Here is a 72,089-nt window from a genome sequence, read left to right as displayed (position 1 = left end):
ATACGTAAATATATACTTTCAGTATTTTGGTTGACGTTACCGGTCAGTACTTGATCCAGTATTTTACTGTTCCTGCTATATCTGCCATTAATTGTCTGTTCTTCTCGTGTCAATTAATGCGACTATGCATTTGCGTTTTTAAACTGTGCAGCAGATGAAGCGAACAAGTGGGAACCCTTGTGCGAGGAGTGTGGGGAAGGCAGACGCTTCAAAGCAAAACGCGCCAGCAGCAAGACCCCTCAAGCCTGCACGCGGTGTGGGAAGACACTTGAAGGCGCCGCCGCACTTTGCACGACAGTGACTACCGATGGGAGGAAGCATGTGTGCAAGGAGTGCGGGAAGGGGTTTGCGCATCGTTCCAACTTAGAGAAGCACACGAGGACGCACACCGGCGAGAAGCCGTACGTGTGCAGCGAGTGTGGGAAGGCCTTCGCGCAACGTTCTCAATTAAACCTCCACTCGGCGACGCACACCGGCGAGAAGCCGCACGTGTGCAAGGAGTGCGGGAAGGGGTTCGCGCACCGTTCCAACTTGGAGAAACACACGAGGACACACACCGGCGAGAAGCCGTACGTGTGCGATGAGTGCGGGAAGGCCTTCGCGCAACGTTCTCAGTTAAACCTGCACTCTGCGACGCACACCGGCGAGAAGCCGCACGTGTGCAAGGAGTGCGGCCAGGGGTTTGCGCATCGGTCCAACTTGGAGAAGCACACGAGGACGCACACCGGCGAGAAGCCGTACGTGTGCGACGAGTGCGGGAAGGGATTTACACGGCGAGAGCACTTAAAGGTGCATTGTATCACGCACACTGCCGAGTGGCCGCACGTGTGCAGCGAGTGTGGCAAGGGCTTCGCACAACGCTCCCAGTTAGTCTTGCACTCCGCAACGCACGCCGGCGAGAAGCCACACGCATGCCAGGAGTGCGGGAGGGGGTTTTCACGAATCTCCTCGTTAAGGAAACATTCCCTGATGCACATTTCCGAGTGAGAGCCCCGAATCACGGTTTTGTCTCGATTCAAAGTTATGGTGAACATTAATTTAGGGAAATCCGGTTGCTATTGTCTCACCGTGTACTCTCAACTAAATGTATTCGATATGCAGCAATGCACCTTCTCTAAATGTTTGAATGAAATTGGGATCACAATTTCATTCACGTATGAATGTGTTTTGCTCTTGTGGTAGAGTCGATCATGGTTGGAATCTCGCGGCATATATAATGTTGAATAAGCTGTAATGCTGCAGGTTCAGCAGTAGTCTCCAACTTATTAGGAGTGAGCACCAATTACCAGGTCATAAGTATTACATAACATGGTTGACCAATCAGAGTCATCTCTTGACCGCACCCAGGCATCGATCAGCCTGCCATTGAATCCTTACCAGATGCAATATTCCTCTGGTACGGCCATGGAGAGCTCAAACCAATTGGTCAAAAAAATGCAATAATGTAGGAGCCCTGGCCAATGGCTGATGGTATCATGGGTCTTGACTAGGTCAATAAAGCAGAGATATTGCACACTGTCATGGATATGATCAACCTGAAAATTGGTGATCTGGGCTATGTTTATATGGACTAGCGGAGCAACAACTGGTTACAGTTTCCTCAGGGAACATAGGAGAGGCTAGTTGATGGTGTTTAAAGCATTAGTGAGGGGGGAAAAAACTCGAATCCATGGCCTGAGAGAGAAATTGGTCATTGACAATGCAGGTCAGTCTCTGTAATGCAATTGGTATCGATTGGATTAGGGGGTTGAGCTTATCGTGTGTGTAAAAAATAAATAAAGTAAATGAAAACTAAATTAAATCACGACGTTTCGGGCGCAACACAAGCGTCCTTCAGGTGTGGACAACGTCGCGAAAGCACAAACGCTTAAGTGTGTCTCAGAGATGGCTGTGACGAGGGATTATATAATCGCGGGGCATGGAGAAAGGGGCGGACCATCGTGAGTTTGGGGGCGGGGTGTCGGCTGGGAGGTAAAGTTGGGAAGCTGAGGGTGCGCTGGGAGGGAACGACTTGGGCCGAAACTGGGGCTTTGTGTAGATGGTGGAAGTAGATAAGCAAGCTAGGATTAAGCCTCATTTTGTTATGCTGCCGGGTGGGTACATTCGCAATGCGCAGGCTAACAACGTATGGAGTTTAAACTGAACTCCAGCGCACCCTCGGCTTCCCAACTTTACCTCCCAGCCCACACCCCGCCCCCACACTCACCATGGCTCTCTCCATGCCCCTATCCATGCCCCGCGACTATATAATCCCTCGTCACAGCCATCTCTGAGACACACTTAAGCGTTTGTGCTTTCGCTACATTGTCCCCACCTGAAGGACGCTTGTGTTGCGCCCGAAACGTCGTGATTTAATTTAGTTTTCATTTTTTTTACCTACGTGACTTTACTGAAAAAAACAGTATGAATCCTTGCAGTCACGAAAGCTTCAAATCTAGAATTATCGTGTGTGATTCCACATTAAATACTTCTGGAGTTATTTTAAATGGTATTGAGGGAGAGACGTTTGGATAGGTGGGAGAAGATTACTAAATGAACGGGAAGTTCGAGGTAGGATGATCGTTGCTGGGATGCTGGGGTCCAATGTGCATTTTTTTTCAGCCTGCATCGCTATCAATACACTTGTGGAAAAGTTGTAGTTGAATTAGGCATTTTTGAACACTGCTGAGCAGAAATCTGTAAGATATTTTTTCCATTTGGATTAAATTATGAATACTTTTAGTTATTTAATATTTTACCCATGTATTTATAAGACGTGGCAAATTAATGGGAAACAAATCCAAGTCTGGTCTTCCAGTTTAGCCCAGGTGTTGAGCGTATCCTCTCTCAAACCTTTGCCAAGTTCGACTGCGGGGATATTCCGGAGTTGAAGTGAATTCTTGGACATGCTCAAGGAAAACAACCAATCAGAAAACACGACAGCATGTAATCTGGTGGAGACCCAGTGAGATACCTCACTTCAATTAGTTAAGATGCCTGAGAGCTGTGCATAGGAAAAGCTTGAGAGAAGATATCCTCGACACGTGGCTTAACCCCAAGACCACAATTGGATTATGAAAAATCGATGTATTAAATAAAACATTTACAAAAAGATAAATTTGATCATAAAAAATATGTATGCATATAATTGTTTTAGTGTCCAGCCAATGAGCCATCCAGAGCAACACTTCATACCACCCAGAATATTATTTAACCAGTGTAACAGCTCAAACACCTACATGCCTTACCTCACGATAAGACAGGCTGGCCCATAGATCGCGCACGCAAACAAGAGGCCACTTCCACATCACCATTGCAAATCGGCCCAGGCATGAGGGATGGAAACCAAAAAAGATGACATCACCCGAAGTATCAGACATCCTACATTCCAAAGAAAAACAAATCAGATCCCATACATCGTGACTGGTCAGCTACACTTGTGGATTCTTGCTTTTCTATACCACAGACATTCGCTTGTCACAGAATTCCAGTCTCTTCTCTCGACTCGCACCAGCCACTTAACTCACACTCGCCATTTTTAATCAGATTTCTTACATGTGTTTCCACTCCACCGTCACTGCTCAAGACGAACTCGAGGTATTTAAACTGGTTTCTGTTAGGCTCTTGCCACCAATTTTCAATGGCAAAAGCATATCTTTTGGTTGGCCCATGTTCATTGCATGCATTTACTTTACAAAGCAGGTGCATTGTTTCCATGAGTGCTATGGCAATGTGGTTGAGAAGCATGGACACAGACGAAGAACAAAATATATCTTCACGTAATTCCAAACAATGGATGTTTGGAATTACATTAAGAGACAAGAGAGGGGAACACAGAAGATTGTGAAACAGATGCAAGGCATAGGCACCGTTATTTAGGTCTTTGTATGAAGGTGTAGTGAGCATTCTCTTAACCAACAACCAGAGCAGGTAAGGGTCCCAGCCCTTTTTCCATCACACCCAGCTCCCTCCTTCATCCACAGCTCTCTCTCCACAGCTCTCTCCTCACCAACAGCCGGAGACAGGTAAGGGTCCCAATCCTTCCTACATCACAGCTCTCTCCCCTTCACAGCTCCCTCCATCCACAGCTCTTTCCTCCCCAACACCCGGAGACAGGTAAGGGTCCCAACCTTTTCTCCACACGCAGCGCCCTCCTTCATCCATAGCTTTTTTCCTTATTACTCCTGCCAACGTGTTCCCTCTTATCTCCACGGCCCCCTCTCCCGTCGTTTGCTCCCTCTCCTGTAATCGCTGTCAGCTACCAATCCCCTTCATTCTCTTCCCTCCCATCGCCCCTCCACTCCTTCCCTTCCTTACCCTCTCTTTGATCCTTAAGTGGGTGCCGCGGTGGCTAGGAGATGTTAACTACCTCGTCTGGTATACGGGAGGTCGTGGGTTCGATCCAGACCCTGACACTGCCTACTGCTGTATATTTGCAGTCTGCGTCTCATCATCACGGTGGCTAGGAAATGTTAACTACCTCGCCTGGTGTACAGGTCGTCGTGGGTTCGATCCCAACCCTGACGCCTGTTGTATATTTTGAGTTGGCATGTTATTTCCGTGATCGCGTGGATTTTTTTTAGTCCTCCGGTTTTTCCCCTCCAAATTTTGACGGCATCGCACGTTTCGAGTATTTGTCGGCTACTATAAATGCCCACAATGATATGTAGTGGTTGAACCTTACACGAACAACTTTTGTCTTTCTTCAACCACTTCTTTATTTTCATCTTTTAACACGTTCTCCACACTCCACCGTATCCTGGACACCACGGCTTGCTCGCCGTGCTTCGCCCGTCTCGCTCACCACCTTGGTTCCCAGTATCACGTCGCTTTGCTCCGCACACACACGTCAACTCTATTTCTACCCTCTCTCCACTGCTGGCTATGCTCAGCTATACAGCGTCGTCGCACACAGCGAAACCCAATATCACTTCTCTGTCTCTGCACACCTCGTCTTCAGCTCCGCTAACTCTACACACAGTCCACTGCTAACTGCTTCGTCTTCTTCAGCTCCGCTAACTCTACGCTCACTCCACTGCTAACTGCTTCATCTTCTTCAGCTCCGCTAACTCTACGCTCACTCCACTGCTAACTGTTCCGTCTTCTTCAGCTCCGCTAACTCTACGCTCACTCCACTGCTAACTGTTCCGTCTTCTTCAGCTCCGCTAACTCTACACACAGTCCACTGCTAACTGCTTCGTCTTCTTCAGCTCCGCTAACTCTACGCTCACTCCACTGCTAACTGTTCCGTCTTCTTCAGCTCCGCTAACTCTACACACAGTCCTGGCTTCCAACTCCGGACCCCAACTCTCCTCAGCTCCCACTCCCAATTCTCTTCAGTTCCGACTCCCAAACTCTCTGTCTCCTCCCAATGTATCCCCCTTCACATTATTGCTAATTAATTGGCCCGCGTGCGTGCCTCCGCACACAACGCGTCATCCACCACCTGCCTCGTCTCAGACATCCCGGCGCCTCTCCGGCCCCGGCAACAGTCCCAGCCAATCACCGCCGTTGCTTCTCGTCTACCTTAATTGGCCCAACCGATGACGTCACCTTTCAGCTTCTGCACGTGGTGCCTGGCCTAAGGCGACCCACGCTGTTTACGCCTTCCATAGGCTAACCCCCAAATAACCCCACACTGTCCGTGTGATCAATACAATCGCGCAGTTTCCCCAGCACACCTTCCTAACTCCACTACAGATATATCGGCCACTTCGTTGAGCTGTAATTTGTGATAGGTCGTTCCTGAAAAAGAGCTTCATTGCTATGGAGGAAAATACTTTAGTTTCACAGTTTAAAAATAGTTTAGCAAATACCTTCGATCGCCGTTAAGGCCGTCCATAAATGACGTCACGCGATTTTGGACGATTTTTTACCCCCCCCCCCCTAGTCACACGGCGTCACAAAACGTCAGACCCCCCCCCCTTCAAATATGACGTCACAAATCTCTGCCCCCCCCCCCCAAAAAAATAAAACATGCTTCAAATAACTTTAAACTATTGTCATTGTAGTGCGTATTTAATGCGGCGCTGCACTCTGATGTTGTAGGAGAAAACATTGATTAAAAAGTCAATTTAATTAAGTAGAACTTGTTGTCAATATTTAATTTAAGTGGCACATTTTGATGTGACGTCACATTTCTCAAACCTCCCCCTCCTCGTCACACATCGTCACAAATGTCTGACCCCCCCCAACCCCCTAGGTGCGTGACGTCATTTATGGACGGCCCCTTACTCATTCTTCAATACTCCTAGCACGCCCCGACCACCTAGATAATTATATTACTCCGTGTCACCGTTTTGCAAGCTATGTCATCGAACGCCTCGGAAGTAAAGGCGCTCTCCCTCTGTATAAATACGCAATTAGATTCGCTAAAACCTGGACGAGGAACACAAAACTTGCTGGGTGTTGTGGCTGCATCTTGTCTCTCTCCGACCCCTCCCCCGTTTCGATGGGATTTAAGAGATTGGCAGCCACCGCCGCCGCTACTTCAGCGTCTTGTTCCGCATCTCTCCGTCTTGTCCCGCATCTCGTCGCTTTGCTGCGTGGTCGCTGCTGCTGCTGCGTTGGAGAGACCCGCAGGTTGGTGGTGAAATTCACTCAAGACGCGAGGTGAATTCACACTCACACCGCCATTCACTCTGTCTGTGTCTCTCGCACCGTGTTCACTGTTGTCACGAGGGGTGAATTCACACTCACACCGCCATTCACTCTCTGTGTCTCTCTCGCACCGTGTTCACTGTTGTCACGAGGGGTGAATTCACACTCACACCGCCATTCACTCTGTCTGTGTCTCGCACCGTGTTCACTGTTGTCACGAGGGGTGAATTCACACTCACACCGCCATTCACTCTCTGTGTCTCTCTCGCACCGTGTTCACTGCTGTCACGAGTGGTGAATTCACACTCACACCGCCATTCACTCTCTCTGTGTCTCGTACCGTGTTCACTGATGTCACGAGTGGTGAATTCACACTCACACCGTCACTCACTCTCTCTGTGTATCTCGCACCGTGTCCACTGTTGTCACGAGTGGTGAATTCACACTCACACCGCCATTCACTCTGTGTCTCTCTCGTACCGTGTTCACTGCTATCACGAGGTGAATTCACACTCACACTGCCATTCACTCTCTGTGTCTCTCACACAGTGTTCACTGCTATCACGAGAGGCGAATTCACACTCACACCGCCATTCACTCTCTCTGTGTCCCTCTCGCACCCTGTTCAGTTGTCAAGAGGCGAATTCACATTCACACTGCGATTCACTCTCTTGCACCGTGCTCACTGCTGTTACACAAGAGGTGAATCCACATTCACATTGCCTCTTAATTCTCTGCTAAATGACACCTAGCTTATTCATATTCACCTAGCTTGTTCTGAGATCGGAATCAGAATCTGTATTTATAGTGGAGGAATCCGATGAGCTATAAAGCTCTTTTTCCCACAGACGTCCAGTAAGGTTTCACAGACGGCTAGTCGATAAAAAGTTGGCCAGGTTCGGTACTATCCACGCCGGCTTTAATAGGCTAATAATATGAGCTCGCAAACAACGATTTGCCCCAGGCTATTTAGGATACGCACGGGGATCTTTTACCTCGGCGTTATGCGTTAAGCATCCACTTGGGTGTCTGCATATTCCTTGTTTTTTTGTGTTTTTCTCCACAGCAGGATGGCTTCTCGGATTGAGATGACGTCCATCAAACAAGAGAATGAGGACAACGCGAGCCACGCGGCCTGTCCGGACGTGGCGGCGGTGAAACGCGAGGATGCCGGTGAGACCGATCGGGGAGTCGGTTGGCAGCGTCCCCTCCGTAACTCTCTGACGCCTGCTTTCCACGAACTATTTAAAAACGTATTCGTATTTTTTTTATTGTACCAAGTGCCAAGGCGCCCCACTGGGGGGCTGCTTTGTCGCTTTTTTTTTTCAGAAGCGACATTGGCCATCACGAATGATAGCTCAACGAAGTGGGGTTTTTCATCATCGTCGTCATCATGTGGACATTGGAACCTTATTGCGGTACCCCGGGGTACCAAATAATAAAAAAATGGCCGAGGCAATTAAATATTTTATTTCTGGGACACTTTTTTTTTCAGGGGTGTACTTAACTCTGCAACTGGGATAGCAATCCGAAATCAGTGCTACTCCGCGATGTTGAAATGCTAATCAACTTTGAATAGTGCATCGTGCACAGCTCGTCGAGATGAGTCGATTGACGCATCGCCGACCATCAAAAGACTAAAAATTACTGCATCATGGACATTATGCGAGAGCCCGGGGTACGATGGTACCCCGGGATACCGCCATAAGGTTCAGTTATAGTAGCAGTAAAAAAATCGGAAATGCGTGAATGTTGATTCTACATGTGGAGGGGAAAAATCCACGCGACCATGGGGAGTGAGAGAGAGAGAGACGCGAAAACTTCAAATATACAGCAGCAGATGTCAGGGTCGGGATCGAACCCACGACCTCCTGCATACCAAGCGAGGTAGTTAACATCTCGCCACCGTGATGATGATGAGAGAGAGAGACACGAAAACTCCAAATCTACAGCAGCAGGCATCGTCAGGGTCGGCATCGAACCCACGACCTTTTGCACACCAGGCGAGGAAGTTAACGTCTCCTAGCCACCGTGGCACTCAATGACTGGGAACCAATGGTTGGCAGTCTAGGGGCAGCCCAGTTCAACAAAGACTTAAGGTTCTGGTTCTCAGGACCTTATTCCGTGTTTAGCCCCCTCAGTTAATTGCCGAACACTTCATAGTCAGAGTGGATGGCTTGTTTAGGTTGGTTTTTTGTATTGCTATCCTGGATCTTTATTATAATTTTTTAACATACCAGGTAAGGCCCACAAAATATACATCCAGGTTAGTAATAAAAGACAACCAAAAACAAGCGATCGATATTATTCAACTCTCCCACCAAGAGAGCATTGGTCTTTACCAATGTGGCAGTTCAAATCCACTGCTGTAAATAAATAACTGCTGATTAGTTCAGCATCTGAATATTTATTTATACTGGAGGAATCCAATGAGCTTTCAAGCTCTTTTGTTTACAGATATCCAGTAGGGGGCACGGGGTAAGAACGTTACAACAAACAGTGCAAAAACACGACATGAGTGCAAAGTACAAGAAAAGTAAACAAATCACCTAAACTTCATACAAATACAATATTAAACCATCCCCATCCTACCAGGCAAAGCCCCACTGAATTTAACACCCTAGACTACATTGTGTAAAAGCTTGGAGGCTGAACTCCTTGTGTGCCCTGTTCTTATAGCTGCGAGACAACCACATAGTAAACGATTGTGCTTCTTTTCTCTCTCTAAACTGCAGCTCAGGATTTGAGGATTGTTAAACCCGAGCGAGAGCGAGGCGGCGAGAAGCCAGAGCAGATGGGCGCCTCCCGTGGACTTGTGGACGACGCTCGTGACCGGAACGTTGTCAACGTCGAGTTATCAGAGGAGGAGGAAGACATTGGTGAAAGTGAGTTCCCTTTGATCTCAACTTCTCCTTCTGTAAGACGGTCAACCAAATTTATTTAAAATTTAAATCTAATATCACCTCCACTCAAGGGGGAATCAAAACATTGTACACTAATTTTTTTTTAGCAAAGACAATAAAATAATGGTCAAGTGAAAGCCATGAGAAAAGTGAGTCTTGCACTCCCTCATAAAAAACACTGAGGCTCGTAGCGTGCCGGATCACCACCAGCAAGGCATTCCAGATTCTTGGGCCAACACTTGAGAAGGCCTGACCCCCCCAGCATTGAGCGCAAGAGCCTAGACTGGGAGAGTAGTAGCAGGTCCTGCTCTGAAGAGCATAGTTTAAAAACCCCAGACGTATGACAGATCAGCCGGGGCTGTAGTTACATTGGTCCAAGACCATGCAGAGCTTTTTAGACCAGAATGGCTAACTTATACTGAATGTGAATGCATTCAGGCCGCTGCATTTTGCCCTAATTGAAGCCGCGTCAACAAGACACGCGGGAGGCCCATATGAAGGGCATTACCGTAATCAAGGCGAGTCGATACGAATGCACGAGGCAACGACTCAAGGTCACGATCTGACGGGAAAGGGCGCAAACCGTGGAGTTTGCGGAGATGAAAGAAAGCAGACTTGACCACAGCCGCCACCTGCGCTCGCATATTTAGGCTGCGGTCAAATAGAACCCCTAGGGTTTGCATACCTTGGGCAAGGCATTAAGCTGAACTGAACCCTGTTAAAAAGCGGAAGTTCGATCTCGCACTGATAATGCTGAGGCGTTATGATGTCACACCCTATGTGATGTCATAATACCTCCTGTACACGTGATGCTATGGCATGAAGACATCAGGTGACACCTGATCTCACCTGGAATGCCAGTAATATCCAAGTTTTATTTTGCGGCCGATCGGATAAATAAAGTTGAAGAGCCCTGCCCTACTGTATGGGACAAAGTATGTGGATGATGTTGATTTAACAATGCTGAAACCATGCCACAAATGACTTATTTTTCATATACATTGAGCCTATGTGTTTTTTCTCTTTCTTTCCATTTTGGAAAACCACGGGCAATGAAGGACGTGCAAAGGGACTGCTTTGCGAAGAGTGCAACGAGGACTTTGGTGGACGATTCGGAGCACGGCTGGATAGAGAGAAAAGCACCGGCCAGCAGACCACGTCAGGCTGCATGCGGTGTGGGAGGAAGCCTAAAGGCTCTGCACCGTCCGTGAATCGGAAGGAATGTACTGTAAAGAAGCTGTGCCTGAGGGTAAGGCTTAAGAAGATTTCTGTACCAGCGGATACAATGGGAGGGCATAGAGTGCCGAAGGTGGCGGGCGAGAAGCCACACAAGTGCATGGAGTGCGCGAAGACGTTCTCCAAGCGGTCCAATTTAGAGATACACTGTAGGACGCACACGGGCGAAAGGCCGCACGTGTGCGAGGAGTGCGGCAAGGGGTTCACGCAGCGCTCCAACCTGGACACTCACTCCCGGACGCACACGGGCGAGAAGCCGCACGCGTGCGGCGAGTGCGGGAAACGATTCACACGTCACTCCAATTTGGAGATACACTGCAGGACGCACACCGGCGAGAGGCCGCACGTGTGCCCGGAGTGCGGGAAGGGGTTTACGGCTCACGGTGATTTAAATAAGCATTCTCGAACGCACACGGGCGAGAAGCCGTTTGTGTGCGAGGAGTGCGGGAAGAAGTTCTCGAAGCGTTACAACTTAGAGGCCCACTATAGACTGCACAGTGGGGAGAAGCCGCACATCTGCAAGGAGTGCGGGGAGAGGTTTTCAAAGCGCTCCACATTGGAGAAACACTCGAGGACGCACACAGGCGAGAGGCCGTACATGTGCGAGGAGTGCGGCAAGAGGTTCACGCAGCGCTACAATTTAGAGATGCACTCCAGGACGCACACGGGCGAGAAGCCACACCTGTGCAACGAGTGCGGTAAGGGGTTCTCGCAGCGCTCTACTTTAAAGAAACATTCTATAACGCACACGGGCGAGAGGCCGCATATGTGCCAAAGGTGCGGCAAGGGTTTTACGACGCGCACTTACTTAAATAAGCATTCTGGAACGCATGCAAGTGAGACACTAACATCTTGAAAGGAGTGTTGGTAGGAAATAAAATCGCACGTTGCAATTTAAATGTTTCCTGTGGACACCATAGTGGTATGAAGCTATATGGTCACTTGTATAAAAACAAAAACCCACGCATTTAAATAGTTAAAAATAGTTTATAAATGCATGGATCAGAATCTTAAGAATCAATTCAATACCTGAAATAGTTTTACGGCTAATGTACTATATCTCCGACGAGCACGGTTAGCTACGTACGGTGGGAAAGAAGTTCAACATGAATGCGTACGTATCTGGTCAATGGATGTTTGTTCTTAATTGATAGCTGCATATGACCAAATCGCCTGGCACCTCGCATCTGCCCAATCACCAGATGTTAGAAACTAAGCGAGTTTGAGCCTTGTTAGTGCTTTGATGGGTGACCACAGTGCGCATGCAGGTCTCTGTTGGGCTGTTGGGACACGTGGTGGGCAGCAGAGATCCATTCATTCATTCACCCCGCGTAGTCAGCGAAGGATCCGTTGTGCAACGTGCGACATCTTGCGACAGCATTCGCACGAACTGCTCTTGGCCGCCATACGCCAGCGTCTGGAGTGATTTGTTTGATCCTCGAATCGCGGGGGGCGACGCCGTTCCTTTGAGGGTCGCGGTCCGCTCCGAGCGTCGACCGCCAACTGAAGTGAGAGGGCAATTTGCTGCAGGAGTTTGCGCGTCGGGGGGGGGGAAACGTGACCAAGCAAAGTGACACAACAGCCGTCCCCCTCTCCAACTGAGCTCTCCATCGCTCAGGAGACCGGTCCAGTCACAGATGCTAATGGTGACGTTTCTGCCAGAATCGAAGCCCCCACCTATCGGATGCCAAGAAGGGTGTCTTTGGCATTGCAGTGTGGAAGGGAGGACGACTAGCAGCCCGATACCAAATGGGCTTGAAACGATGTCCAGGTCCCTCCGCACCGGAGTACAACACTGACTAATCACAGCCACTGGTAGACTCTCAAATTGGTGCAGCAGATAGCAGTCACTGAAATCCATCACTCTGTAAATGATGAGAAAAAAACACCACAAAAGGCAAATGTGTGGAAGCTGGAAAAATACATATAAGTGACAATCAGGAAGGGACAATTTCCGTCATGCCCAGCAATGTTGTTATTTGATCTCCACATTGAAAGAACAAAGCTCTCGGCTTTATCCGGGACCACCAGCTCTAATGAGTTGAATGTGCGGACGCATTATCTTTTAGACCACAAACTGCAGCGTTGACACACACCAACTGATGGAATGGTCACATTTTTAACTACTGTCCATCTGTTATTTGAATGGTCCGATTTGTATGTATGTATTTGAATTGGTGCATTATTTTAAAATCTAAAAATCACACGATATCTACATCTGCCAACGTAACTTAGCATTTGTGTACTCAAGACCTGTTTTGTGAATTGCAGAATTTCAAATAAATACAATACCTCGTAAAAAATATATATTTCCGTCACTGGGTGGGGGATGGTAACCTTCACGCGGTGCACCTGTTAAGATGCTCATCGCATAACTCATAGTATCATTTTGGCCTTGGAAATCGTTTATAAACTTTCAAATACCGACATACAAACGTCCGCACTTTATATCGAACCGATATGGATTTTTTTTAACTGTCCGATTTGTGAACATCGCTCGTATCTGCTAACCGAACCTCGGAACTATTTTGTTCGGTGGAGCGATACTCCACGAGATGTAATGACTCCCAGCGTCCTGATGGGAATGTGTTTGTGTGCTCACCCTCACGCGTGTGGAGTCTTATCGTAGTGTGTGTTGGCCCAAGCAGCTTCTGTTTGGCTGGATAGATGGGGGTAAACAGGCACAGCACGAGCTAGAGAATGGAGATGAACTGATGTGCTACAGAAGGATGTGGAGCTGATTAGACTTGCTGATGACTTACCAGCACTGTTTAAGATCGGCCTCTGTGGAGGAGGTTCGTGAAGGACGCTGCTGGGGAGTTAGAGGCAGTCGCCCTCCAGCAACAACAGCGGGCAAGAGGAACGGTGCTCCCAAGCTCTGCTCGTTGTTGAGCACGGTGGGTGAATCTGTCGGCCATCTCAGTCAGCTCATGGCACTTAGGTCTGTTCCCGTGACCTGCCAGCGGGCCTTCGATAATTCACGTGGCCTCAAAGTGCACCTAGCATGGCACAGGCTCCGTGGTGACATTACCACGGCGGTTGCCATGTGGTGTAGTGTATAATATACTGTTGTGTGTACAGTGGCGTGTAGAGCGTAGTGTGTGGGGTTACTGTATTACATATATTGCGGTGCAGGCTGTGTCCGTGTAATACAGGCTGTGGGTGTGTGTAGACCTTGATATTTGGTGGTATAGGCTGTGTCTGGGCCGTAGTGGCGAGTGGGGGTATGTAGTTCGTGTGTGCGAAGGGCTGGTAACACCTCCACCTGGCACTTCTACCAAGCACCATGGAGCCGTCCATAAATGGCGTCACACACCGTGGGGGGGATCAGACATTTGTGACGATGTGTGACGGGGGGGGGGTTTGAGAAGTGTGACGTCACATCAAAATGCACAACTTTAAATAAATATAAACAATAGAATTGTTATAACACTAATTTGGATTAATTTTCAATTTTTACTGTTTGATTATTTAAATTGACTAAGGTCACCTTTTATTTATTCCATGAAGGAGCATTTTGCTTCTCCATGGGAGAATGGAGAAGCATAATTTTGCATTTTTTTGAATGATTGTTATTAAACATTTTGATTTTGATGATTCTACCAGAGCTTTTCATTCTGTGGAATGAATGTGATTGTTATAATTGTACTCTCCATTTTGCTTCATTCTACTACAAAGTTTTATCGTTATAATTACTTTTAATATTTTATAATTATAAGAGAATTTCAATGTAAGTCTGAACATCTGCAGTTTTAGTTAGACGTTGAATATTTTCAAGTGAATTTTATGCTAAATTTCAGCTTTCCAACGCCTTTTAAATACGTGTTTTCTCCTACAACATCAGAGTACAGTGCCACATTAAATACACACTATAATTACTCGTTTAAAGTGATTTGAAGCATGTTTTATTTTCAAAGTGGAAATATGGTATGGGGGGGGGAAGAGCTTTGTGACGTCATATTTGAGGGGGGTCTGACTTTGTGACGCCGTGTGACGAGGGGGGAGGGATAAAAAAATCGGACAAAATCGCGTGACGTCAATTATGGACGGCCCCCATGGTGGAAACACCAAAGTAAGCTCGTCCTGGAGGCCCCAGGGGAAAGGCGTTTATGGTGCCTTCTGCACAAATCCCATTTGGCGGAGCAAGACTGAACCTGGCCACGTGCAATGTTTGAACTCTCGCTGCGGAGGAGAGGCTGCCATTCCTCTGTCGGGAGATGGACCAGTACCGCCTGGACGTCTGGAATACAGGTCCAGTGGACTGGTTCTGGCTCCAGTAAAACGAGGTCCGGGCTCAAGAAGAGAGGCCAGCCAGCTCTCCATGATGTGTCCCCCTCCGTATCTTCCACTGCTACGCATGCCTGGAACTCCCCTCTCCTCCCATGAGGTCAGTCATGAAATAAAAAAACCCTGAAATGTTGTGATCAGCTGTTTTTTTGTTCCGCATAGTCACAGGAACCGTCGTCTTTATTTTCAATGATCAATTCAAAACATCCAACATGTCACATTCACGGATGTAGAGATGCGCTCATCCAGCAAGACTGATTTATAACAAAAAATGCATTATATTTAAACAAAAGATGAGTCAGTCGAATAAGACGAGAGAAAAAAATACCAACATGAATAACCGTATATCAAAATCTTAATGTATAAAATAACTCAGTCATAAAAAATATTGCAGTTCGAGATAGCCATGTGGCTTAAAGCATCAGAGCACTGCTTTCATTTTGGATTTGAATCCTTACAGCTACCTGTGATTGAGCCATGCTCTCAAGTGTAGTGAGTTGACGATGGTTTCCGTCTGGTGAATGATGATTGTGTGAAAATGCATCATGCCAAATTCGTTTTTGCCCTTAGCCTGAAAAATGTTCTGTTTTCAACTCGTGATGGTTTTTCACTGTCACGTGACACAACATATTGGTCTATTGGCAAGGTAGCTGGGAAAATGCTGCCCCTAGTGTGATAAAAGTGAAGGGATCTCAGTGGTTCCATGATGCTCTCTTCTGCAGATTGTTCTCTAACGTCAAGCATTGTCTCACCGCTCTGCCAGTTCCGAATAGAGCCGTCAAGTCTGTGACATGCCCTTCGACAGATTCAGCAGCTTTCAACAGTTTGCTCCTGGATATTAGAAAATAGGTGACATATATCTTGTAATGATGTTTACAGAACCCGAATCAATAATACTAATCTTGAGATCAGCGAGGGCTGAGACTGGGAGCCAATGTAACTTATGTGGGAGCATTGCGATAAACTTCACATCTGAAAAACAATCCGACTGCATTCTAAAGAAGCTAAGACTTGCACGCACGTCAACAAATGAATCTATGGACAGTCAAGTTGGAAATAAATTAAGTGATGAACCAATGAGTGATGTTCATCAAAATTTAAGGTGGGTTGCAAACAAGTGACAGGCATATAGGAGCTTTCTGGGCAAGCCACGTCGCCAATATCTCACGTTAAAGCAGAACCGTATTTAATTAGTTGAGGGACCAAGCTTTTCTAGATATAAAGACTAAACAACAACATAGTATGATATATCCATTCTAGTGGTGCTATAGGGTGACCAGAGGTTTTAATACAAAAACGTATTTTTAAACCAAAATAACCTTTCTGCTACAAACATTTAAATGACCGAAGTTTACACACGTTACAACGTCATCACCATGGCATATTCATGAATGGAAACTTGGAAACAGTTACTGTCCAGAATGATAACGCGAAACCAAACAAAAAAATCACACATCGTTTTCTCCATTTTCCCACGAGGTTTACATTGTGTGTGGGTTGTTGTTTAGCAGCTCACCTGTAAGGATACCATTGTGTTTTTTAACAGCATAAACACCACACTCATTACAATTCAACGCAAGCCATGTCTCGATTGACGAGCGGGAGATACGTTCCATGAAAATTGGTAACAGAAATCTTGGTTTAAACGACCGTCATGTTCCCATCGACTCCTCCCGCGTTAAAAGCTGAGATGTATGTTCTGGCCTCCAAAAATGTTTTTTTTACGCGAGAAATACACTTAATCGTCATAACAAGGTAGTAAAACATCAGCATAACACAATGCATTAAGAACCACAGCGCTCGCAAGGGACCTGGATTTTTTTATTTTAAGGGTAGATGTTCCTATCTTGTTTTAATTTACATAGCGCCTTAACCAAGGCCCTGAACAAAGAATTAGCAATTTGTACAGCAGAATAATAGTGCTATGAGATGAGATGGGTTGATGAGAAGGATGTTAGTGGGTGGCAGGAGAGGCAGGATCGTCAGCCTCTTCTTCCGAAGATTCTTCTGACGAATCTTGTCGTTTGGACAATGGCATGCCACTAGGGGATGGTATTAGAGAGGTTACAGTTAGAGTTGATCTTACGGAGGTCGAAGTGGTGAAAAACCTATTGATCTTCGACTCTGACGCTTGCCTCTGTTTCTCAAGATACAGCTCGGTGTAGCATGACATCGCCTTGCGTATCACACGATTCACTTCACTGCTGCGTTCTTGGTTCGGATCGTTCCGGGCATAGATGGCAAGTCCTTCTTCAATTCTTCTGTTAGCTTCGGCCAAGTTTCGCAGGGTAAACGTTGGGGTGGGTGTCTTGGTAGCTTCAGCGCCATCATCCTCCTCGACTGAAACTAATCCTTTCCTCAGTTGAATAAATTCCTCATTTGTTAGTTCTTCACCATGAGACTCCAACACTTCCACCACATCAGCCTGCTCCACTTCGTGAAATCCAGCATTCCTGGCAAGTTCGACGATCCTATGGATATCATTAACTGGATCCTGAAGACCGGTTAGGTCATGCTTGCATTCCTTCCACAGTTTTCCCCAGCATGCATTCAATGTTGTCTGCGCCACTTCATTCCACGCCTCATTGATGTTGTCAATGGCGTCCATGATGTTGTAAGAGCGCCAGAACTCTCGTATTGTTTGCACGTCCTTATCCGTGTTTGCGACGATCTGCTCCATCGTTCGACGCATGTAGTACACATTAAAGGTGCGAATGACACCTTGGTCCATGGGTTGTATCAACGGTGTGGTGTTTTTTGGAAGGAATTCCACCCTGACATGTTCCGAAAGTTCAGAGAGTGTGGGTGGATGACCGGGGGCATTATTCAGCAGTAACAGTGCCTTGTGATCCAGGTTCTTTTTTTTGCAGTATTTTTCGATGGCCGGGCAGAAGTGATTCTTCAGCCAGTCGAGAAACACGCTCGCGGTGATCCAACCCTTCTTGTTGGAGCGCCAAATGACGGGAAGGTCGGCCTTGATGCAGCCCTTCAAAGCCCTTGGCGTTTTGGAGTGGTACACCAGCAGTGGCTTGAGCTTGCAGTCGCCAGCCGCATTGGCACCCACGAGCAGGGCGAGCCGATCCTTAGAAGCCTTGAAGCCAGGCGCCGTCTTTTCCTCCCTGGATAGGAACGTGCTTGCCGGCATCCTCTTCCAAAAAAGCCCGGTCTCGTTGACGTTGAACACCTGCTCGGGGGAGTAGCCACCCCCCTCAATAATCTCCTTCAGGGTACTCTTGAATGCCTCGGCTGCTTCGACATCAGCACCTGCAGTCTCGCCGGTCATCTTGAGGTGGCGCAAGTTGTAACGCCCCTTAAATTTCGCATACCACCCGGTGCTGGCGCCGAATGTTTCGTTTGCTGCGCTCTCGCCGGCTCTCTTCTTGAAATCGTTGAACAATCGGAGCGCCTTCGCCTGGATGAGCGCCGTGCTGAGCGGCATGCGGTGCTCATTTTGGTGCTTTATCCACATGCCCAGCGACTCCTCCATATTTTCCATCAGTGGGCTGCGCTTCCTCGTGAGTTTCGCTGCAACGAGTGGCGTCATCCTTTGAGCCCTGGCCTTAATGTTCTCGGAGGCCTTGTGTATACCACAAACAGTTGATGTGGCCAGGCCCAGAGATTTGCTGATGTCGCGGACTGTTTCTCCACCTTCATATCGCCTTATTATGTATTTCTTCATCTCGAGTGTAATGGCCTTTCTCTTCGCTTTTGGAGCACCACTGCTACTCTGTCGACTTGCTGGCCTCTTGGAATTCATGGTGGATGGGGGAGGGGGGTGGAGCGATAAGCAGCGAAGGAAATGCAAACAAAAGTTTTGTTTTCCACTGGACAAAGCACATGGGGCACACTGCACAACACAGCTGGTAAATGAAACGGCACAGCTGGTAAACAAAATAGCTGCGGACCGCCGCTGGACGGCATTATCGATCGGTCTCCGCTCGCCAAGTGAACATTTTGCTCATTATGGGAATAAAAAAAATGGGTCTAAAATGAACTTTGCTTCTGATAGCGAATTCTCGTAAAAGTGAACACCCGTTAAACGAGACGAGCCTTTAGTTTACAATGTAGTGCATGGTGTTAACACCGCAATATTTTTTTGTTAAGTCTCCACAAACGTACAAATTGAATAAATATGCCAGGAATTGCGTGCGCCTCCTGTGATGCGACAATAATCTTTTTCGTCCGTCGAAGGAGCGCCGCAGTCTACAGTGGTTTACCACGAACTATTGGACATTAGCAAACCACTGTAGTCTGCACTCTTCAATGGAGGAGGAATAGCAAAAACTACACACACACTCTCCTGAAGTCCTCTCATCATGGGCTAACAGACCTCAACATTGGCATTATAGCTCCTAAACATATTGCCATATGCACAAAGAGAATTGAACAGCTATCACTGACACTGACGTGCTCATTTTGTTATGCACACATTATCAAGAAATATATCACTTGATATCATTTACATGGATTTTCTTACGTACCATGTTATTACCATTGTGAAGAACTAGTGTAATTGCCCGTCATATGACAGGTTAATAAAATTACATTTAATAAAGAGACTAAGGAAAAGTTTTCCTTGAGATGAATTTTGTTGAATCAGCACTTTGACGTTGGTTGGATTTTTGCATCTTGACAAAGCCACAACATGAAGTTGTCCATGGGAAAGAAACAGATTCGTTGAGATAAAGTTTGTCCTTGTGACTTTTGAGAGTGATAGCAAATGCAGGGATGATGGGAAGCCGTTTTCGCTTCAAAATAACTGGTAAATTCAGATCAGACGGTGCCAGATCAATTGCTGGGAATGAAGACAACATTCCCACGATTGGATTCTGAAATGATTTCAGCCACAACAAAATTACGGTGCATTTCACGAATCACCAGACGTGTGCCATTCAGTATGTTCACGTCGTAAACAATCCAGTGTTTCTTGACTTTGTCGATTACGCCATCTCTGCTGTCTTTCTCTGTTTAATCGACTATGTTGATTGTCAATTCATCTAAACTTGTGGCTTCATCAAGGATAGCTTGACGCTGCCTTTTGCGAGCTTCACGACGTGCTTCTGCAGCAGTCGCTCGTCTTGCTTGTGACATTTCAGCAGTTTCCAGAGCTCGTCGCTGGGCCTTTCTTTCAGTGTTTTCACGTCGTAAACGATCCAATGTCTCTTGACTTTGTCGATTACGCCATCTCTGCTTACTTTCTCTGTTTAATCGACGTCTTCTTTCGTCTGCAGACTCTTCTGAATTCATCGAAATGAAATCTGTGATGGAATGGACGTAGTTTGACACGTAGGATTTTGTGACCAATATTATTCAGAATGAAAAGTTTTAGGTTAGATCGCGGAAGTATAAATGTGGCGTGAGTATAAATGTGTGGTAACCCGCCACCTCCACCCGACACAGCCTACCAGTAAGGATTGTCACGTAAAAAACAAACCTGCCAATTAGTTGCTACTTCAGCCCACCAGTGTGTTGGAGAGTAAATCCACAATATTTACAATTAGAGTATGACTTTTCGCTGGTAATTACATCCAGCCTCATTCGTCGATTTTCCAGAATAGTGAAGCTATCCACCCTGCTTCTGATCTTAAATAGAGCAGGATGACGTCATTTCCGTAAGTCAAACAGGTGTGGAGATCAAAGGGGGTTTTTTATTGTAATTATATAACAAAAGTTTGTTAATCACAGTTAATTAGTATGCGATGCCTTTACAAGGCATACAATTGTAAGGTGTATTACTTAATAATACGCTTCCAGTCCGCAATAAGCCTGTAGCTGTCAGAGCAGTTTAAGTTATTTCAATTTCACTAGATTCTCGAATTAGACTCGGGCCAGGAATAATTCGTTTAACACAACATTTCAACGTTATCTTTGTGCTGTACGCCTTTTGGCGTCCTCTGGTCTAATACCGTTTGAGACGAGGCTCAAAAGAAAGCTCTCTGGTGTGGACTAATCAGTTTCAAAGACAATGCATATATTATCAGAGTATGTTTTTTATTGCATTTTGACCACAAGTATTGTGGTTAATGCAGACATGATTCCTCGTAAAAGGTTTCAGTTTGGTGTTTTAACAACTTAACAACTGTTTTGTTGCCAGATAAAAGGGGAAAAAACGATTCTCGTTATCAAAATAAATTAAATTTCATCGTTCGCAAGCATGTTCTGCAACTGCCGACAGTTGTGTTTGTGAGTATTTAATATGTAATGTTCTTACTCTTTGGGTCTTTTGCTAAAGTGACTTAGATAGAAAAATAAAATAATAAAAATCACGACGTTTCGATCGCAACACAAGCAATCGTCTTCGGGTGAAATAATACAGCAGGAGAACTGCTGAGGCAGGAGACATATAGTGGGAGAGCTGCTGCAACAAGAGGTTATATAGGTTTGAGATGGGTGCAACCCAAGGGTAAGTGGACGGTGCTAGAGATGGATTTTCATGTAAATGTAAGATCGGAGAGCCTAATATACCTCACGACTAAGGTGCCATGAGGGTATATCCATCTGTGTTAAGCTTCATGAACATACGATCATGTATGGATTATGTAACGTTTTTGTAATGTTTTGCATCGACCTAACTTCAGTGTCTTAACATTATTTGTTTTCACTTTGAGTTACTTTTTGTATGATTATTGGTTTATGCAACAACTTCTGTTGCATGAAAAGGGGAAAAGAATAAACAAGGAACCACGTGGCAGAATAAGAGCCCGAGTGAAGAGCCTGATCTCCAAAAGTCGGAAGTTCCAGAAATTGGGGGCCACCAAAGTAAACACCCGATTACCCCAAGGTCACAACTGGTTTATGCAACAACTTCTGTTGCATGAAAAGGGGAAAAGAATAAACAAGGAACCACGTGGCAGAATAAGAGCCAGAGTGAAGAGCCTGATCTCCAAAAGTCGGAAGTTCCAGAAATTGGGGGCCACCAAAGTAAACACCCGATTACCCCAAGGTCACAACTGAGATCGTGATTACCGGTCATGATATACAGATGCTCCCTTCTTCACACCTATAAACTCCCATGATATGTGTCAATAGCTTAATTTCTGCCATCGCCAAGAACGTCGTGCGACAGACTTCCATGCAGTGAATGCCAGATTTTTTAAAGTTCTTGATTTCCTGACTTTTGTTGGGTTCGGAAAAAAATCATCCTCCTGGACTTTTCAAACTCCCAAAAGGATAACCTTGGAACCAATCCACTGGTCTAAAAATGACTCACTGCCCACTCTCACTACCTGAAACACCAAATATCAGTGCCGACGCCACTGTGGCCTGCCTCCAAGCCAACTCAAAGGTCCTGACTGCTGCCGAAAACCACAATGTAGAGTGTGAAAGCTGCTCAAGCCCTCTCTGAAAAGAAACTGACGCGCTCAACACCTTTACAGCAGCCTCCTGAGAGGGAATCGGCAACTCTGACCAGGTGCTTGCACTTGCCACCAACATTAAGAGAGGCTTCCAGAAGCAGCTGATGACTGGAGCTACCTACATAAGACTTGACATCGGCACGTGGCCACTGTATAGCGCCAAGGTCCGCTACTGAAACTTTCAAAAACCGTCTTATCCCACAAGACTCTCAAGACTGATCAACACCTTCATGAGCAAAAAAGTATATAAACATGCAAAACAAAGCATCAAATTTATCAAGTCGGTTGGCACGAGGCCTGGCTAAACAACGTGCTATGAGTGGCACTTGGGTCGGATGTCCACCCATTATGAATAGACCCACAGAAAGTCTCAAGATAAGTAAGCTCTGCCTTGTCTTGGTTGGTACCCAGATGACTAATGAAGATGCCCTTGGGGCATCGGAAGTTGCTTTCCCTATTATCTACAAAACGTAATGTGAGATGGTCCTCTGAAAGAATCAATCTCTTTCCATAACTGCATTGAGGAAGGAAAGTGGTGCAGATTACAATGGACTTATGCATATAAGAAGTCTATTTGAATTAGACTGCTCCTCCAAATGATTACGGCAGGAGTGATGATTAACCTCTCTGTGACCTTTCAGTAAAAGGAACCCTTGCTCGCGAAGCATTCCACCATTGGTTCAGGTGAGGAGGCTGCACTGTGTTGCAAATTCCTCAGACGAAGTAACCCGCGATAGTATCCACTCAAGGTGAGAAGGAAGAATTCCAGACCATGTGAGTACAGGCAGAAGATACAACTGCAGTGCCCAAATTTGAGCTAACAGGGGTGGAGATTCAAGGCACCAAAAATAAAACCCATTTGCTTCATACCATGTGACTGGAGGCAGCGTGAGTTTTGAAGATGGAGTGTAATGGCCTTCCTCTTTGCTTTTGGAGCACCACTCCTACTCGGTCGACTTGCTGGCCTCTTGGAATTCATGGTGGATGGGGGAGGGGGGTGGAGCGATAAGCAGCGAAGGAAATGCAAACAAAAGTTTTTTTTTTCCACTGGACAAAGCACATGGGGCACAGTACAGCTGGTAAACGAAATGGCACATCTGGTAAACAAAATGGCTGCCTGGCTGCCGCTGGACGGCATTATCAGTCGGTCTCCGCTCGCAAATCGAACATTTTGCTCGTTTTAGGAAGAAGAAAAATGGGTCTAAAATTAACTTTGCGAGTGATAGTGAATTCTCGTAGAAATGAACACCCATTAAACGAGACGAGCCCTTCGTTAACAATGTAGTGCAGCAAGTAGATTTTTTTCGTGCAAAACATGCATGGTGTTAACACCGCAATATTTTTTTGTTAACGGTCTCCACAAATGTAAAAATTGAATACACCAAGAATTGCACGTGCCTCCTCTGACGCGACCTTAATGCTGTTCGTCTATCGAAGCAGAGCCGCAGACTCCAGTGGTTTACCACGAACCATGGAACACGAGCAAACCACTGTAGTCTGCACTCTTCAACGGAGGAGGAATAGCAAAAACTACACACACACTCTCTCCTGAAGTCCTCTCATCATGGGCTAACAGACCTCAACATTGGCATTATAGCTCCTAAACATATTGCCATATGCACAAAGAGAAATGAACAGCCATCTTTGCCACTGACGTGCTCATTTTGTTATGCACGTATTATCAAGCAATATATCAATTGAAATCATTTAAATGTATTTTCTTACGTACCATGGTATTACCATTGTGCTTTATGTGAATAACTAGTGTAATTGCCCGTCATATGTAGGTTCATGCAATGACATATAATGAAAAAACTAAAATTTAATCTCAAGGAAAAGTTTTCCTTGAGATTAATTTTGTTGAATCAGCACTTTGACGTTGGTTGGATTTTTGCATCTTGACAAAGCAACAACACAAAGTTGTCCATGGGAAAAAAAACAGGTTCGTTGAGATAAAGTTTGTCCTCGTGACTTATTGAGAGTGATAGCAAATGCAAAGATAATGGGAAGCCGTCTTCACTTCAAAATAACTGGTAAATTCACATCAGACGTGCCAAATCAATTGCTGGGAATGAAGACAACATTCCCACGAATGGATTCTGAAATGATTTCAGCCACAACAAAATTACGGTGCATTTCACGAATCACCAGACGTGTGCCATTCAGTATGTTCATGTCGTAAACGATCCAGTGTTTCTTGACTTTGTCGATTACGCCATCTCTGCTGTCTTGTTTAATCGACTACGTTGATTGTTTTGTCAATTTATTGAAACTGTTGGTTTCATCAAGGATAGCTTGATGCTGCCTTTCGCGAGCTTCACGATGTGCTTCTGTATCAGTCGCTCGTCTTGCTTGTGACATTTCAGCAGTTTCCAGAGCTCGTTGCTGGGACTTTCTTTCAGTGTTTTCACGTCGTAAACGATCCAGTGTCTCTTGACTTTGTCGATTACGCCATCTCTGCTGTCTTTCTCTGTTTAATCGACGTCTTCTTTCGTCTGCAGACTCTTCTGAATTCATCCAAATGAAATCTGTGATGGAATGAACGTAGTTTGACACGTAGGATTTTGTGACCAATATTATTCAGAATGAAAGTTTTTAGGTTAGATCGCGTAAGTATGTGGCGTGATTATAAATGTGTCGTAACCTGCCGCCACCACCCGCCACAGCCAACCAGTAAGGTTTGTCACGTAAAAAAACCTGCCAATTAGTTGCTACTTCAGTCCACCAGTGTGTTGGAGAGTAAATCCACAACATTTACAATTAGAGTACGAGTTTTCACTGGTAATTACATCCAGCATCATTCGTCGATTTTCCAGAATAGTGAAGCTATCCACCTGCTTCTGGTCCTAAATAGAGCAGGATGACGTCATTACTGTAAGTCAAACAGGTGCAGAGAGCAGAGGGGGGTTTTATTGTAATTATATAACAAGTTTGTTAATCACCGTTAATTAGAATACGATGCCTTTACAAGGCATACAATTGTAAGGTGTATTACTTAGTAATACGCTTCCAGTCCGCAATAAGCCTGTAGCTGTCAGAGCAGTTTAAGTGATTCGTATTTCAATTTCAATAGATTCTCGAATTAGTCTCGGGCCAGGAATAATTCGTTTTACACAACACTTCAACGTTATCTTTGTGCTGTATGCCTTTTGGCATCCTCTGGTCTAACACCGTTTGAAACGAGGCTCAAAAGAAAGCCGTCTCTGGTGTGGACCAATCAGTTTCAAAGAGAATGCATATATTATCAGAGTATGTTTTTGTTTGCATTTTGACCACAAGTATTGTGGTTAATGCAGACATGATTCCTTGTAAAAGGTTTCAGTTCCGAGTTTTAACAACTTAACACCTGTTGTGTTGCCAGATAAAAGAGAAAAAACTATTGTCGTTATCAAAATAAATTAAATTTCATCGTTCGCAAGCATGTTCTGCAACTGCTGACAGTTGTTTGTGAGTATTTAATATGTAATGTTCTTACTCTTTGGGTTTTTCGCTAAAGTCCCTTAGATAGAAAAATAATAAAAATAACAATAAAAAATCACGTTTCGATCGCAACACAAGCAATCGTCTTCAGGTGAAATAATACAGCAGGAGAACTGCTGAGGCAGGATAAATATAGCGGGAGAGCTGCTGCAGCAAGAGGTTATTTTGGCTTGAGATGGGTGTAACCCAAGGGTAAGTGGGCGGGGCTGGAGATGTAACTTGCATGTAAATGTAAGATTGGAGAGCCTGAAATACCTCACGACTATGGTGCTGTAGAGGTGGCCATTGTATTGCTAGAGATTAACATGTCAATCTGTAATTTTCATGTAAATGTAAGATCAGAGAGCCTGATATACCTCACGACTACGGTGCCATGAGGTATATCCATCTGTGTTAAGCTTCATGAACATACGATCATGTATGGATTACGCAACGTTTTTGAAATGTTTTGCATTGACCTAACTTCAGTGTCTTAACATTATTTGTATTCACTTTGAGTTACTTTTTATATGATTATTGGTTTATGCAACAACTTCTGTTGCATGAAAAGGGGAAAAGAATAAACAAGGAACCACGTGGCAGAATAAGAGCCAGAGTGAACAAAACTAATTCCAAAAAAGCTTTTCTTTAAAAAAAAAATTTTAGTTGGAATTTCAATATATTAACACTCTCTGAGAGCCTGATCTCCAAAAGTCGGAAGTTCCAGAAAGTGGGAGCCACCAAAGTAAACACCCGATTACCCCAAGGTCACAACTGAGATCGTGATTACCGGTCATGATAGACAGATGCTTCCTTCTTCACACCTATAAACTCCCATGATATGTGTCAATAGCTTAATTTCTGCCATCGCCAAGAACGTCGTGCGACAGACTTCCATGCAGTGAATGCAAGATTTTTTAAAGTTCTTGATTTCCTGACTTATGTCGGGTTCAGAAAAACATCATCCTCCTGGACTTTTCAAACTCCCAAAAGGATAACCTTGGAACCAATCCACTGGTCTAAAAATTGACTCACTGCCCACTCTCACTACCTGAAACACCAAATATCAGTGCCGACGCCACTGTGGCCTGCCTCCAAGCCAACTCAAAGGTCCCGACTGCTGCCGAAAACCACAACAGAGTGAGAAAGCTGCTCAAGCCCTCTCTGAAAAGAAACTGACGCGTTCAACACCTTTACAGCAGCCTCCTGAGAGGGAATCGGCTACTCTGATCAGGTGCCTGCACTTGCCACCAACATTAAGAGAGGCTTCCAGAAGCAGCTGATGACTGGAGCTGCCTACATAAGACTTGACATCGGCACGTGGCCACTGTTTGGCGGCAAGGTCCGCTACTGAAACTTTAAAAAAAAACGTCTGATCCCACAAGACTCTCAAGACTGATCAACACCTTCATGAGCAAAAAAGTGAATAAAAATGCAAAACAAAGCATCAAATTTATCAAGCCAGTTGGCACGAGGCCTGGCTAAACAATGTGCTACGAGTGGCACTTGGGTCGGATGTCCACCCATTATGAATAGACTCACAGAAAGTCTCAAGATAAGTAAGCTCTGCCTTGTCTTGGTTGGTACCCAGATGACTAATGAAGATGCCCTTGGGGCATCAGAAGTTGCTTTCCCTATTATGTACAAAACGTCATTTGAGATGGTCCACTGACAGAATCAATCCCTTTCCATAACTCTGCATTGAGGAAGAAAAATGGTGCAGATTACGATGGACTTATGCATATAAGTAGTCTATTTGAATTAGACTGCTCCTCCAAATGATGATGGCAGCACTGTTTTGCAAATTCTTCGAAGTAACCCGCAATAGTATCCACTCAAGGTGAGGAGGAAGAATTCCAGACCATGTGAATACAGGCAGGAGACAATTGCCATGCCCAAATTTGAGCTCACGGGTGGAAATTCAAGGCACCAAAGATAAAACCATTTGCTCCATACCATGCGACTGGAGGCTGCGTGAGTTTCGAAGATGGAGTGTAATGGCCTTCCTCTTCGCTTTTGGAGCACCACTGCTACTCGGTCGACTTGCCGGCCTCTTGGAATTCATGGTGGATGGGGGAGGGGGTGGAGCGATAAGCAGTGAAGGAAATGGAAACAAAAGTTTTGTTTTCCACTGGACAAAGCACATGGGGCACACTGCACAACACAGCTGGTAAACGAAACGGTCGCTGCGGGCCACCGCTGGAAGACATTATCGGTCGGTCTCCGCTCGTCAATGGAACATTTTGCTCTTTTTGGGAAGAAAAAATGGGTCAAAAAGTAACTTTGCTCGTGATAGGGAATTCTCGCAGAAATTACACCCGCTAAACGAGACAATCCATTAGTTTACAATGTAGTGCACCAAGTTGATTTTTTGTGTGCAAAACACGCATGGTGTTAACACCGCAATATTTTTTTTGTTAACGGTCTCCACAAATGTAAAAATTGAATAAATACACCAGGAATTGCATGTGCCTCCTGTGACGTGACCATAATCTTATTCGTCCGTCGAAGGAGCGCCAAAGAATTCAGTCATTTACCACGAACTAAGGCACATGAGCAAACCACTGTAGTCTGCACTCTTCAACGGAGGAGGAATAGCAAAAATTACACGCACACTCTCTCCTGAAGTCCTCTCATCATGGACTAACAGACCTCAACATTGGCATCATAGCTCCTGAACATATTGCCATATGCACAAAGAGAATTGAACAGCCATCTTTGCCACTGACGTGATCATTGTTATGCACGCATTATCAAGAAATGTATCACTTGACATCATTTACATGTATTTTCTTACGTACCATGGTATTACCATTGTGCTTTATGTGAATACCTAGTGTAATTTGCCAGTCATATGACGGGTTCATAAAATTACATTTAATGAAAAAGACTAAAATGTCATCAAGGAAAATTTTTCCTTGAGATAAATTTTGTTGAATCAGCACTTTGACATTGGTTGGATTTTTGCATCTTGACAAAGCAACAACATGAAGTTGTCCATTGGGAAAAATAACATGTTCGTTGAGATAAAGTATGTCCTTGTGACTTATTGAGAGTGATAGCAAATGCAGGGATAAATTCACATCAGACGTGGCAAATCTCACTGATTTTCTTTTCCCCAAAACTAGCTAGTTTGTCAGTTACTCCCGCAATGTATGGTATATTCATTGTTTTAATAACATGATCGCTTTCAGTATTATTGCTGTTCGATCTGGGTTTGGTATTCAATGCTGTTAATTTGAGCATTATTGTAACCATTTAATTTCAGAGCTTCTTTAACATGTTTAATCTTGCTCCTCAGACTTTCACCATCTGACACTGTTTTAGCCTGATGTATAAGCGTCTTGATTAGAGAGGATTTCTGCGAGGGGTGATGATGTGGATCTGCATTCAGATAGGCGTCAGTGTGCGTTTCCTATCAGTAAATGCTCCGTGTTAATTTACCGTTTGGGCCGTGTCCGAGCAAAAGATCCAGGAATGGGAGAGTGTTATCCACTTTCATAGTGAATTGGATGCCGGGCTTTGCGAATTGAGTTTATTTAGAAATTCCTTAAGTGTACTTTTACCATGTGAGAGAGAATAAAACATATATAAACACTGGTTCTCCACTTATATTTCTGCAAACGTGCAATTGTTGTAGGGATGATTTAATTATTCTAAGTATCGACTTAATGGATTCTGTATTGATGTGAATATTTTTTTTAACCATTTTTAAACCGGAAGGACAGGGTCAGTGTTGACTAATTTTCGCAAAAAATGTGAGCAGGAGGTCGCTTTTACCAGGTCGCTAAGATACAAGAACTTATTAACGTCTGAATTGATGTGAATTTTAAGCAAGTTACTATTTATTTATTGGAAGGGGAGAGGTTGATGTTCACTAATTTTCACTATAAGTGCAAGCAAAAGTCATCAAAGTGAAACCGCACCGAGTTAAAATTAAACGCGATCCTGCTTATTTATTTCAATTTCTATTCTATCTTTTAAAAAAAACCTACAGGCAGTCCCCGAGTTACGGAAGACCCGACACTTATGGAAATCCGAATATAGGTAAATTCTCCCCATAAATCATGTAAAAAATATCAATATGCGGAAATGTCTGCTTTAGTTACGTAAGCGCATATAGTGCAGCGTGGTGAGGTTGCGGATGAATACCACGAAGCGAGATGTAAGGCAGCCCTGCCTTACGCCTCGCTTCACAAAAACGCCACCTTCACTGAGCTTCACTCGGATTAGGGTAAATTGATTTTTTTTGGACCATTACGTAATTATTTTCCTTTTGTAGAATTAAGTAAAATTGTTTTCTATGTTCAGAACTACCTTCCCATTTTTCTGTTGCTAGTTTTCTTCATTTTAAGTTTATGTCATGAGTTATTTACTGTATGTACTCTGTGTGTGTAGACGAGCCGACTCCACCTTTGTCTTTGTGTGTGTGTGTATGTTAAGTCTAGATCTCGCCTAATGCACGGTAAACAAACATTCGGAAGTGACTGCTATCTGTTAACAATTAATATAAAAATTGTTTCGTTATATTCACAAACAATTGCATACAGTATATGTTTCATTAGTTTAATAATGGGTAGTGTTAGGATAGATATTCGATGAAATGAAAGAATCATAGCATATGTACAGCAAAACGATACAGGTAGCGATAAAAAACGGACGATAGTGCGATACAGTAAAGAGAGAAAACAGTAGCGGAGGCACAACTATTTCCACCTATGGATTTTTATCCTGATTTTGGGAGAAAATTGTTCAGTTTCCAACATATGGAAAATTCAGGTCATGGATCGTTCTCAGGAACCTAACCCTTCCGTAACCTGGGGACTGCCTGTAATGTCACAAATTAAATGAATAGATTATTTATTATTCTGTAATGGTGTGCAAAACGAACACATTAAATACAAAAACAAAGGGCGCACTTGGCTTTCACCAAAAGCGGTGCTTGCATATTTTGTACCAAATCCCATTGAACTGTTAATATAGCATTGAGTTTAGAAATGAAAATTCATTCATATTTCCCCATTAAATGTGTTTACCTCTTTCCATCTGTATTAAGCTTCATGAACATACGATCATGTATGGATTACGCAACGTTTTTGTAATGTTTTGCATTGACCTAATTTCAGTGTATTAACATTATTTGTATTTACTTTGAGTTACTTTTTGTATGATTATGAACAAAGCAAATTTAAAGAAATATTTTCTTTAAAAAATGTTTTATAGTTGGGACTAAAATATATTAACACTCTCCAAGAGCCTGATCTCCAACAGTCGGGAGTTCCAGAAATTGGAGGCCACCAAAGTAAACACCCACTCACCCCAAGGTCACAACTGAAGTCGTGATGACCGTTCATGATAGACAGATGCTTCCTTCTTGACACCTATGAACTCCCATGATATCTGTGTCAATAGCTTAATTGTTGCCATCGCCAAGAACGTCGTGCGACAGCCTTCCATGCAATGAACGCAAGATCTTTTTTAAGTTCTTGATTTCCTAACTTTTGTTGGGTTTGGAAAAAAATCATCCTCCTGGACTTCTGAAACTCCCAAAAGGATAACCTTGGAACCCATCCACTGGTCTAAAATGACTCACTGCCCACTCCCACTAACTGAAACACCAAATATCAGTGCCAAGAGGGAATCGGCTACTCTGATCAGGTGCTTGCACTTGTCACCAACATTAAGAGAGGCTTCCAGAAGCGGCTAAAGACTGGAGCTGCCTTCATAAGACTTGACAACGGCATGTGGCCACTGTTTGGCTCCAAGGTCCGCTACTGAAACTTTCAAAAACAGTCTGATACCACAAGAGTCTCAAGACTGATCAACACCTTACTGAGCAAAAAAGTAAATAAACATGCAAAACAAAGCATCAATTTTATCAAGCCATTTAGCACGAGGCCTGGCTAAACAACGTGCTATGAGTGGCGCTTGGGTCGGATGTCCACTCATTATGAATAGACCCACAGAAAGTCTCAAGATAAGTAAGTTCTGCCTTGTCTTGGTTGGTACCCAGACGACTAATGAAGATGCCCTTGGGGCATCGGAAGTTGCTTTCCCTATTATGTACAAAACGTCATGTGAGATGGTCCTCTGAGAGAATCAATCCCTTTCCATAACTCTGCATTGAGGAAGGAAAGTGGTGCAGATTACGATGGACATGCATATAAGTAGTCTATTTGAATTAGATTGCTCCTCCAAATGTTGACGGCAGCAGTGATGATGAACCTCTGACCTTTCGGTAAAGGAACCCGTGCTAGCGAAGCATTCCACCATTGGTTAGGTGGCTGCACCATGTAGCAAATTTCTCGAAGTAACCCGCAATAATATCCACTCAAGGTGAGGAGGAAGAAGTCCAGACCATGTGAGTACAGGCAGGAGACGCAATTGCCATGCCCAAATTTTAGCTAACAGGGGTGAAAATTCAAGGCACCAAAAATAAAACCACTTGCTCCATACTATGCAACTGGAGACAGAGTGAGTTTCGAAGATGGTGTCAAAGACCAGTCCAAGGTACGGGTTTTGTGAACTTTGCAGAGGACAAAATCAGCAATGCGACTTCAGAGAGTGCTACTACACCGCTGCATTACAACTGCAAATATATACCCAACAAGGGAAAGACTGAACAGAGGCAGGGAAGGAGCCCTCCGATCCCATAGGAAATGCTCGTCCTGACTTGAATCCCTTTGTGTTCACAAAGCAGACCTGAAACACGGTAGGACCAACACCTCGGCCGTGGCAGATTTACTGTTACAATTCAGTAGGTTCACATGACATTGACTTCTCCAAGACAGAGGTTCTTTGCAAGCCATCTGGCTATCATGAGAGATTCGTTCATGAGGCTATCCACATATACAAACACAGAGACAATCATTGGAAGGATTTGATAAACCATTTCGGGTCTTAATTGATTGATCACGCTTAAGGTGGCTTTCAGACCGCATCCATTATTTTTCATCTCCCCCCTCCTCTTTTCCGAACATAGATGGATTCGTCCATCTGAACAAACTGTCAAATCTCTCTTCGTGGTGCTAACGTTAAAAATAACCGCCACTTTTTTCAAAATTTCTTGTTGTGGTTTTCACACCTGATGATGATTGCTTGTGTTGCAGTCGAAACGTCGTGAAAATTGTATTGTTTTATATTTTTATTATTTTATTGTTTCCCTTCTACATGACTTTACCGAAAGAACCAAGAATATGAATCCCTGCAGTCACGAAAGCTTTAAATCAAAACATTGTCTTCTGAAGTAGCTGAGAATTTAATTAAATGTATTAATGATACACCACCACCTATTCTACCCTTCTATGATGATTTAGTTAATAACCTCAATACCAAATTTAACGCTATCATTGATGCTACAGCACCAGCCAAACTAAATAAGATTATAGCCAAAAACAAACCTCAATAGAGAAATGAGGATATCTTTAACCTTAAGAGAAACTGCAGAAAGACTGAACAGAAATGGAGAAAGACTAAATTACACGTCCACTATGACATTCTAAGGGAGCATCTCACTGCATTTAATAATGCACTTAGAAATGCCCGATTGGTTAATTTTTCAAAATTGGTTGATGACAATCAGAATTCGAGTGCTTTTCTCAACTATTGACAGCCTCATTAATCCAGCCTCTAAAAGCCACTCTGACCTAATTTCCATATCTAAATCTGAAGATAATTGATCATTCTCAGAGACAAGATAAACACCAGTGGGTATAAACCAAGTTATACATTACATGTGTGAATTCATGCCTCCCTCTACATGAAACCACTATCAGCTACTTTTCTGCAGGTAACTCAAGAGATGCTCAGGAAAGAAGTTATGCAGCTTAAGCCTTCTACCTGCTCACTTGATTCTATCCCCACCTTTTTTAAACGTTTTTAATTGTGTGGCAGCGCAAGTGCTAACTATTGTGAATCATTCCCTGCTTACAGGCATTTTTCCAACATCACTTAAAACCGACATGGCGAAAGCCCTCAAGAAAGTAACCTGGATCCCCTGATGCGTAACAATTTCAGGCCCATTATTTTTTTAAGTAAAATTCTTGAGAAACTGGTTTTTAAACAGTGAAATGTTTACCTAAATGCCAACTATATGTTTGAAAAATTCCAGTCTGGTGTTCGTGCCCTCCATAGCACTGAGACGGCTCTAGTTACAGTTGTTAATGATCTAAGAATGAACACTGATGACAAAACGCTTTCTGTCCTTGTGTAGTGGGTTTTATGGAAGTCGGAGACGAATCTTGGAAATGACACTTTTATTAAACATAAACACCCAGCAGTAGTCCCAGTCTCATACAGGGCAACGGCCCTTATAACCACTGCCTGGGGAGGTACTGCCTCTAGGCTAGCGTGCCCTAACACGGGGCTACAACTCTGGGTCCTCCGGCTACGGGTGCCCTAGAGGAGGCTGCACTGACCCGACCCAGCCAAGGTGCGGGTCCCGACCACTGGCCCACTTGGACCCGGCCCTTACAAGGACGTCGGGCCGGGGGTTCCCAGGGTCTCACCACTGGCCCACAGAGTCCCAGCCCTTACAAGGGCAGCGGGGCTAGGGGTCCCAGGGTACTAGCTAGCTGGTCTTCTGGCTTCTGTCTTGGACTGTCCCCGGACCCTTCCTGGGGTCCGGCTTTTATACCCAGCACCGGTGCGTCAGCCCTGGCTCCGCCTACCTTCCAGAGAGTTCCAGAGGGGTCCCAGGGGATCCGAGCACACCCCGCAGCCCCCTCCTGCTCTTGGGCTAGGGATATAACGACTGCCCCTGCTGGACCCCGACTGCCCCTGCAGGTAATATTTTTTATTGTTTCCCTTCAACGTGACTTTACCGAAAGAGCTAAGAATATGAATTACTGCAGTCACGAAAGTTTTAAATCAAAATTTGTACACAGCCCATCGACATCGCTACACCTGTATACTTAGATTTCAGTGCAGCGTTTGATACAGTTCACTACACCATTCTCATTGATAGACTGCAGAAGTGGGTTGGACTCTATCTGACTGGTCGAGATTATTTTGTTTCTGTTGGTGATCTTCTCTCCTCAAAGATACCGCATGTGGTGTTTCACAAGGCTCCATTCTGGGCTGTTTTATTCAGTCTTTATATGCTGCCACTGGGCAATGTTTTCAGGAGGCATGGGATAAAATTTCAAAGCTGTGCTAATGATACACAACTGTACATTTCTGTATCACCTCATGTTAGCCCCATCGATAACCTGATTATGTGTATTGAGGATATTAACATGTGGATGTCACGTAATTTTCTGCAGCTGAACAAAGATAAAACAGAGGCACTGGTTATTGCAACAAAAACCCAGAGAGAAACTACTCACAAATTTAAGGTCGCTGGCACAAAACGCCAAACAGCAGGCTAAAGACGTAGGTGTGTGTTTTAGATCCGGATTTGAACTTCGAAGCCCAAATTAGAAATGTCACTAAAATTGCTTTTTATCACCTCAGAAATATTGAAAAAGTGCAGCTCTTTCTCTCTCAGGTCATTACTGAGAGACTGGTGCATGTTTTATCACTAGCAGGCTCGGCGACTGCAATGCTCTCCTGTCTGGTCTTCCCAAGAAAGCAATAGGTAAACTAGAGCTCATTCAGAATGCTGCAGCAAGAGTGCTGACCAAGACCAGAAAGACAGCCATACATTATACCTGTTTTAAAGTCTCTACACTGGCTGCCTGTCAGCTTTAGAATTGATTTCAAGATTATATTATTGGTTTTTAAGTCACTAAATGGACTGACACCTAAACGCATTTCTGACGCGTTTTAAGGTATGAACATAGTAGATCCCTCGGGTCCTCTGGCACTGGTCTCTTGGTTGTGCCAAAGGCCAGGACCAAAACTTATGGGGAAGCAGCCTTTAGCTTATATGGCCCTCACCTTGGAACGGCCTTGCTTGAGGATCTGAGGGCATCAGAATCGGTTAATGTTTTTAAACAAAATCTAAAAACATACCTTTTTATAATGGCTTTTAATTAGGGTGCTCTTAGTGTTAATGGTTTTTATTATACTTTTATTTTATGTTACGTAATTTTTAATGTATTATTCTTATCATTGTTTACATTGTGTCATTCGCTTTTATTTTGTACTGTAAATACATTTTTATAGGATTCTTTGCACGACTTGGGCTATATGCGTAGAGACACAGAGGTCTCTGGGTGTTGTGCCTCGATTGGAGGAATTGAGAGCACGTGACCGGAAGCTCCTCCGATAGGAGGCGTTAAGGGCACATGACCAGAAGCTCCCCCGAATGGGGGAGTTAGGGGCACGTAACCGCAAGCTCCCCCGATTACAGGAGCTAAGGACACGTGGCCGGAAGAAGGGGCGCCGTCCTTGATACAGCAAGGAGCGGGGCCGGGGCCAAGGGATAAAGGGGGAGCGCGAGGGGGATTCGGGCTGGTTTTTGGGGATGAAGAGGAAGGGGAGCTGGGCTTGGACCGCTTGTCGTTAGCGTGTAGTTTAGCTGGGAAGCGTGGTCAGTTAGTGAAGTTCTACAGACCCGTTCGCTAGCTAACACACACACATAGCAAGCAGCCTAGATCAAGGAAGCAACACGTAACAACAGGACCCGATGTACAGTGAATTGGGTTAATAAACACGTTGCCTCCTATTACAGTATGTGCGCCTCTGTCGTCATACACTACATAGGTAAAGTTTGATTTGACTATCTCCTGTTGGGTGAGAAGCCTATCCATGCTACTGAAACTTTCAAAAACCATCTGATGCCACAAGACTCTCAAGAGTGATCAACACCTCAACAAGAAACCACAGGTTCTCTATCTACCTCGGTGACAAAACCAGCGTCCGAAAATGGACATTCAACAATGGGCTGGCTGGCTGCCATCAGGATTGGTGCTCGCAAGAGCCCTTCTCAACTTTTAAACAAGAGACATGCCCTCCGCCAAACCTTAGGTCTATGCTGATGACAGCACTGTTGAATTATCACAGCTCAACATAGTTTAAACGCTGCCACGACGACTTATGTCAGGCCCACTCCCATGTTGCCCCTAAATTATCCTGCCTGCCATATGCCACCATCTATGATATATAAGACGGAAACAATCAAGAGCAACTCTTCTTGCGCATAATCTTCTCGCACAGTGTTGCAGCTTCTCGCCAGTGTGTTATGGTAAATGCGAATTATTCTTTTTTTAAAAGACTAATTCCACTTGTTGCAAACGTGGCTTCTTGTGCGTACATTAAGAACACCTTCCAAAATGTATTTCTGGATGTGTAGCCAGGTGGCTTTGCAGAATTACTACTACCGTATGGATAACAGCACCAAATGGACGTATTGGCGGTATACCGGTGCACCATAACACACCAGTCCTCATAAAAGTCTGAAATCCAAATTTTCATTGGCAAATCTGTTTTAGCAGTCTTTAATTGACCCTGTCGCCGAGTTGGACGCAATTTGAAGGTTTATTCAGCCTACTGAGACTCGCTAAGGGTCAATATTGACCGTTTATTTCAGTCCGGGTGACACGCAATTTTTTGGGGCCGACCAAGAAGGTGAGTGCTTGGAGCAATAGCAGCAGCAGCTTTCTTACGTGCCTGAGGTGGGACTGGAATATCATCTTTGTCGTCATCTTGAACTGCCGATGGATAGTACGGCAAGTAGAGCGCTGGGATTGTGTCGTACTTCTGAATTACTTTCACCTTGCTTATATCCAATGTGATCGCTGGTGCACACGGTAGGAGAATGTCTCTTGGATTGAAACCCACAGGTAGAACGTCACTACCAAACAGCTCCACATTCATTACCCAAAAGATCTGGATGAATTCTGGCAAAAAGTGATCTCGGCAGTTTCCTCGATAGGCGTCGAGATCAAGTGCTGCATCTGGACCTTGCCATCATACAACTCGAACATGTAATTGTCGGTGAAACCAGCCAGCAGATTGTCGATGAACTTGTCGCGAAAAGACTTCCAAATGGCGAAGACAGACCTGCGAGCTTCCCGATGATCAATGAACTTGGCGCCCCTGACCATGTTCATGCATGAGATGTCATCAGGATGGTACAAGTTCTGGGCCATCAGCATTTGCTTCACCCAGGAAACAACACGGTCTACAATCATGTGGCTGTGGCCCGGGATGATGAAGACAATCATGACGTCCTTAGAATGCCATTGAGAGGTAACAGTCCAACTTGATCGTGCCGTTGTTCTTGTTCTGTGTGACAGTTGTCCCGGATGGTGACGAGCGTATCGGGAGGAGTCCTGCCTTCCTCAATATGATGATTGCGCTGCTCAATGCGAAAAGCCATTCGCAGCGAGCACAGCGTGTCGACGTTCTGGCCCTGACATCGCTCATCGTACAGGAAGGCAATGTCCTCATTTTGAGAGATATCCGCTATCACGTCCAGGTGCAACGTGAGGTTCGAAGTGAAGCAGTCCGATCCTGGTCGACAATAGCCAAAACTTGGGATGACAATTGCTTGGCCATAGTCCTCGGCGAGAAGGAGAACTAACAATGGCTCATGTGGTTCTCGGTTTGCTTCGTCAACATCCTCATTAATGTAATCAGATAGTATGGAGTCGAGCCGATCGTCCCTGTGCGTGTCAGAAAGCCCTTCGAGATAGGCCTTTGTGAATGCCGATACTGCTTGACGCTGATGTCTGGCAGTGCCAATATGCATGTCGAGCCTGGTCGGGACTGCACCCTTCGAAGCCTCACTTGCGGATGGTTCGTTGAGAATCCACTTTAATCGTATGCACAAATCACAGACATCCTGCATTAATCGGGTCAACCGCAGGCCTAGATACTCCAATTTAACGTACTGGATGAATGTACAATACACCATTTTGCGAATGGACTGCTTCTGATCTTGGGGCAATGCCTTCCATGTGGCCTCAGTCTTTGTAGACCTTGAGCCATGTGAACCCTTCATCAGTTAAGTACTACTGGGCTCGCCTATGGGGACAAGGAAATCCATCTTCCAGGTTGTACTGATCACACTGCTTCTTGAAAAACTCAACCCTGACCTCGTTGAACGCATGAGAAGTATTTTGTTGCTCCCGACTCTTCTCGGGATCAAAAGTTCGGAGCCACTGAACTCTGCTGGATCCAACTTTGAACAGACATGATCTCAACTCACTTAGTCCCATCGATAACAGGTTGAAGATGATGCCATTCCCCTTCTCCCAATCAGGTTCGTGTCGTTTCGTCTTGACTGACCCTTTTGTCTTGGATGGATTTGACCTTTTCTAGTCCGTATCGCTCGATGATCCTGCCAAAGGCCTTGGCGTTGCTCTGCGCATTCGTTAGTTGTGGCTGACAAACGCGATGAGCACGCAGTGCCGCTGAGCTTCCAGTTGACAATGAAGGATACGCAGACGCAGTTGCCCTTGCAGACGATCGAACCGCTGACTCTCCAGCTGACGATGAAGCACGTGCAGACGCTGTAGCCATCGCTGACGCTCCACCAAAATAAAATTCCTGTGCCGTCGCTATTGCTGTTGCCGCTGACTGAGCTGCTGCTGTAGACCCATGAGGTAACGATGAGGCCCAAACGGACGATATCGCTGTTGCCCTTGAGTGAGCTGCAGACTCTCCATGATGATTTGCCTGAGATTCAGCAGCTGCTTCCCCATTCAAATGTGGTGACAACATGAGTCAATCTTTTGATGCCACCATCCACCAAGAAATGATTCGGGAAATGAATCGAGAAACCGTCCGGACCAAGTCGAGGGCATGAGGAGTCTAATCTGTCAAGGGCACGTGTAAAAATAAGTAGCCAATCGTGATCAGACTGGGTGCTGCTATACGGCAACAGACTGTGAAGTTTCATGTTCAGTCGCTCATAAACATTCGTCTTTCTGACTGCTTCGACATCACGAGAACCGATTTTGATGTACCACCACCCCATAAAATTTTCTGACCTGGGTTTTACCGTACATGTATAGTATTGTACACTACAGGAAGAAAAATCGTGAGGCTGAACCTCGCTGCCTCCTCCTCGCTAGAGGCTGGGAACAACTCCACGTGGCCTGGGGCCCGCGATGGGCCGTACGGGAGACAAGACGGAGGCAAGATGGCACCGCATCTGTTCTTCCGTGGCAGCAGCAGCGTCATCACGAGCAGTGCGGTTGCGACGCTGTACAGGAAGAATGTCGCGGTTGACCGTGAATGGTCAAGCCATAGGGAGGGGCAATCGGTAAATGGTACCCTAAATAAATTTGGCGGAAAAACTGCAATAGCTCAAACCCGCCAGAGGGGACGGTTTGCTTTAAGTCGTCGGCTTCCCAACGGGTTCCGTTCCTCAGGACCGTTCGTAAGTCGAATGGTTAAGTCCGTTCATAAGTCGAAGGGTTCCTAAGCCGGAACACAACAACGCACTGCATTTAAATGCACGTACGATCGGTGTTATATAATGAATTACGGTTCAACAAATAATGTAAGCATTGTTAAACTCATAAATAATAAGAAATATTGCAGCATTTGCATGTAACACTAATAAATACTGTCGAGTTTAGTAGACAACAAGCATAGCACACCTCTGGGCCAATAATTTAGGCTATTTTTGCGGGGGGGGGGGGGGGGTAGTACAGGCCATGATGCCACTCATCGTGCATCCTGACACAATCATGGCATAAAAAATATAATGCAATCATTCTTTAAACTACTGAAAGCAAAGTAAGAGATCAACCTCGTGAGAGAAGGGTGCCAGCAAGCATCGGGTGTATTCATTCAAGAGTGCATCTTCTGTGAACAAGGAAAAAGTGAAGGTGACCTCCAATGAGTTATCTGCATTTGATGCCGACAAAAAATAAATGGGAGAGGCATGACCACAGAACTACAACACCCTCAGCTTCAACCTCGAATTGCGAAAAGAGATCAAATTATGGTTTTTAAATGCCTGTTATAATTGAGAAACTGGAATCGAAGGCTCAATAGAAAGTTAAACAAAAGGCTCATCAAGAATCGATGAAAATTTGATGACAGCTCACCAGCTACATTGATAAAAAGTGTGAAATCTGGAATTCTCCTCTTTAAGCTATCTGTATATGACTCACCTCTGAGACTTGGGCTTCAAGAAACTCGTAAACAAAATCAGACTGCTGGAATGCTCTCCAAGAGGTTCAGGAATGAAATTATGGCAGTGAAAACCCTCATTTTCAAGGGAATGAAAAAGCACACCAAGAGAATCCCTGAATAAACTAGACTTTAAAATAGAAAACAATAATAAATAAATATTATATAAAACAATAAACTACATTTTTCCGAAGATACTCTTATTCGCGCTAAAGCTGCATTAATCATAAGAAAATACATATTTTAGCATGAATCCTTAAAACGTCTCTGGTGACTTGCCGCACTGCGATGGAGCACCCAGACATCACTATAAACGTCACAAATCACAAAAGGAAACTCAACGCAGCTAAAAAAACTTTCCAAGCCAAGTCAGAACCCTATCTCAGACCAATGAAAGATTAGGAAAATTTATTTCTTGTTACTTCGCAAACTGGAAGATCTCGGCAAAAAAAATCTGTACCAGGATTTCCAGAATGCCACTGAAAATTGCACCCAAAACCATTATCCACGATACCATCCAGATGAACTCAACTTGGTGTTTTTATGAAGACAACTAAAGGAAAGGTCAAACCAAAGTCAGAGGATCAAAGTGCTTCCCCCTTCATGTGCAAGGGCAAAAGGTCAGCCTGGCAGGCATGCAAATAACATGCATTATGTACACACATTATGTTGATAAACTGTGGATAAGCAAACCAATAATAGATATCCATTGTAATGTATTTGAATACATTAACCCGCCCTGATTGGCTCTAAGTGATGACATCACATTTATCCCTCCATCTATTTAAGACCGAACCAGAAGGATTTCTCAACAACTCTGGCTGTTGCCTGATGAGGCTGATTGTTGTAATTACCGGCGAAACATCACGGTACTCAAATTGTAAATTTTGTGGGTTTACTCTGCAACCCACAACCAGTTAGTGCTGAACTTGTAGCTAATTGCCATGTTTTGTTTACGTGACAAATGTTACGAATTGGTTGTGTCGGGTGGTGTTGGCGGGTTTCACGACGCATTCATATTTATGCAATCTAACCCAAAAAACCTCTATTATGGTTATTGGTTGCAAAAGCCTCGTACTACGACGTGTTAGACAGGTTCCAGGGACATTTGTGCACATGGAGCTATCGCCGCCTTTGAACAGCTAACACTTTACACTCTCTCGTCGCTTCGAAAAAGCTCCAAAGATTGTCTTGCCGTCACGTACGACAACACAAGCCCTCTCAAATCTGATATGCGAGAGGCCGCAGTGGATCTCTTTCCCGTCGGAAGGATCGAGCCATGGACACATTCCCACCCACTCGGGATGATCTAATTAAAAACGCTCAACGGGCCCCGCCACCTACCAGGCTGGAATTTTGGTCACGAGCACCACGTCGGGAGCAGCTGTCTCCTTCTCCAGAAAGGCTTCGTTTTGGTTTGATTAACAGATAAATCGTTGGGTGCCAATTTGTATATTCAAATTTTAAAGAGGTTGTTTAAAGCATGTGGAGGAGAACTCTGAGCAAGTGTTCCTGCAAAAGGAAACGGTTTTCAACCATGTGGGAGAGCCAACCCTAGATTGCTTGCCGCTATGCAAACGTAAGGAGTCCGTGGGGAAAAAAAGGACTGAGAAAAGGTGAGTGTTGCATCACTCTTAAAATACAAATGTAAGGAAATTATAAAATATTACTGTACATATACACGGTTTATGATAGATTACACATCTCTGTATATATGTTGAAATTATTTTGCACTGTACGTTGCCACCTGTGCTGATCGAATGTCAGAATCCATTTTCTGGTTGGGGCATACTGACTAACTTCGAACATAGCATGGGCTTTCTTTCCACAATGATTGTCGGCCACAATTTGGATATTAAGACACATTCGGAAGGGCTCCTTGCCTCATTATTATTCTAAGCACTGAAAATATCCAAACTGAAAATGTGGTGCTTTTATCCATCGTGTAAGGGCAATGTTAAATGTCTTTCCCTGATGATGCTGGTTGTAATTACTGGCGAAATGTCACGGTACTCGAATTATAAATGTTGTAGTGGGTTTACTTTGCAACACACTGGTGTGCTGAACTATAAACGAATTGGCCACGTTTTGTTTACGTGACAAACCTTACTAGTTTACTGTTGGCTGGTGGCAGGTTTAACGACACGTATATTTACGCGATCTACCAAAAAAAAAACTCTATTATGAGTGACTCATCACTAAGTGTGTCCGAGCATGCTTGTTTAAATAAGTAAGTGTTGTAAATCCCTTGCCACACTCGATGCACACGTATGGCTTTATGCCAGTGTGGGTTCTAGAATGCTTATTTAAATCGGTGTGCGTTGAAAACTCCTTGCCGCACTCCTTGCACACGTGCGGCTTCTCGCCAGTGTGCGTTCTGGAGTGCATCTCCAAATTGTAGCGCTGCGTGAAACTCTTCCCGCACTCCGTGCACACGTACGGCTTCTCGCCCGTGTGCGTCCGTGAGTGTCTCTCCAAATGGAAACGACGTGAAAATCCCATCCCGCACTCCATGCACACGTGCGGCTTCTCGCCCGTGTGTATTCTACGATGCTTATTTAAATCGGTGTGCCTTGTGAATCCCTTGCCGCACTCACTGCACACGTGCGGCTTCTCGCCAGTGTGTATTCTACAGTGCTTATTTAAATCGGTGTGCGTGGCGAAACCCTTACCGCACTCCTTGCACACGTGCGGCTTCTCGCCCGTGTGCGTTCTGGAGTGCATCTCCAAATTGTAGCGCTGCGTAAACCTCTTCCCGCACTCCTTGCACATGTATGGCTTCTCGCCGGTGTGAGTCCTGGAGTGCGTCTCCAAATGGGAACGCTTTGAAAAAGTATTCCCACACTCCTTGCACATGTACGGCTTCTCGCCGGTGTGTGTCCTGGAATGCATCTTCAAATTGAAGAGCTGTGCGAAGCTCTTACCGCACTCCTTGCACACGTACGGCTTCTCGCCCGTGTGTATTCTATAATGGGTCTTTAAAATGGAGAGCTGCGCAAAGCACTTACCGCACTCCTTGCAGACGTTTGGCTTCTCGCCGGTGTGCGTCCTAGAATGCTTTTTCAAATCGGTACGAGTTGTGAACCCCTTCCCACACTCTACGCAAATGTGCGGCTTCTCGCCGGTGTGTGTTCTACAATGCATGTTCAAGGTAGAGCGCTGCGAAAAGCCCTTCCCGCACTCGTTGCACACGTGCGGCTTCTCGCCGGTGTGCGTTCGCGAATGCATCACCAGGTGGGAATGCTGCGTGAAGCTCTTGCCGCACTGGGGGCACACGTGCAGTTTCTCGCCGGTGTGTCTTCTCGAGTGTATCTCTAGATTCGACCGCTTTGAGAACCTCTTCCCGCACTCGACGCACACATGCGGCTTTGCGTGAGACTCGGGGCCCCCAAGAATCTTGCCGCACTGCGCACAGCCTCGCGGCGTCTGGCCGACGACGCCCTTCGCTTCATTCACCTTCGTTCGGATCGGTCTGCTGACGCCGTCGCCATCCCCGCACTCGGCGCACAGCAGGTCCGCCGGGGTTGCTTCGCCTGTCGCGCACGTAAACAAAAAACGGAACGCGAAAAGACGGCCCGTGAGAGAGAGAGAAACAGTCAAGTGGTGTGTAGAAGCTCTCTTATCGATAGCTCATATTTACCTCGCGTCTTATTTCATTAATGAGACGATGAAGTAGACCTGTTGGGAAGCGTCACGAAATATCAGCCTCTTTTTGCAAGGGTGACCCTGGGTTACGTCGAGAACAAATTAATAACACTATTTAAACTATTATTTGGGTCTTTCGGTAAAGTCAACTAGATAGGTTCAAAGAAAATAACAAAAACTACGACGGTTCGATCGTAACACAAGCGGTTGTCATCAGAAAAAAACGGTAGGACCAACACCTCGGCCGTGGCTGATCATTGTTTTAATGCGGTGGGCTCACACTAAATTTATTTCTCTAAGACGAAGGTACTTTGCAAACCCACTGGCTATCAACAAAGATTTGTTCATGAAGCCATCCATATATACAGACACAATTTCAACCGAGAAGATGGGTACAAACCTAGTAATCATTGGAAGGACGTTATCAACCAGTTTAAGTCATAACTGGCTGTGATGTTCCCATCCTGCCACCTTCCGATGTTGTTATTTTCGGCTCTCCGATTTACATTAACAGGTTACATTTCTGATATCAACACAGTCACCTCTGCGCGCCGACCTTGACGTGGCGGCGGCTCTGCGATCTTACATCAACATGCCCTTTTCTCACATTAACAAAACCACCTCAGCGCGCTCGCCTTGGAGGCCGCTCCCCGATCTCACATTAGCATGCTAATTTTTACTTGGCAGCCTTTTAATTGGTGGAAACCCACCACCAGCACCGTTGCTGCCCATCTCATTAACATTAGCTGCCCCTCCCATTTTAAACCTTTATAAACAGTTTGCCTTTAGAGGCTAACCCCCATTTCCTGATGACGACCGCTTGTGTTGCAATCAAACTGTCGTAGTTTTTGTTATTTTCTTTGAACCTATCTACGTGACTTCACTGAAAGACCCAAGGAATATGAATTCCTCTAGTCATGAAAGCTTTAATTCAATATTTAAACTGTATTTTTTTACAACTATATCCTCCATTTAACAATAAATGAATACGAAACAAACTTAACAAGCCTAAAAAAGGTAAAACCGGGCGGAACAATTATCAGTATACAAAAATATTATTTTAGGAAAATAATATAATAGATTAAGATAATCGAAGTGGCTTATCACATGGACATTTAGGAACCCAAATACTTTAAATGCATGCTGCAAAATGTGGATGACCACAGTGAAAGAGACGCACAAACTTAAAATATACAACAGGCGTCAGGGTCAGGATCGAACCCACGACCTCCTGTATACCAGGTGAGGTAGTTAACATCTCGCCACTGAGGTGACATCAGGTGTCCATCTCATTTATTGTAGCATGATCAAATTAATGTGGGTGATAAGGAGCATAAACCATCACGCGAACTCCTGTCATCCTCGTAGCGGCTTTTGGCTGGCCATCGAACAAAGATGGTCACCGCATTGCGCCCTTTCAGATGTGCTTCTGCGGCCATCTAGAACAGCTCTTCCTTCCGATATTAGTAAGCCACTAGGAGCTATACACTTTTAAATCATCATCTAGATTGGCAAACTAATTTTTTTAAAATGCTTTTTGTGCTTAGTATGTTGTCCTTTCCCCCCCGCACCTCCGATTAGCATGGTTGGCTACGTGCGGTCCGAAAGAAGTTTAACAGATATACGTACATAAAACAAGAAAACTACGTTTTTTTTGGGTTAGATTGCATGAATATAAATGTGTCGTTAAACCCGCCACCACTCGATACAGTCAATTAAACAAAATGTGTTGGAGAGCAAAACCCACAGCAACATTTACACATTTGAGTACCGCGACAAACGGTTTTCGCCGGTAATTACAACAACCCACCTCATCAGGCGATTCGCCAGAACTGTGGAGAAATCCTCCTGTTTGTGGCGAAAGCCTACTGAACGCGTAAAACAAAACGAGAGAGTGTTTTTTTTCTTTCCTCTCTCTCTCTCCGCGACCTCACCTTCGCCAACGTCTTCCTCATCCAACTCCACCTCGACAAAGTTTTCGTCTGCAGTTGCCGGGCACCCACGGGAACTCCCCGTCACCATTGGTCTCTCATTGGCTCCTCCCTCAAATTTGAAGTGATTAAAATCCAGGCCTGTAATAATAATAAGCACTCATTACAGATGGAAGGTCTAATAATACAGTGCTTCTTAACCTTTCTTGCAGCCTTGCACCCCTTAGGTTCTCAATCTTAAAAAAAATGTATAATGTTAATAAACACATAGGGTTTGATGAAACAAAGTATTTGTTACTTACGTGACCGTGCTTAATTTGTGTTTGGACGATTTGCCTTATAAAAAAATATGGCCATGTCTCACAGCCCCCAGAAAGTGCATCTCGCACCCCCAGTTGGCGTGAGTGCGCCTCAGCTTAGTAACCACTGGTCTATTAGATGTGAAAAAAAACAAGTGTTGCACAGGCAGGTTATGGATATATCGAATACACTTTTGAATTATTGACGTGTTTACTTAAATTTTGATTTAAAGCTTTCGTGACTGCAGTAATTCATATTCTTAGTTTTTTCGGTAAAGTCACGTTGAAGGGAAACAACAAAATAATAAAATATATATAAATGGGCCGTTTAAAAATAAATTTATGCAAACCAACACACCTGAAGACGACCGTTTGAGTTATGGTCGAAACGTCGTGAGAATTTTTTTATTGTTTTATATATATTTTATTATTTTGTTGTTTCCCTTCAACGTGACTTTACCGAAAAAACTAAGAATATGTGTTTACTTAAGTTATGCTCTACGCATCTTCAGCTTTCAATTCCACTGAACTAAAAGTTATTATTTTAAGTCATTAAATCTAAACTGCCACGTTAACATTGATACCTATGTAGTGAAGTTAAGGGTGTCACTATGGTGTTAGTGTCGTGGAGTAACGCGCGCGGGGTTTGCAAGCAGTGTGCACGCATGTGGGTTGTGGACAGTGAAGTCACGTCAGGGCACACAGGTGCAGAGAGAGACAGCAACCAGAGAAGGTGACCAATTAAGGGTGATTGGCTGGCTGAAAATGCAGACATGGTGTAGGCGTCTCGGGATCTGGAGATTGAGGTGATAGCGGCGGAAGCCACGGGTGTGAGGCGACGGGAGGTCGCCAGCTTAATTAATGAGGAGTTAATGAGTGAGGGGATGTAAGGCAATGTGCAGAGATACACGGGGGAGTTGTGAGTTGGGTTGGTTGGAGTGAAGACAAGTCCGGGGCCCCGCTCTCCACACCTCGTCCTCTCCAGCGGGGATGCCTGGACCCCCGCTGGAGGCAAGGGCGAGGATGGAGGAGCGAGGGTAGACAGGCTAGCAGTAGAGAAGCTAGCACAGTATGTAGCAAGAGGCTAGCAGGAGAGAAGCTAGCAGAGTGCATAGCGAGACGCTAGCAGTAGAGAAGCTAGCAGAGTATGTAGCGAGAGGCTAGCAGTAGAGAAGCTAGCAGAGTATATAGCGAGAGGATAGCAGTAGAGAAGCTAGCAGAAGATATAGTGAGAGGCTAGCAGTGGAGAAGCTAGCAGAGTGTACCGGTAACAGGCTACCAGCAAAGAGGCTAGCAGACTGTACGGTGGGAAGCTACCAGTGTGTAGTGATAGGCTCGCAGCGGAGAGGCTAGCACAGTGAGAGAGCGGAGCGAGCGAAGCGTGGCAGGCGAGCAGCGCAGGCGGGAAAAGTTGCGATGGAGTTACGTGGTGTTGAACGCGAGGAGTTCTGTTGAATAAAAGTGAAACAGGAGAAAAAGAAAGAAGGTGTCCGCGTGAAATAAAAACACTACATTAGCACCAGCCACTGCCACAAGAGTGCGACTGTGCATGTGGAACCTCTCTCAGGGGCCAGACTAAGTACGGCATGCGAGCAGGCCCTCGGGGGGCATAGTCCTGGTGACGGCATGAGAGAGGGCAAGTGAGGATGGCGTAGTCTGGGTGAACCCGAGAGGGCACGTGACTGGGACGGGGGAGCAAACGGGGCTTGAGGGACATGTGATGCTCAGTCGGGATCCTTCGGGAAAGATCCCGAAGGACGCGTGGCTGAGGGCGGAGCGAGGCCACGCTCAGGAGCATAAAGGGGCAGTCCCGGGAGCGTTCGAGACTGTTCTCTGGAATCAACCCTCGGCACTACGTCTCTCCGATTTTCGGTCTCCGCTCGGTATCATGGGTCAGTCAGGATGTTACTGACTGACCCGGTTATGTAGTTACCCTGTTGGGGTCTAGTTAACGTGTGTAAGTTTATGTAGTTAGCCCTGTTGGGGTGTGTAATAAACGTGTTGCCTCCAAGTCAAGTGTATGCCTCCGTGAAGAACACTACACATATAATACCATGTACATGTTTTTTTAAAATATTGCTGACAGGCTGGCTGGGGGGATGGATGGATGCGCATGTCTAAAGGATTTGGGCATTGTTCGTTTGATGATGACGCAAAAAATTATCAGTTCCGTTTTTGCCGAGTTATGTTCCTTAAATATGAACTCTAGCAGCTAAAAATCAAGATATTGGCACTCACTCGTCCAAATAGTGGACGGCTACGGACATGTCAACCAAAAACATAATTGAGGAACCAGGAGTGTGGCAGTATCGGGTTTCTCTCGCTCACGACAATCCTCCATAAATGGTAGATCAAAAAGAATCACCCAAGTACAACTGTGGTAAAATTCAAGCTGTCAAATATGTCATCGACGATTTTGCCATTCCATGAACATCCCAGCAGTGTGTCGCTGCAATCCATACAGCGTCTACTGACTTCTGAGAGGCGTAGTAGTAGTCGTGCTGTTGTTTTTATAAAGGACGTTGTTGGTCACCGCAAAGAACCGTAGCGACACGACCGCCGCCATTCTACGATAGCTGGGCACCAAAACTGTGCCACACGCCCATCCCCGCATTGGCCTTATGGGGGAGCCTCCGGACCAAAAAAGTTAATTTAATTTAGTTTTCTGTCGGAACGGGAATGGGTTAATTGCCCAACCACACCTTAATTACGTAGGGGACTACAGAGCTTGGGAAATTGTTGGCACTGGCCCAGCGTGTGGATGCGTTTCCGCTTGTCTGTGGTTCCTCGCGCCTCCAAGTCATCCGCTCTCCTCAAGAGTGAGCGAATACCGTGCACATTATAAGTTGATATTATCTTGTGTTTTAAATGTTTACTATGTGAAATTGGCATAAATAAGCATACAAATATCCTACTGTAAAAAGTTACCGTATTTACTGTACCGTACTTAACACTCTAATCTCGAAGACTCTGCATGGGGTGATGTACGTAGTACTACTAGGCTCTTGTTTCAACAACCATGTGTTTGACGATCGCCAGACTGGGTTACAGCCTTTGGAGCGGTTTGGCTGGATCAGCCCGGGACCGCCGGATAATGTTGGAAGCTGGATCATCTCGTGCCGGGTAATCGATGATTAACTGTAGCATGACTGAGATATGATTGAGATATGATTAGTGTTAAAAACTAAACATAGAATTTTATCTGTCTTCTTCTTTCGTATGGCTGATGTAGATGCAGAGCAAGAACTACAATGTCACATTGAGGTGGTCAAGCCCAGACAACCGCAGAAGCGGAGTCGCGAATCACCATCGCTGTGATGATGTCTCCTTCGTATTTGTGGATTGGGGGCATTGCGTCGTTGTGTACGGTCTGTTCTAAGTGACCACAGTCGCACCACAGACATTCTTGGCTCATCACTAATATAATGAGCCAAGAATGTCTGTGTGTAACGCGCGTGACGTCACTCCACGTCGACCAGTCCCCCTAATTAATCATCCTGAACAGGTGGGGTTCTCCACATGGAACCCCCCCCCCCGCACCGTCAATAATAATCATGAATGGGTGACGTCACTCCGCATGAAGATGGAGCAGAAACGCGAATTTGTTTACGCAAATTAGCTTTCATTTTGACCTTTCTTGATGGAAAAGGAAGGCTAATAAATAAATCAATGCAGAAACTAATATAACGAGCCAAAAAAGGCTGTGTGTGTGTCCCACGCGTGACATCACTCCACATGTGCCCCCCCCCCCTCATTATTATTCATGTGCCTGGATTTTTAGCCTAATGCAGAAGGTCGAGCGGCTAAATATGGTATACCGAGAAATCTTCCAAAGTCCTTAATTTAATCAAATAAGTTAAGAAACAATTCCTTATGTGCTACATTTCATAATACAATTTACAATCACACAAAAAAACGTTAATTTACATCTTTTATTTTTCAGCTTCCATCCTAGGACGGGCTAACAAGCTAGTTATATGAGTGATGAGATAATGAAGTAGACTCGTTAGGATGTGTCACGAAATACGTCGAGAACAAATTAATAACAATATTTCAACTGGTTTTTTTGCAAACATATCCTCCATTTAACAAAAAATAATATGGAACAAACTTAACGAGCCTAAAAAAGGTAAAACTGCGCTTAACAATGATCAGTACACAAAAATATTACTTTAGGAAAGGAATATGACAACAGATTAGGTAAGTACAAGTGGCTTATCACATAGACATTTCTAGCAACCAAATACTTTATACACATGCTGCAAAATGTGGAGGGGAAAACCGTAGGACCCAGAGAAAAATCCACATGACCACGGTGAAAGAGACGCACAAACTTAAAATATACAACAGGCGTCAGGGTCAGGATTGAACCCACGACCTCCTGTATACCAGGCGAGGTAGTTAACATCTTGCCACCGAGGTAACATCAGGTGTCCATCTCATTAATTGTAGCATGACCGAGATAATGTGGATGATTAGGAGCATAAATCATCATGCCAACTCCTATCATCCTTGCAGTGGCTTTTGGCTGGCCATCGAACAAAGATGGTCACCGAATCGCGCGCTTTCAGATGTGCTTCTGCGGCCGTCTGGAACAGCTCTTCCTTCCGATATTAGTAAGCCACTAGGAACTATGTACTTTTAAATCATCATCTTGATTGACAAACTCATTTTTTTAAAATGCGTTTTGTGCTTAGTATGCTGTCCCCCCCCCCCGCACCTCCGATTAGCACGGTTGGCTACTTACGGTGCTAAAGAAGTTCAACATATATATGTACATAAAACAAGAAAACTGTTTTTTTAGAATGCATAAATATAAATGTCGTTAAACCCACCACCACTCGATACAGCCAATGAATAAGGTTTGTCATGTAAACAAAATGTGCCAATTAGTTAATACTTTAGCACTAATTGGTTGTGTGTTGGAGAGACAAACCCACAGCAGCATTTACACATTTGAGTACCGCGACATTTTCGCCGCTAATTACAACCAGTTTTATCAGGCGATTTGCCAGAACTGTGGAGAAATCCTCCTCCTGTTTGTGGCGAAAGCCTACTGAACGTGCTAAACCAAACGAGAAAGCTTTTTTTTTCTTTCCTCTCTCTCTCCGCGACCTCACCTTCACCAACGTCCTCCTCACCCAACTCCACCTCGACAAAGTTCTGGTCTGCAGTGGCCGGGCACCCACGGGAACTCCCCGTCACCGCCGGTCTCTCATTGGCTCCTCCCTCAAATTTGAAGTGATTAAAATCCAGGCCTGTAAAAATAATAAGCACTTTCATTCATGACAGATGGAAGGTCTAATAATACAGTGGTTAAATTTCGATTTAAAGCTTTCATGACTGCAGGGATTCATCTTCTTGGTTCTTTCGGTAAAAGTCACGTAGAGTGGAAACAAAATAATAAAGATAATAATAATAAAACATAATAAAATAAAATTCTCACGACGTTTCGGCAACAACACAAGTAACCTTCAGGTGAATGAACAGGACTGTCCAGAAGACAGCGCTCGAATGAACATTGCCAAGCATGGATCGCGTCTTTTAAGCTGTGTGGGCGGAATTAACATATGAAATAGCATGTTACCCAGCACCACCACCGGATCGGAGGAGGGTGGATGCTGGGCGGAAAGAAAGGGAAGGTAAAAGAGCAGGCAAGGTGCGCTGCTGTGTCCTGTGTTGCGTTGTAACTCTATTATAAACTGTACTACTATGCAGTACAATATTATACCTTCCAATCTAAACTACATGGCATATCATATCCATAGATAAAATTCCACCTTTGAATTATACAATGCGTTACTATACACTACCCTATACTTTAGACTATAAAGTATTAGACTTGTAACATTACACTGTCTTATTCTATCAACCCTACTATATATCACAATGCTGTATATTCACAATACAATTACGATACTATATATTGCCTTATGAATTATGTTAAACATTACAATGTTATACCACATGCTATAAACCATACCATTGACCGACGTGTGAAAGGTATTAAGAGGCATTGTCAGCGAATGGACTGCAGTCTGAAGGTCACCGTAAAATACAATCAATTAAGAACCGAAATGTTTTTTTTTAAGCTGTGTTAATTCCACCCAAAAGATTACCAGTTCCGTTTTTGGCGAATTATGTTCCTTACATACAAACTCTAGCAGCCAAAAATCAAGACACTGGCACTTACTCTTTGTTTTTTTTCGGTAAAGTCACGTAGGTAAAATAAAATACTAAAATTAAATCACGACGTTTCGGAGGCAACACAAGCTTCCGTCTTCAGGTGGAACAGACACAGCAAAGATCGCTGTACACTGGCACTTACTCGTCTGAATCGTGGACAGCTACGGACATGGCAAAAAAACAATTTCAGGAAGCAGGAGTGTGGCAGTATCGGGTTTCTCTCGCTCACGACAATCCTCCATAAATGGTAGATCAAATAATCACCCATTCCATGAACATCCCGGCAGTGTGTCGCTGCAATCCATACAGCGTCTACTGACATCTGAGAGGCGTAGTAGTAGTCGCATTGGCCTTGTGGGGAGCCTCGGACCAAAAAAGTAAATTTAATTAAGTTTTTCTGCCGAATCCATTCCGATTACGTACACTTACACGTACGTCATCGGAACGGGAAAGGGTTAATTGCCCAACCACACCTTAATTACGTAGGGGACTACAGAACTTGGGAAATTGTTGGCACCGGCTCAGCGCGAGGACGCGTTTCCGCTCGTCTGTGGTTCCTCGTGCCTCCGAGTAATCCGTTTTCCTCAAGAGTGCGCGTTATAAGTTGATATTATTATTTTGTGTTTTAAATGTTTACTATGTGAAATTGGCATAAGCATACAAATATTACCGACTGTAAAAAGTTACCGTATTTACTGTACCGTACTTACCACTCTAATCTCTAAGACTCTGCATGGGGTGATGTACGTTGTACTACTAGTCTCTTGTTTCAACCCCCATGTGTTTGACGATCGCCAGCCTGGGTTACAGCCTTTGGAGAGGTTTTGCCGGATCGGCCTGGGACCGCCGGATAATGTTGGAAGCTGGATAATCTCGTGCCGGGTAATCGATGATCAACTGTAGCATGACTGAGATATGATTAGTGTTAAAAACTAAAATGTTGTCTTCTTCTTCTTTCGTATGGCTGATGCAGATGTAATAGGTTCCGGAGACACTTGTAGAGGCGACTCTTTATTACAACACACCACGCCAACAGTCCTGATACAGCCTAGGGACACGGCCTACTTCTAACGTGCCTGACACTGGCTACGCTCTCGGGTCCTCCGGCTATGATTACCCTAGGGGAGGCTACCTGACCCGACCCAGCAAAGGTGCGGGTCCAGACCTCTGGCTTCCACGGACCTCGCCCTTACAAGCGCGTTGGGCCGGGAGTCTCAGAGTCTCACCACTGGCCTGCACAGCATCCTGGCCCTTACAAGGACAGCGGGTCGAGGGGGTCCAAGGTCCTAAGCTGGCAGGTCCTGGTTCTTCGGCCGGCAACTGGCCCCGATCGGCTGGGGAGGTGCCCTTTTATGCCCCTTGCCCATCGAGGGGTGGGGTTGCGTGGGATCCCAGAACCCCCGCAGCCCCCCCCCCCCCCCCGTTGGGGGTGCCGAGGGGCTTAGCTGTCTGGGATCCTGAGCCCCCAGCAGTCCCTCCCCTCTTTGGGCTGGTACTGCAGCCCCTCCCCTGGCGGTACGAGGTACCGCTTGCAGATGGGCCCCGTCTACTTCTGCCGGTAAGTGCGGCTCATCTACGGCACTACATTACCCCCCCTACGTAGCCTCCAGCCGACCCGGCTGTCAATAACACAACAGGCCTAATAAATAAAAAAAAATAAAAAATCTAAATTTAAGTGTATGCGTGCATCAATGGATGAACGTGTGAATGGGCAGGTGAAGGAAGTGGCAGCCCTCCCCCTTGTTAGCTTATGTAAAAAAAAAAACGCACGCATTCCACCAATACCCAGCAACACTATGTACACATATATACAGGAGGAACGCGCGGCCCCACCCGCCCAATGTGCATGTTGCCAAGTGAGTGGCGGCGGTGTGGAATGATAGTTCGGGGGCGGGGGTCAATAAAATCGTCTGAGTTTGGAGCGAGTCCGAGTGGCAGGTCCATCGGTCGCAGCGGAGGCGGGAGGGGGCCGACGTCCCTGGGGTTGGGCCCGTATCCTGGCCCGCCGATTTGGTGGGCGCGTTAGTTCCCGCTGGATCGGCCGTTGGGGGTGGCCGGGTGGATTTCACTCCTGAGGCACCTGAGGGCGGGATGACGGGCCATGCCCGAGAGTTAGTATCAGCATCGTCGCGGCGCAGCTCGTCGTACACGTCGCGCTCTCGGCCCCCGAGAAGTGCGGGAGGTGTGAAGGGTTGAATGTAAGGTTTTAGGCGTGACTGGTGTACGAACCAACGGCGCTTGCCATGCTGGATCCTGACGCACTGACAGCGGACAACGCGGACATTAACAACCGGGCCTCTCCAAGGCTTAAGCAGTTTTTGGAGCGAGTCCGAGTGGCAGGTCCATCGGTCGCAGCGGAGGCGGGAGGGGGCCGACGTCCCTGGGGTTGGGCCCGTATCCTGGCCCGCCGATTTGGTGGGCGCGTTAGTTCCCGCTGGATCGGCCGTTGGGGGTACCCGCGGGCAGTGGAGCCAGGCGCGGTCCCCTTCTGCCCAAACATGGCGGGACGTGCGGAGGTTCCGCAATCGCTCGTTAGCAAGCTGACAAGCTTCCAAGTTATTTGAGCAGCCTCCCGGGCATCACCCAGACGACGCGCATGACCACGGATGTGGTTGGCAATCTTAGCCCTAGGTGCGGGCTGGTTCATGCACAATTGTACGTTGATTGGAGGGCAAACCTCCCTACTATACATAAGGTAGAATGGCGAGTAGCCCGTGGTAGAATGGGGCGCCATTTTATAGGCGGCCAGGACACCAGGCACGTGGAGATCCCAATCAGTCTGTGAATCAGACACCTGGTGGCATAGCATGGAGGTGAGTGTCCTATGTATTCGTTCCACCATTCTGTCGGTCTGGGAGTGATATGTCGAGGTTCAAATTTTGTGTGTCCCCAGCAGGTTGCATACGTCCCGTAACAGGGTGGAAGAAAATGTTTTCCCTTGGTCGGTCAGCAGCCGATTGAGAGCACCCTTATCCAGGACGTAGCCCTGGAAAAAGGCCTCCGTAATGGTCGCCACCGACTGGTTGGGGAGTGGCCAGGCCATGGCCCATCGGGTAAAGTATTCTATCCCAACCAAAAGGTATTTATTTCTTTGGGGAGTAGCGGGAAACAGACCCAAAATATCCAAAGCCATGATTTCATTGACGCGGGACACCTAATAAAGATTGGAAGCCCGGGCAGGACGGCCTAGCAGGTGGTTTTCGCCGTGCACATTCGGTGCAACCCTGCAGAGGGTCAGCCACATTGCTTTGCATACCCTGCCAGAAAAATTCCAATTGAATCTTGGCGAGCGTTTTCTGAATGCCCAAATAAAAGAGGTGACTGTGGGTTTCCCACATGACCCGTCCCTGCAGGGAGGTGGGCACCACCAACGTGTGAGACTGTGACCCCCCTATCCGAATGCATGAGAACACCTTCCCGGATGACAAATGAGACGGGGCCCCCCTGCCGCCTGTGACCCTTGGCACCCTTAGCCCAGCGTCTCAATTTAAGGAAGGAGATGTCTTCCATCTGAAGACGTCCCCAGTCGTCCAACCCGAGGCCCAGCAACGCGTACTGTGAGGCCGCGGCCGCAAGGGATGGGGGCGGTACCCCGTCAGGCTGCCTACAACGCCCCGCACCAAGAAAACAACCACAGCGGCCGTCGGTCGGCAATCGCGGCAACCCGTCGGCGTTCCCGTGTTGGATCCCCTTCCGGTAAATGACAGTGGACGCAAAGTCCTGGAGGGTCTCGAGCCAACGCGAGAGCTGTCCAGACGGTTGGTCCACTCGCAAGGCGTATTGTAGTGCTGCGTGGTCGGAGCGTACCGTGAAATGTCTGCCATACAGGTAGGGTCTGTACTGCTGTACGAAAAATATGATAGCGAGCAATTCGCGGCGCGTTATGCAGTGACGCTGCTCCGTGACCGACAGCACCCTGCTGCCATAGGCGACGATGCGCTCCACTCCATTAACAATTTGCGACAGCACCCCTCCAATACCGGTGTTGCTGGCGTCTGTATCTAGAATGAACGGAGCGGTAAAGTCTGGACAAGACAAAGGAGGAGCATCGACCAGTGCTTGTTGGATCGCATTGAACGAGGCCTGTTTTGACTCCCCCCAATGGAATTTTATGTCTTTTGCCGTGAGTGAGTGATGGGGCTTGGCGATGGATGGGAATCTCGCGACAAACCGACGATAGTACGAGGCGAAGCCGATAAAGCTCCGCACCTCCCCAACAGAGGTGGGAGTTGGCCATGAGCGCACGCAATTCGTCTTTTCTGGGTCAGTGGCAATGCTCGAACGGCTGACAATATACCCCAAGTAACGAACGGAATCTCGCATGAGGTAGCATTTCTGTGGTTTTAATTTGAGGTTAGCCGCCCGCATTTTAAGAAAAAACGCCTTCAGCCGCTCAAGGTGTTCATCGAAAGTTATGCTAAACACGATGACATCGTCAAGGTAGATCAGGCAAGAATCCCACTGGAGCCCAGCGAGGACCAGCTCTATGAGGCGATGAAATGTCGCTGGGGCCGAGTGGAGACCCATAGGGAGCCTGTTGAATTCGAAAAGTCCTTGTGGTGTGCGAAAGGCCATCTTTGGTCTGGATGCGTCATCAAGGGGCAGCTGCCAAAACCCCGAGAGGAGATCTAAGGTGGAGAAGTAGCACGCACCCGCTAAGGCATCAAGCGACTCGTCCATCCTGGGCAGTGGGTACGCATCGGCGACAGAGATCTTATTAAGCCTCCTGAAGTCCACATAGAACCGGAGGCTACCGTCGTGTTTCTTTACCAGAATGATCGGCGCCGCCCATGGGCTATTTGATGGTGCAATGACATCGGCCGCCAACATCTCGTTGACGGCCACCCGCACATAATCCTTCTCGGCCGGGCTAAATCAGAAGGGGTTTTGCCGAATTGGAGTGGCATCCTGTGTCGATGTGGTGGCTAAGCAATTTGGTACAGCCAATGTCGAATTAACCTTGACTGAAAACGTCGACGAACTGAGTTAGCAACGTACGTAATTTAGCATGCTGTAACGGTGACAAATCGGCACAACCGTAGCAAAGTGCGTCGAGCCAACCCGTGTCAGGAGCAGTCTCAGTGGGGGAAGGAGATACATCCCCCACGTGAGTCACCATTAAATCCTCCGACGGGGCCGGTGTCGCATGAGCGAGCACAATCCCCTGAGGAATGACGGCCGTTTTCACCCCTGCGTTAAGGATCTGGTTAAAGGGCTTGTGTAGGCCTCGGTAAGGTAAGGTAAAAGGTAAAAACGAGCCTACCTTTACCCTACCTTTTACCTTACCACAATACAATCACTCTACCCTACCTTTTACCCTTACCCAATACAAATTACTCGATTACAGGGTAATTACTGGGTTACTACACATGAAAAAGGTTTATAACAGGTAAATGCTAGGTAGAGCGCTTTATTCACATAGAATACTCTCGATGATTCCAATTTTACACGCTCTCTTTTAACTCACTCTGTTGTTGTTGTCGTCGTTGCATCCTCAAATCTTGTAACTCAATTTTAACCCACTTCCAAATGTGGTATCGACTGCAAACTTGGTATACTTATGTCATACTGATGACAATACTATATTCTATCATAAAAAATAAAAATTATATATTTTTAAACATTATTTTGGAAATGTTATGTTTCGGCTTGGGTCTAATTGTCCACTGTCAACTGACGTTGGCTGCAATTGGCCACGGTCCCTTACGTTGTGGCAAGCTTCGGGGCCACTTCCTGGAGTCGTGGAGTTCTGCAATTACTAGTACATTTCATTAAAGCGTGTTTTTAAAAAAGTTTTGTTTAAAATATTACTTATTAAATGGAGGCCACGGACTGCGCCACGGAGCTTTTAGCGGTAAACAAGGTACCGTATTTACCGGGTAATACTTCACGCTACCTTTACCCTACCGGGTAATTCTTCCAAGCTACCTTTACCCTACCCTTTACCTTACCCCTTGGCATGTCGACACCTTTACCCTTTACCCGGTAAAAAGGGTAAATGACCTTATCTTGCCAAGGCCTAGGCTTGCAGTCGCTTCGCATGAGCGTTTGTGCACACACAAGGTCCGATACCCGCGCCGCCGAACGCGAAGGCTCAATTACAACGCCCCCCACGAATGCGTCGGAGTCAAGAGGCTTCCGAAGCCGGAGAGGAACTAACATCTGAGACCCAGGAGGAACATGAACTATGCATGCCGCCAACGCCTGCACTGGCATGGCGTGCAACCGAGTGGGTATGGGCAGGAAAGTCATGCGTTGGCCGGAGGGGAGCTCGATACACCCCTTGTTAATGAGAATTTTAATGGGCATTTTCCCCAGGAAATCCGTTCCGAGGAGGCACGGAATGGCGAGGGTCGATGAGACCAAAATGGGCCCATCCAATTGAACGTCGCCAATGCAGATCTGGGCATTGATCCGTCCGGTGATGCCCAACGAACCCCCATTCGCGGCAAAGCATGACACATCAACCGGCCTCAGGGGACGGCATCTATTGGGTAAAATGTTATAAATTAGGTCCGATATGATGGTCGCGGACGCACCCGTGTCGACCAACAAACGGAAATCGACCACCCCGATAGAACTCATTTCGGTGGAGGAACCCGCCGCCACGGCAACGACCCTATGGGCCAACTCGGACCAATGACCTGGTCCGAGCGCCCGGTCGATAAATGGTGTCCCCGGATCCCCCTTGTTTGGCGCATGACCACCCTGTGAGGTGTGAAGGTGCGTGCTTGGTGTAGGTGGGGCCCGAGAGCGTGAGGTGCTGCGACTCGCCTGGGTACGCTGAGGAGCTGGTGGTGAGCGGGGCGCCGCAGTCGGAGGTGCTTAAGTCCGGCGTCGGGGGGCCCGGCAGCCGGACGCCACATGGCCCCGAAGGCCGCAGTTGTGGCAGATGATGGATGCGCCGTCCTGGCGCGAGGTCGGCCGGTTCCGCGGGTGGTAGTCCCGCTGGGATTGATCGGACGATCCGTGAATTCCAGTTGATGATGCCGCGAAGGCCTGGTGAGGCCCCGGATCCATGTCATGGCCGTGGCCATCAGGTGGGCTCGCGAAGGTGGCGACGAACGCGTTTCTCTCAAACTATAGATGCGCTTGTATGCACCTGGCAGCGCGTAGCGATGTGAAGTCATCGTCGTCGGCCACCGGCATGGCAACTCGAAGGTCGCGAGCCCAGCTGAGGAGCTTTTGCAGCACCAACGAGTCCATGGCATCCTGATCCATGCGAGGGTAGGCAACCCCCGCCATGGCTAGCAGTGCGCTGCGGTACCCCAGCGCCGACTCCGAGGCCGTCTTCTTCCTGGCGTCGAAGCGGTGACGTGCTTGGGACGGTGATCCGTAGATCAGCCGCATCTGATGTGGGGAAGGTGGCGAGGGCGTCGTCATCTAGCATGGCCGGGAAGGCGCGGAGCGCCTCAACCACCGACCAGCTGGACGTCTCTATGTGAGAGACGAACCGGCGTTCGAACGCTGCCCAGTCGCCGCCAGCTGCAGAGAACGCTTTGAGTTCCGGCAGGCGTTGCTGGATGTGAGGCGCTCGTCCATTGGCCGACGACCCAGATGAAGCTGGTCCCATATCACCAGCGCTGGCCGAGCTCTCGCCCAGCGGTAAAGGTCGCCGCGGTGATGACGTGGCGTTGCTTGATTGCACCCAGCTGTCGGCCGGCAGTGAAGGTCGCAGCGCTGATAACGCGGCGTTGTTTGGTTGGACCGCGCTGGCCTCGGAAATGACGTAGCTCCCAGCGGGTACTGCGCCCCCGGCAGAAGTGACGTGGCTCCCAGCAGTCACATGCACCCCCGGCGGAAGTATCCCCCACATTTGTGGCGGGAACGGCGGTGGCGGTGTCGGGCGGGCGCTGCGCCGTTTTCCTCCCTCCTGCCATCGCCTGTGAGTGACGCATCTCGCCCGTGAGTGACGCATCTCGCCCAGGAGGGAGGCTGTGGCGTGGAGCAGCTCCGTGAGACGGAGGAGCGCCTCATCCAGCGGAGCTCCCGATTATGGAGGAGGGGCGGCCGCTGGGACGGACGGCTGCTCAGCCAGCGGTGCGGCGCCATCGTGGGTCGGAGTTGGTGGCCCCGTCACCGCTTGCTCGCCGACATCGCTGTCAGGACTGAGGGTACGTGGCTTAATTCTTGTCTCCATGGCCACTTCTGACACCAAATGTAATGGGTTCCGGAGGCACTTGTAGAGGCGACTCTTTATTACAACACACCACGCCAACAGTCCTGATACAGCCTAGGGACACGGCCTACTTCTAACGTGCCTGACACTGGCTACGCTCTCGGGTCGTCCGGCTATGACTACCCTAGGGAAGGCTACCTGACCCGACCCAGCCAAGGTGCGGGTCCAGACCTCTGGCCTCCACGGACCTCGCCCTTACAAGCGCGTTGGGCCGGGAGTCTCAGAGTCTCACCACTGGCCTGCACAGTGTCCCGGCCCTTACAAGGACAGCGGGTCGAGGGGGTCCAGGGTCCTAAGCTGGCTGGTCTTGCTTCTTCGGTCGGCAACTGGCCCCGATCGGCTGAGGAGGTGCCCTTTTATGCCCCTTGCCCATCGAGGGGTGGGGTTGCGTGGGATCCCAGAACCCCTGCAGCCCCACCCTCCCATTGGGGGCACCGAGGGGCTTAGCTGTCTGGGATCCTGAGCCCCCAGCAGCCCCTCCCCTCTTTGGGCTGGTACTGCAGCCCCTCCCCTGGCGGTACGAGGTACCGCTTGCAGATGGGCCCCGTCTACCACTGCCGGTAAGTGCGGCCCATCTACGGCACTACAAAGATGCAGAGCAACAACTACAATATCACATTCAGGTGGTCAAGCCCAGAGAACCGCAGAAGCGGAGTAGCGAATTATCATCGCTGTGATCATGTCTCCTTCGTATTTGTGGATTGGGGGCACTGCGTCATTATACGTTGTGTACAGTCTGTTAAGTGACCACAGTCGCACCACTACATTTGTGCATCAGGTAACCACATCTGCCATGGTTTGTACAGCGGATGCATTTTAGGGCAGACCATAGCTTTGTGGAAGATCGAAACCCAAGGATCTTCTGCCTTGGGTCTTTCACAACAAGGTGTGACCAAAATGGAACTCACCTTTCCCAAGGTCCTCCTCATCCAATTCCACCTTGATGAAGTTCCGGCCTGCAGTGGGCAGGAATCCATGGGAATCTTCCACCTCCTCTGGCTTCTCACTGGCTCCCTCAATCTTCACATTCTTCAGAAGTTCAGCTGGAATGAAGAAAACGCAGCATTGGTTTTCACCTGTGCTTTGAAGAAGGGCCATTGGCTGCCTAAAATGTCACCATTGATATATATACTAGTTCATAAAGCCCGTCTTCGCCAGGCAAAAGTTGAAACAAATATAAGAATTAACCTGATGTTTTTTTTTACAATTTTGATCTACGATCAGACACAAACTACTCCAAAAATTAGTACTTTTCCACAAAAAAACTGAAATTGTTGACTTGATTCAACTTTTTATATTTAAAGACGTACCCATTAAAAACCGCTCAATTTAAAGAATCCGTTCTTCTTTTATGAGAAAGAACAAAAATGTATAAACTTAATACTCTATGAGGTGAAGCTCCTATCTTTTACCATTTTCGAATTATTCAGATTTGAACATCATAAAATGTGTATTTTTTTCTTTCAAAACCGCTTTAATCTTAAATCTCAAAAACAATAAAAGATAGAACAATGATTCTCACTTTAATTTGGTTCGCCATTTAATGCTCCATCAAATGAAAAAAACCCGCAATCTTATATTTTCAACGGATTCTGAATGACAAGCACAAACATGTCCATGGGGCACTTAAAATCGAGTTTTGGGGGCCTTAAAATAAAAAAACTCTGATTTTCAGATTTGTTTCTGTTGTTTGTGTCCTAAAAGCTATCTATGTGCCAAATTTCAGCTCTCCCTTGTCAGGAAGTACCCTAGAGATTTTGAGAAAATAGGTACAGATTAAGGACTTTATTTATATAAAAGATAGATGTCGATTTATTTTTAATACCACAGTGTTATTATTCTGCATGAGTATAAAGTATTTAAAATTAAAATATTTTTATTTTACCGGGTAACACCCACTGAGCTATATAATCTCTTTTTCAAGAATGACCTGGCCATAAATGATCGCTTAACGAAATGGCTTATTATCACGAGAAAATTTATATCAGAAACCAAATATTCTAAATGCATGTTGATCTGTGGAGGGAAAAACCGGAGGACCCGGAGAAAAATTCATGTGACTACAGGGAGAGAGAGACACAAACTACAAATATACAGCAGACGTCAAAATCAGGATAAAACTCACGACCTCCTGTATACCAGGCAAGGTAGTTAACATCTCGCCACTGTGTGGAAGATGGCAGCAGCCTTTATAAGGCCCACTCTGTAAAGTGAGAATCACGACGAATGCCATCAACCGAACAGATATCATCAATCTCCCAGTCTCCTCGTCTCCACAGCAACAACAACGCCTTCTCCGTGACCAAAACGTGACAACTCACCTCGAGCAGCGTATTTCTCCAATTCCACCTTGACGTAGTCCTGGTCTGAAGTGGCTACACATGCACTGGAATCCGCCATCTCCTCTGGCCTCTCACTGCCTCCCTCAATCTTAACATTCTTTGGAAGTTGAGCGGCAATTAATAAGGCATGGTTTTTCATATGTACTGCAAGGAAGGATAATTGCCCCATGTGTATGTGTTGAATTTCTTTCGCATTGTACGCAACCAACCGTATTTATGTTCAACTGCTTTCGCACCGTACGTAGCCAACCATGCTAATTTCCTGAAACATCACAAACTATATACTCTTTTCTCTTGAAGGCCAGTGTTATTGATAAGTAGGTTGAGGTTTGTTGGTCTATTCCATAGATGGGAGGTGTAATGCATACAAAAACAAGAGATTTAAACGGCCCGAATATAGACGTTTCTCACACTCAACGTTGATGCGGTTCCTTAGTTTGTGACTGGAGTCTTGGACTTCCAATTACATTGAAATTGTTATACAGTAGACTCTCGATTATCTGCATGTGCAGTGTATCCCATTTGCGGCTTAACCGCACACCTAAGATTTTGACATAAATTAATAACTCGTGGATTTTCCCTTTAGCCCAAAGTAATAATCTAAAAATAGTTAAATATTGTTAGTCTTGGAAATGTTTTTACAAGTCACATACTTAAACCTAAAAAAATATGTGCTCCGGTTCATCTGAAATCCATGTGGTCGCCTCTACAGTATAGTAGTTGCATATATTTGCAACAGTGGGTGGAGTTTTATTGATTTTTATTGGCGTGGCTCTGCTGTCCACTTAGTGGATGGAGTCTTCTGCACGGTAACAGGAAAATGTTATCACGAAGCACACGCATCGATCGGTCAATGTTAGTATTTGTTCTAAATCTAAAGAGTAACAATCAAAATCGTCAGTTGAAATGAAACTATCAATACATTCTTTACTCCAAATATTTTTCTGTTCATTAAAAAAACTAAATTTTCTTAACTGAAACGTAATTTATACCTAGATTAGTGGTTTTTGGCATTGAGATCCGCAGGAAATTGATATTTTTGGATTTCCACGGCCGTCCTCCTTGTCATTAGCGCAGATAATTGAGAGTCTATTGTACGTGTCGGAGACAAGAATAAGCACCTCTGATCTCACCGCCATCAATGTCTGCGCTTTTCATCACCAAATCCGGCCAGGTCCCAAGACTTGTATTGTCTTCACATTCTTGTTTGATGGATGCAAAGTCAATCCAAGAGGCCATCTGAGGAGAAAAAATAAAACCAACAACAATCAGACATGCACACGTGTAGTGATTCGAGCACAAACGAAAATACCCACTCGACTTTATGGACACGGCGTGCATGACACGGACAGTCATGAAAATAAAAACAAGCCACTCTGATTTGTACTTCACGGGCCTGAAAGGGGATTGGTTCGAGGAAGAGAAATTTAAGGGGATTGGAGAACTATAACATGGAAAGAATGTGAAACAGAGGAAAACTGACACGGAGGACAGTTGGAATGCATTAGAGAAAGTGTAAGGCGATTGGCTGGAGGCATTTGAGAAGGTTAAAGAACCTTTGTGAAACAGGATTGAGGGATATATAAAGGGAAAGCGATAGTTCGAGATGCCTGAAGTGAAGTGAATCCTTGAAAACCCGCATGTGTTCCGTGCCTGAGGAAATAAAGACTCCTATTTGATGGAGACGACACACGTATAAATCAAATATCCTACAAATAACCCTATATAGCCTATTGTGGGAAGGAGTGCTGTGCGCAAGCATCTGTTATGGCCACCACGGTGTACACGGTGGTGGTGGTTTGGCTAACTCCACACCTGGCCACCTTTGTCTCACCCAAAGGAAGTTAGGTATGGTGTGGCAGATAAGTGAATATCAGCAGTCAAGTCTCCTTCAAATACTTAAATGCTCGTGGTCAAATAATTAATTAACTACATTTGATTTAGTTCATCAGAATCAACGTCACGCATTTAGAGTATGTGGCTACTGCTATCAATTTGCACTTGATGACAAGCCACTTTCGTTAAGCTATCATATGTAATGGCCAGGTCACTTCTGAAAAAAAAACAGAGCTCAGTGGGGCCTTACCTGGTAAAATAAATTTGGTAAAAACTAGCTTTTCAATGCACACACTTTAATTTACAATAAAAAGTAGGAAAATTAATTAACACCCCAGAAATGAACAAAATGTGATGTACTGAATAAAAGTGCGTGGCTTAATTTCGATATTTAATTTAATTAACGTGTCGGAGATTAATTTTATCCTGTCACACAGCGCTCGGGAAGCACTTTGTTTCACTGTGGCTGAATACGCATGCTCTAACTGGGGATGCTCAACCCACAGTAACCATGTCGACACCACCTTAAATGACACATGTAGAATCGTAACATGGTGCCCGAGAGCCACCTCTGTTTCCTGGCTATACACACTATCTGGCATAGCGCCCCTTAACATTAGGACGAGGGTAGCAGGTGACCACGACCGGCAAGTCGTGAGAGTGGGACGTCCGTCATCCGCTACATGGTCATCAGCCAGCACATCGTCGTCTGCCATCTAGAAATTGCTTATTGTGCTCCACTGTGCCACTGACCACATCACCGGAATTTGCTAGAACTTCCCTCTGGCTAAAAGAATGGGAAAAATTAAGTGACAAAACTGCTGAATGGAGCTGGCAAGGAACCATCCCCAGTGAGGAGCTCGCATCTGGCTCCAATTCCAAATGGCTCACATGGTGGAGCCGAAACACACTGAGAGTGGATTTTGCCAGATGCAACTCTCTCATGAAATCATGGGGCAGCTTCAGGAGAAGCAAACCACATGGATCATCTCCCGAGATGCCCTGCAACATCACAATGCACTCCTCAAGATTTGACAATGCCAACACCAGAAGCGGTTCCTGGGCATAATACTGGGAAAGGACTATATAGGTTGGACAGGAGACGCAACAAAGAAGAAGAGCTAAGAAGGAGGGACACACAGTGGCCGCTCTGGCGCCATGACGAGCGGCGACAGAAGTGCCCCTTTCATTGGTCATAGGCTGGCCTAGCAACAGCCGCTGTGATTGCACCGGACGTTTGCCCTCGTGGCTGGGGAACGACCATTCACGATTTCAAAAAGGGGGAGGAGGGGTAAAATGTAAGATTATTAATTATTAACATTTATATTCTTCGTTCTGTCGATAAAGTCACGTAGAAGGGAAACAATAAAATAATAAAAATATAAAACAATACCAATTCTCATGACGTTTTCGACTGCAACACAAGCAATCATCATCAGGTGTGAAAAACCACAGCAAGAACATTTTGAAAAAAGTGGCTGTTTTCTTGCTGTGGTTTTCACACCTGATGATGATTGCTTGTGTTGCAATCGCAACGTCGTGAGAATATTCTTGTTTTATTTTTATTGTTGTATTATTTCCCTTCTACGTGACTTTACCGAAAGAACCAAGAATATGAATCCCTGCAGTCACAAAAGCTTTAAATCGAAAGTTTTTACAGTAGTTTTATAGTTTTAACTCGACCATGCCCGGTCAAGTTAATATTGTTATGATCACGGTATGCAATAATTGTGCATTTCACCAGTCCCTGCTATAGAGTATTTGACTGCTGCTCTAAAGTCACGTAGGTAAAAAATAAAACAAAAATCACGACGTTTTGGCCACAACACAAGCGGCCTTCATCAGGTGAAGGAACCAGACTGATTTTTGTTGTTTTATTTTTTACCTACGTGACTTTACCGAATAGAACCAAAGAGTACGGATCCTTGCAGTCACGAAAGCTTCAAATCTAGAATTGCTGCTATAAATTTCCACGCGATAATGATGATCCACTTTGGTCGAGCTATCATCTGTGATGATCAGGTCGCCACAAAAAAAAGCTACAAAGCAGCTCAGTTGGGGAGGGCCTTACACCTGGTAAACTTAACATAGTTAAACAAAAATAGTAATACCGTAGCAAAAATATGTATTGTGTCCACGCTACGTATTGTAATATCTATGTAAAATAATAATACAGTACACGGCAGTGTGTGTCATACGTTCGTGACGCGTCAACCTTAACGAAGCAGTGGATTAGAGCATTAGAACAATTTAAATCAACGCGCGCGCTTACGATTGCATTGAGAGACGGGGTACAATTTTAACTTAAGCGGCAGATTGACGAACACGCGTGGATTTAATTAGCTCACAAACAAATCACATCGGCCACGTAACCGGATTGGACCTACCACGGCCTCACCCGGACTCCGTCGCGCGGCAAGGCGCGCGAGTTCTCTGGCAGCAAAATCAGGAAAGGCAGGCCCTGGCGCGGGCCCGTGGCGCGCCGGGACGACGAGGGCTTTTGTCCGGCAGCGAAATCAGGCAAGGCAGGCCCTGGCGCGGGCCCGGGGAGCGCCGGGACAACGAGGGCTTTTGTCCGGCAGCGAAATCAGGCAAGGCAGGCCCTGGCGCGGGCCCGGGGAGCGCCGGGACTACGAGGGCTTTTGTCCGGCAGCGAAATCAGGCAAGACAGGCCCTGCGCTTGCGCTTGGGCCCGGGGCCCGCCAGGACACGAGGGATGTGCCTGCGTGTTTAATTTTGCACTTTAAAAATATATATATCAAATAAATAAATGGTTAAATTATGAAGAGGATTCACATCACACAGCAATGCAGCGATCACATTCAAACACCACACACACAGATTACAAATGAATACAAATTCCCTTTCCACTCCGTGCTGCTGCTGGCTCAGTGCAATGACAAAGGTCCCCCGTGTAGTACACACGGGGTATAGGGGCAAGTGCTGTGATCACACACAGACAAAGGTCCCTCGTGTAGCCCCCGCGGGCTGTCGGGGCAAGTGCTGTGATCACACACACACACAAAGATCCCCCGAGTAGCCCACACGGGCTGTCAGGGCAAGTGCTGTGAGCACACACACACACACACAAAGGTCCCCCGAGTAGCCCACACGGGCTGTAGGGGCAAGTGCTGCTCACCTTGGAGGCCGCTCTCCGATCTCACATTAGCATGCACATTTTTACCTGTCAGCCTTTTAATTGGAGGAAACCCACCACCAGCGCCTGATGAAGTAGCCTTCATCAGGTGAAAGACCAGTTCAACACAAGTAGCCTGATGAAGACTACTTGTGTTGTGGCCGAAACGTCGTGAGAATTTTATTGTCTTATTTTATTTTATTATTTTATTCTCATTCTACGTGACTTTACCGAAAGAACCAAAGAAGATGAATCCTTGCAGTCACGAAAGCTTTAAGTCGTAGTTTTTGTTATTTTCTATGAACCTATCTACGTGACTTTACCGAGAGACCCAAATAATATGAATTCCTGCGGTCATCAAAGCTTTAAGTCAATATTTAAACTGTATTTTTAAAAATATATCCTCCGTTTAACAATAAATTAATCTGTAACAAACTTAACGAGTCTAAAAAAGGTCAAGCTGGACATAATAATTATCAGTATACAACAATATTACTTTAGGAAAATAATAACAGATTAGGATAGTAGAAGTGGCTTATCACATGGAAATTTATAGCAACCAAATACTTTAAACGCAAGCTGCAAAATGTGGAGAGGAAAACCGTAGGACCGAGAGAAGAATCCACATAACCACGGCGAAAGAGAAACACAAACTCCAAATATACAACAGACGTCAGGGTCAGGCTCGAACCCACGACCTTCTGTATACCAAGCGAGGTAGTTAACATCTTGCCACCGAGGTGACATCAGGTGTCCATCTCATTTATTGTAGCGTGACCGAGATAATGTGGGTGATAAGGAGCATAAACCATCACTCCTGTCATCCTCGCAGTGGCTTTTGGCTGGCCATCGAACAAAGATGGTCACCGCATTGCGCCCTTTCAGATGTGCTTCTGCGGCCGTCTGGAACAGCTCTTCCTTCCGATATTAGTAAGCCATTAGAAGCTACGGTATGTACTTTTAAATCATCTAGATTGGCAAACTCATTTAAAGAAAATGCTTTTTGTGCTTAGTATGTTGTCCCCCCCCGCACCTCCGATTAGCACGGTTAACTATGTACAGTGCGAAAGAAATTCAACATACGTACATAAAACAAGAAAACTATAATAGTTTTTTTTTGGGTTAGATTGCATAAATATAAATGCGTAGTTAAACCCGCCACCACTCAACACAGCCAATTAATAAGGTTTGTCACGTAAATAAAATGTGCCAATTAGTTAATACTTTAGCACTAATTGGTTGTGTGTTAGAGAGCAAAACCTACAGCAACATTTACACATTAGAGTACTGCGACGTTTTCGCCGGTAATTACGACAACAACCAGCCTCGTCAGGCAATTCGTCAGAACTGTGGAGAAATCCTCCTGTTTGTAGCAAAACCTACTTAACGCGTTAAACAAAACGAGAAAGCGTTTTTTTTTCTCTCTCTCTCTGCGACCTCACCTTCGCCAACGTCCTCCTCATCTAACTCCAACTCGACAAAGTTGAGAAGCTCCGGGAACCATCCCGAAGGGTCTAGAAGGTTCTAGAATGGGGGCGTGGCCAGAGGTGAAGCTTGGCCACGCCAGGCAGATATAAGGAACACCGAACCAGAGCTTCGGGGCTGTTAATGTGGGGTCTGGGTCCTGGTTGCGTCGCTGCCGTAGTCATCTCTTCGTCTTCGACCACATGGCTGTACCAGCTCCGTCGCCGCCGCTACGCTTGTCAACCCACCAGCGCAGTGCAGGACGGAGATGGGCTGCGTGTTTGGACAGCCTAGGTGTAGCCACTTTAAGAAGTGTATCGCCCTGTGCTCTTAATAAACAAGAAGCCTTCTACTAGACGTTTGTCGGAAGTCGCTCAATACAGATGTAAAAAACAAGTGTTGCATAGGCAGGTTATGGATATATCAAATATACTTTTGAATTCTTGACGTGTTTACTTAAGTTTTGCTCTACGCATCTTCAGCTTTCAATTCCACTGAAGTAAAAGTTATTATTTTAAGTCATTAAATCTAAACTGCCACATTAACTTTGATACATATAATACCATGTACATATTTTTGAAAATATTGCTGTCTGGCTGGCTGGAGGGACGGATGGACGGATGGACAGATGTGCTTGTTCAAATGATGTGGGCGTTGTTCGTTTGATGATAACGCAAGATATTACCAGTTCCGTTTTTGGCGAGTTATGTTACATACATATAAGCTCTAGTAGCCAAAAATCAAGACACTGGCACGTACTCGTGCGAATCGTGCACGCTACGGACATGGCAAACAAAAACATCATTGAGGAACCGGGAGTGTGGAAGTATCGGGCTTCTCTTGCTCACGACAATCCTCCATAAATGGTAGATCAAAGAATCACCCAACTACAACTGTGGTAAAGTTCAAGCCGTCAAACGTGTCATCGACGATTTTGCCATTCCATGAACATCCCGGCAGTGTGTCGCTGCAATCCATACAGCGTCTACTGACATCTGAGAGGTGTAGTAGTAGTCGTGCTGTTGTTTTTATAAAGGACGTTGGTCACCGCAGAGAACCGTAGCGACACGACCGCTGCCATTCTACGACAGCTGGGCACCAAAACTGTGCCACACGCCCCTCCCCGTGTTGGCCTTGTGGGGAGCGTCCAGACCAAAAAAGTTCATTTAATTTAGTTATTCTGCGAATCCATTCTGATTACGTACACTTACACGTACGTCATCGGAACGGGAAAGGGTTAATTGCCCAACCACCTCATGTAGGGGACTACAGAGCTTGGGAAATTGTTGGCAACGGCTCAGCGCGTGGATGCGTTTCTGCTTGTCTTTGGTTCCGTGCACCACCGAGTCATCCGCTCTCAAGAGTGAGCGAATACCGTGCGCGTTAAAAGTTGATATTATCTTGTGTTTTAAATGTTTACTATGTGAAATTGGCATAAATAAGCATACAAATATCCTACTGTAAGAAGTTACCGGATTTAATGTACCGTACTTACTACTCTAATATTGAAGACTCTGCATGGGGTGATGTACGTTGTACTACTAGGCTCTTGTTTCAACAACGATGTGTTTGACGTTTGCCAGACTGGCTTACAGCCTTTGTAGCTGTTTTTCCGGATCGGCCCGGGACCGCCGGATAATATTGGAAGCTGGATAATCTCGTTCTGGGTAATCGATGATCAACTGTAGCATGACTGAGATATGATTAGTGTTAAAAACGAAACATAATTTTCTCTGTCTTCTTCTTCTTTCGTATGGCTGATGCAGATGCAGAGCAAGAACTACAATGTCACATTCAGGTGGTCAAGCCCAGATAACCGCAGAAGCGGAGTCGCGAATCATCATCGCTGTGATGATGTCTCCTTCGTATTTGTGGATTGGGTGCATTGCGTCATTGTGTACGGTCTGTTCTAAGTGACCACAGTCGCACCACAGACATTCTTGGCTCATCACTAAAATGAGCCAAGAATGTCTGTGTGTAACGCGCGTGACGTCACTCCACGTCGACCAGCCCCCCTCATTAATTAACATGAACAGTTGGGGTCCTCCACATGGACTGCCCCCCCCCCCCCCGTCATTAATAATCATGAACGGGTGACGTCACTCCACATGAAGATGGAGCGAAAACGAGAATCCGTTTACGCAAATTAGCTTTCATTTTGACCTTTCTTTATGGAAAGTAAAGCTAATAAAGAAATCAACGCAACTAAGATAATGAGC

The 72,089-nt window shown here is 45.9% G+C and overlaps 2 protein-coding genes across 3 annotated transcripts in view; one reads left to right on the top strand and one right to left on the bottom strand.

Annotated features, from left to right (window-relative positions):
• Positions 1-13,021, top strand: part of LOC116956626 (uncharacterized) — an 18,367-nt gene extending 5,346 nt beyond the window's left edge. Inside the window, exons 5-6 of one of the 2 annotated variants that reach the window (XM_032978389.2) lie at positions 152-976; positions 10,796-13,021. In XM_032978389.2, coding sequence (XP_032834280.2) covers positions 152-976; positions 10,796-11,574 — 1,604 coding nt within the window. In that variant the 3' untranslated portion in view covers positions 11,575-13,021. Of the gene's footprint in view, positions 1-151; positions 3,098-10,795 lie in introns of those variants that run through there. The other variant, XM_032978388.2, reaches the window with a different exon arrangement.
• Positions 13,022-30,371: 17,350 nt separating this feature from the next.
• On the bottom strand, positions 30,372-44,210 carry LOC116956633 (uncharacterized). Its single transcript, XM_076054619.1, has one exon. The coding sequence runs from the start codon at positions 44,078-44,080 to the stop codon at positions 43,034-43,036; it is 1,047 nt and encodes a 348-aa protein (XP_075910734.1). The 5' UTR covers positions 44,081-44,210; the 3' UTR covers positions 30,372-43,033.
• Between the last annotated feature and the right edge of the window lie 27,879 nt (positions 44,211-72,089).

This window comes from Petromyzon marinus, chromosome 66 (assembly GCF_048934315.1).
Source record: "Petromyzon marinus isolate PM22_M1 ecotype Great Lakes invasive population chromosome 66, UKy_Petmar_22M1.pri1.0, whole genome shotgun sequence".
Lineage (NCBI taxonomy): Eukaryota > Metazoa > Chordata > Hyperoartia > Petromyzontiformes > Petromyzontidae > Petromyzon > Petromyzon marinus.
Note: the sequence above shows the minus strand (reverse complement) of the source record. Positions and strands in the feature narration are given on the sequence as shown.

Excerpts from the sequence above, each read along its gene's own strand:
- LOC116956633 (XM_076054619.1), bottom strand. The coding sequence starts at position 44,080 with ATGCATTCGCGAACGCACACCGGCGAGAAGCCGCACGTGTGCAACGAG.